This window comes from Callorhinchus milii, unplaced genomic scaffold, assembly GCF_018977255.1.
Source record: "Callorhinchus milii isolate IMCB2004 unplaced genomic scaffold, IMCB_Cmil_1.0 Scaffold16, whole genome shotgun sequence".
In the NCBI taxonomy this organism is placed as follows: domain Eukaryota; kingdom Metazoa; phylum Chordata; class Chondrichthyes; order Chimaeriformes; family Callorhinchidae; genus Callorhinchus; species Callorhinchus milii.
Window position 1 is genome coordinate 15,511,998 of NW_024704757.1, and position 72,089 is coordinate 15,584,086.

General features: G+C 41.9%; 3 protein-coding genes across 7 annotated transcripts in view; 2 read left to right on the plus strand and 1 right to left on the minus strand.

The window, feature by feature from the left end:
- The first annotated feature begins 22,681 nt into the window (after positions 1–22,681).
- Positions 22,682–27,895, plus strand: grifin (galectin-related inter-fiber protein). The gene is made up of 4 exons (XM_007906066.1): positions 22,682–22,694; positions 24,459–24,538; positions 27,238–27,400; positions 27,621–27,895. The coding sequence occupies exons 1-4, from the start codon at positions 22,683–22,685 to the stop codon at positions 27,783–27,785; spliced, it is 420 nt and encodes a 139-aa protein (XP_007904257.1). The 5' UTR covers position 22,682; the 3' UTR covers positions 27,786–27,895.
- Positions 27,896–35,450: 7,555 nt separating this feature from the next.
- Positions 35,451–36,767, plus strand: LOC103186882 (QRFP-like peptide receptor). The gene has a single exon (XM_007906142.2). The coding sequence runs from the start codon at positions 35,451–35,453 to the stop codon at positions 36,765–36,767; it is 1,317 nt and encodes a 438-aa protein (XP_007904333.2).
- Positions 36,768–66,522: 29,755 nt separating this feature from the next.
- Positions 66,523–72,089, minus strand: part of ttyh3 (tweety family member 3) — a 43,452-nt gene continuing 37,885 nt past the window's right edge. The window contains exons 14-15 of one of the 5 annotated variants that reach the window (XM_007906070.2): positions 71,939–72,047; positions 66,931–66,990 (exon numbers count right to left, since the gene is read on the minus strand). In XM_007906070.2, coding sequence (XP_007904261.1) covers positions 71,961–72,047 — 87 coding nt within the window. In that variant the 3' untranslated portion in view covers positions 66,931–66,990; positions 71,939–71,960. Of the gene's footprint in view, positions 66,991–71,099; positions 71,173–71,938; positions 72,048–72,089 lie in introns of those variants that run through there. The other 4 variants (XM_007906071.2, NM_001292614.1, XM_007906068.2 and 1 more) reach the window with 4 other exon arrangements.

A 72,089-nucleotide genomic window follows, 5' to 3' on the forward strand; every position in this document is an offset into this window, starting at 1 on the left:
CAGCTACCACACTCCGAAACTCCGGAACACTCTCCCTCAATCCCTCCGCCTTGCCACCACCCTTCTCCATCTTCAGGTCATGCCTGAAGAGCTTACGGTCACCTCCCTCTGGCTAGGCGTTGTGTTCTGCCACTGTCGAGTGCTCTGGGACGCTGCCCTGTGTGAGGGGGAGTAGCTAAATGTCCTATACTTTACCATCTTGTCACAAAGCCACATCGCAAAAACCAGGACGGCTCTCTGCAGACCATCTCAGAATAGTCCTGCACTCAGTCAGAAACTCTCTCTCGCTTTCTTTCCGGTCTTGAGCGACCTGATTCTTACTCTCCTCCTCCTGTTTTTACGGAACTCATCTATTTGAAGAACAGGGGGAGAAAAAAGAGCAGCTTTTTTTTAAAAAAAAACCAAATCACGGGGTTTAATTTTGTGATATTTCTTAATAAGGAATGTGAAGCCGTCAAATTTCGATAACTTCATTCTTCGTTTCCTCAGACACATTATTCAATGTTTCAGAATTTCGATAATTGCGACAACAACAACCTGCATTTATATAGCGCCCTTCACACCGGATGGAGTCTCGGAGCACCTAAATAGCAAGCTTCTTATCAGGAAATCTGTTAAGAAATATCGCCAATTAGATTTGCAGATGTGCTGACTTCCACCCCCCAACCCCCCTCACCCATAATACCAGAATGGGATTTTTTCAGTTCCCAGCCTAAGGAAATAAATAAAATCAAACGCATGAATTTTAATAACAGAAAATCCAGTTACAGTCTGGGTAATACAATTTGGATTTTCTTATTGAATCGTAGATCAACTCATGCAATAAAGCCATTGCACATGGACCACCATTCAATGTCTCTTTTTATCTTCTGCCGTTCATGGCCCCAGTCTCCAATTTCATTACGTTTACTGCTTTCACACCTATTAGCTCATCAGTGATGTCTGGATTCCATCAATATTACCCATCTGTAGAATTCGACCATTGTCACTATTTTTCCCCCTTGTAAAAAGGTTCATCTGCTGGGAGTTTCATGAATTGAGGCGGTTTCTGGAAGTGTGTGGGTATGATGTGATAATTTAGGACCTGCTGATAATTATCACATGACACACAGCACATTTTATTTCCTCCCCAATGCCTTCCAGTGGAGCAAAAATATTTTATTAGATTTAAAATCCTGCAGCTAACACGATGATTAAATTCTACTTTCAGTGACTCCAAAGTAATTATCTTCCCCGACCCCTTCAAATAGTTTTCAGAGAAGAAAGCGGGCAGCAAACTGACCCAAGTTAAAGCGCTGCCTTTCCTGATTAATCCCCGTGTCTCGTAACACAAATGGCCCTGTGTTAAATTACAAAGTTAATGGCTGGAGCCTCTGCATTCGTTGTGCTATTGGTACGTCTGAAACACGCTGGGTACCTTTGAAGTGCTAGTGCGGTGTCCTTCCGAGCTCTTTCAGGGCAACAGCTTAGAAAATAAAAATCAAACCATTTCGGTTTGTTTCAAGTCCTATCATGAATTAAGAAACAAGCCCAGTATGGCATTCTTTTCTCAAGCTGCACCTTGTAAACTTTCGGTGCGTCTCAAACAAAGCTATTACACGATAATAAAGTGCTTATTTTGGGAGGTGAAATGATACTGAAGAATGATGCTTTGCCGACTGCTCAATGGGCAATTGGCACTGCCCCCAATGTGTGGCACTGAGCCACATCGATCAGATTTGATCTGTGGCCCATGAAGAGTTAGATGATCTCAGACAGGATGATGGTGGGAGTTCTACGACTGCTTCAGTGAGTCCCTGGACTAGGGAGGAGGTACGATCATCAAGAACAACTTACACTTAGGATGAATATCTCAATTTCATTTCATTCCTCAATTAGCGCCGGCAACACCTAAGAGCTAAAATGTTGCCTCTGTTAGTTTAAAATGCCTCTTAAAGTCCCACTCACTCTTTCTCACATACCAACTTTGACACACTGTGTCCTGGCATCACAGCCCTCCATATAAAAAAATCCATCATTCCCCCCTCGGCTGTTTGTGGAACGTTTCTGGGTGCAATTTGGCCGCTGTGTGCACCTACGAATACACAGCAGCTAACAAATTTGGGGAATACCTTGTGTAGTGCTTTGAGATGTTTTGACGCAACATCAAACGCAAGGATTATTCTTATTATTCTTATTATAAATAATATGCCTGAGTAACATTAATTGGCAGTTCAGCGGTTAGGAAGCCACCCCTATCCCATCCTGTCCCATCCCATCCCGTTCCCTCTTGCAGTAGTTTAGGACAGCGTGACTTAATTTGGAAATTATGGCAACATCTAAAGTCCCTGAAGTCACTTTAACGTCCTGTAAAGATCTGAAACGGGAGCATTCAATGTCAACATGCAGCTGGTGCAGTTAACCAGTCAGAGAGCATGGAGGTCACTGCGAGATCCAGACATAATGATTGGATTTTCCATGGATATTTGGACACATGGATTCCTGGTTTAAATGATAAGGCGGATCAGTGTGTGACGCCAGTAAAGCGTTTGATCTGCAATTAGCTTCAGCTGCTCTGTGGGAGCTGAGTGTTTCGACAGACAGACAGACCCACATACACACACACACACAGACACACACATACACACACACAGTGTGTAAAATCATGGGCTTCACGCTCAACACCAGGCACAGCTGGGAAACATCGGAATATTGGATTAGCTAACGACAAAATTGTTCCGTCATATAAAACAAGCTCGATTCATTTATGTAAAATAATTACTGGGCAATTTGAAATAACCAAATCACTACAACAATGCATGTCTTCAGTACATCTTCTGTACATTTTCCTACACCATGCCTACATGCGATATCATACTGTGGACCAACATAGGAACTTCCTTCCCAATTTCTTTCAGTTCTTCTTTGCTTTGCCAAAAAGCAAATCTAAATTTTACAGACTTGATCCCGGTGACCAAACTGAGCCTTGTTCAGTAAAGCCTTGGATCAGAGGGTTTATGGATACGGATCGTGTCTGTTTAACATTGACTTCTGTAAAGTTATTCCACAGGCCCTATCTGGGCGCTAAGAATAGCCATGATTTTTTTTAGTTTGTCCTTTACAATGGAAGGACCTAGTTTAAAAAAAATGGCTATTTTTAGCAAATGTCACAAGACAGCCTTCACCTACTTCACATTACACTTATTCAAACATAACATGTTCCAGATCCAAGGTTACTTTGTAAACTGTCAACCCCTATAATGGGTTTATAAAGCAAAGGAACAAGTTACATTTTTCTATACGAACTACCCTGTCTTAATTTGCATTTCTTTTAAGTTCACATTTTCTTTGACTGCGCTTTCGATCTGAATTACAAATGTAATTTCGTTGTTGTTGTTGTTCCCACTGTGACTGAGAAACAAAATGGGATGTCCTTCCATTCCACTGGGCTATCAGATAACAGTCAGGTCACATTATGAGTCTTGTGTTTATTTTGCGTTTTGCCTCATTCTTAATAAGGCAATAGTTTGCAAACATTTGTTGTATTTTCTTCCAGCCTTTCCCATTTGCTTTCCCCTACATATTCACTTGAATCCACACAATTTCTCCTGAATCCATGACTGAACCATCAAGAAAAACACTCTTGGTAACAGACAGGCCCCAAATTCCTCCTAGTCTCAGCCTGCAAGACCAATTTGTCTTAAGATGGCAGAGAATTGGTGGAAAATTCTCCTCTGCGCTATTAATTTAAGAGCCATCTTTTATTCTTGGATGCTTGTGGTAAAACGGCTTCCAAAGTTAAAATGGGATTCAAGATTTTATTTCCACAATTGTGGGGACTAAGTTGAATTGTGGGGCCTCGGATTGGCATTAGGTAATAATAATAATAATCCTTGCATTTGATATACATTGCCGCCCTTTCCTCAGGTGAAATATCGACAGGTTTTTGACCAGAGGTTTGTGTGGCAATGGAAAGATCGCTCGTAGAATGCTACAAGTTTCCAGACACAGAAGAAGGCCATTCAGCCCATCGTGCCTGTGCTGGATCTCTGTGAGAAGTATCTGGTTGGTTAGTCCCACTCTTAAGCATGATGATGGGTTTCCACACGTGTCAGACAAAAAAGCCCTATCTGCTCGCTAAGAATAGCCTCCCTCTCCCCCTGACTCGGGATCAGACTCCGCCACTGTCAAGCGCTCCAGGACTCTACCCACCCCAATGTTGCCCCCCACCCACCCCCAACCCCCACCCCAATGCCATTTTGTATAGTTTTCCTTTTGAAATATTTCTTTAATTCCCTTTTTTCTTCTACATTATTGATTCTCCCTATTCCTTGGGCCGTTCATTCCCCTGCATTTGACGTCCATCACAAATGCTATTCTGTTGCTAAAGCCTCCGGGAGAATAGGTTCAGATTAATTTTTATTAACCTCACCATTGAATTTCCCCAATGAGTTCATTGGCTGCTCACAAGCATAAAACAGCTGCCTTGGGGGGAGGTATGTGGAAATAAAGAGGCGACTGCGAGAACGGTCCCACTATTCCTGGATCTAACAAGTGAATTCCTGTGCCCTGCTGAAACAATACGAGAGCCACAGGAATCAGTGACACATGCTGTGATTTAACAGTCTGAGAGTTGGGCAGATTTATGGGAAAACTGTTCGAAGCCAGGGAGATAAAGGTGATGCCTAATCTGCCCTCTGAGTCCCACTGAACTGTGCCAAAAGTATGTGCGTTATGCACCCCTTAGCCTTGCCCAAGCCTTGCCATCGGTTTCAGATTATCACACTGTCACTGACTCCAGCCAGCGTCAATCATGTGCTGTTTATCTGAGTGTTTTGCTAGAGTCTCTGGAGAGACACGCGCAGCTTGCCTGATCTCCGAGCAGCCTTTAAATGTACGTCGCTGTCACGACTATCCTCCAGCCATCCCTCCCACACCCCTCCCCCTGCCTTCCCAACCTCTCCTTCCTCAAGTCCCCTGGTCACTGGCGAGAGACCCCGAGCTGGGTTTGAATAGCCTTGAGCAAACAAACACGGAGCAACCCTGAGGAAAACTAACATTGCAGATGGCGTGGTCGCCTTGATGTGCTTTGAGCTTGAAGACAGATGTGAAGCCTGCGAGCAAGATAAAAGTGCTGGCAATTTAATTTGTGAAAGTAATTAGGTCTCAGTCCGTGTGAGGCAGCCAGCCCCAACTAACTGCAATTATTCGGCTAATTAATTATCAGATGTAAACCATTTCACACAAAAGTTCTAAGCTGTAAGGAGTTTTAAAGATAGGGCTTTCCTCCTAACAATTGTTTCCTTTATTTTCTTCTCCTGGGGTTCGTATATTAATAATAATAATAATAATCTTTGTATTTAATACAGCGACTTATCACATCGTTGAGATGTCTCAAAGCGCTTTACAGGATACACTGTCAGGTGGAGTGACTGTGTTTTTTTGCAGGTGAAACACAGCCGCCAATTGCGCACAGCAGTGTCCCACAAACATACATACGCAAACATTATTAAGAGTGTGTCAGTCTGGCTCAGGTGTTTACACTCTTGCCTCTGAATCAGAAAATTGTGGGTTCGAGCCACAACCGAGACTTTGAACTCACACAGAGTTGAGGCTGATGCTCCCGTGCAATGCTGGGGAGAGTGCTGCACTGTTGGAGGTGCCGTCCTTCGGATGAGATGTTAAATCAAGGTCCCGTCCGACTGTTCAGGTGGACCTTAAAGATCCCAAGGCACAATTCAAAAAGGGGAAGAGCCAACAGTCCCCCACGTAAAACCGATCATTCACTTCATGGCTATTTGTGGAACATTGATGTGTGCAAATTGGCTGCTGAGTCCGCCTACAAATACACAGTCACTACACTTTACAATAGGGGGTCTTTGGAGAGTTACATAGCAAGCCGACTTCATTCACTTTACGGTATCATCTGTGAAGCGCTTTGAAATGTCTCAACGGAGTGATGAGGCCTAATTCAAATGCAAGGATTATTTATTATTACTTGTAACATCCCCCTCGCCGCCACAATTCTGTGACCATGAAAAGCCCAACTGCCCAGCATTGACCTTGCTGTAAAAAACTACAAATGATTCACATCTTTGCCAGTATCTAGGACAGTTTGTTCACAGGAATGTCGATCCTCCAGGGCAAAAGATTCCTCATGTCACTCGCTGCACTGACGATGGGATCCAGCGGGGCAAGAATGTCGGGTGTCAGCACACATCATCATTGCTGCCTGCACTTAGCAACCATGAGAATCTTGTCGCCCTTGAACTCCCAACGAGAAAGCACCTTTTTAAGAGAACAATTCTGGCAAAGTGTGGCGGGGAACAAGCCACACACACACACACACACACACACACACAGAGTCCACAGAACCCTGTAATCAGCAGAGTTTATAGCCTCAGCAGATGGTGAGCGAGGGAGATGAAGGTTGTAATAAATTTGCCCGAGATAAATCAGTGAGAGTCTGCGTGCACTGCGGCAATCAGGATCATGCATCATTATCTTCCTCTGTTGACTGTATCTCACTCGGGACAGAATAGTTATCGCTCTGGGAGGCCAATGAATCCTATCGAGTCGATAAATCAATCAACTGATATGAGAGTGAGTACAAGTCTGTAGCCGTGGTGAGTGATTTGAATTAAAATACCGTACCAATAAATGAACCAGTGCTCAACAACAACCCTCACACTCACCTCTGAACACTTCAAAACTGGGTGGAATTGGTACTTTTAACCCTTTGCTGCAACCGATTCAAAATAGTCTGAATCACTTTGAGTGAGTCACTTTAAGAGACAGAGTTCACCTGTGTTTATCTCTCTCTCTCTCTACATATATATATATATATTCTGTATAACACACACATTTGTCATATGTGTATGCATAGTAATATTCAATCCATTCTGCAAACAGGAAACCCAATGTGAGGTATTCAGGGCAGTGACACATCTTTAGAATCTCTCAGTCATAATATAATAATAATAATATATTTAAATAACATTGAGAAACGTAAAGTTGGTGAATTCCTGACTGATATATGTTCGACCGATTGAACACGATTCCATGCACATAATGCAAATAATAATAATAATAACCCTTGCATTTGATATAGTACCTTATTATGTCTTCGAGACGTCTCAAAGCGCTTCACAGAATATACCGTAAAGTGTAGTGACTGCGTGTTTTGTGGGCAAACCGCAGCAGCCAATTGCGCACAACAGCTTCTGGGCATTGCAATAAATGATTGTTTTAAAGTGATATGGCAGCTGGGTCAGTGATAAGCAGTTAAACCCAAATTAAATCCAAACCATATCTGTCTCATGTTGTGTCATGCTGATGGAATGACCCATTTGGTGAAAAAGGTCACAGTCTTCATGAATGCAATTGACCAGCTGGACTTATTGAACCACAGGGACTATAACACCCAGACTGAACCTGCTGATCGGTTAAGCAGACACCATTGTTGTACAATTGTAACTTCTTTGGAAGTTCTCTGAACTTCCACTTCTCTGAACTAGATGTCAGTTATGCCCGTTCCGATGTGTTGCTGAATCCAGTTCACTGACTCACTTCACCAGCCTGTCAGATAGCGATGTGTAGTGTCAATCAAATTCCATCTACCCTCGGGTGCAGAAGTAATGACTCCTATTCTGTGGTGATAGAAATGTCACGTTTGAAAGCAATTCAGTACGTTTAACAAGTGTAAAAATGTCAAACACATGATTGCTCTCAAACCAACTCTCGCCCAACTCAAGCCTTGGTTCCTCCTCCCTCTGACACGAACAGTATCACTATTCATTGTTACGGCTCCTTGTACTTATTAATAGTTTTAGCAATGGAAGAAGGAAAAAAAATCTTCTTAAAACTTTCTTTTTTAAAAAAAAAGGTATTGTTTTCATAGTGGAAAATAGAACCAAATAAAGTTCTATTTTAAGTGGGGCATTCAAAGAGAGTCCAAAGGGGGAATATAACAGATAAACAACAAAAGCACCTCAGTCAAACAAAAGAATATCTTTCATCACAAGTCCAAACTATTCTAAGTTATGGGTCGCAATTCCTCAGACTACAAAGTGCAGAAATGGACATATCTCCACCCTCTCTCTATAAAACATAATGGATCCCTTGTGAATCTGGACCAGGGTCAATTCACAATAGCATGGAGATGAAAAATTGTCCCGAGGCCAAATTCTGCAACAGCAATAGAAATCACAAACATATTTTCGAAAGTGGACCCTTTATGGTGCTTCCCAAGGAATGGGAGTATAATAATTGTTATAAGTCACTGAGGGTTTACCATTTCAATCATTTATGTTGAAAGTCATTCAACTCACAAGAACACCGTAGATTTGTAGAGACTAGTTTTTAAGTGACAGGAGTTTTATAACCTTCTGTGACGTATAGCGGATCTGATTCTTAATTTCGATTTGCCGAAATGTCAGAAAATAACTGAGCCCTTTATGGCTTTGCCTCATTTTCTCGGTCTCCTCACTAACCCATCATTCACGTGAAAAGGCTCTAACAGAAACTACCGCTTGTATCATCTAAGGCCCTCACTGGAGACACTGCAACACTTTAAAGAGACAACATCACATTGAAAAGTGCTCAATACATTTTTGGGGGATTGTTTGCTAAAGGCTAGACGCAATGGGAGTTACCGTACCCTGTTCAGTAGCTGTAGAAGTGTTGCCAATTGACTCTTAAAAGCAAAATAACCCATTGCAAGAAATGAAAGTTTGCTCCAGCTAGCGAACAGCCCGTGGTATATCCAATATCATTTTGAAATGTATAGTTTTGTCACTCGTGTGTGCACAAAATACACCATCAACACACCTTACACTGCAATCCAAGAGAAGCGCTTTGAGAAATTGAAATTAAAAACATCTTCCTCGGCTGCGCTTGGGAAAGACGGGAGGGAAAGAGAGAAACAGAATCCAGTTGGTTTAGTTCCACAGTGTGTTGTCCCCAGCAGGGAAATAAAGAGAATGTGGTACCTGCTGTTTTACTGATGAGATATATGCAACTGATTATACCAGTGATAGTATTTGACACTGCTCTCTGTCTCACAGTAACGTGACCTTGGTTTGTACAAGCCACAAAGAACAAAGTTGTGGTCATTTCAAAGTTAATTTCAAATGGAACTTGAATGTTCATGTGTAACAACGGCGCATTCAGATGAAAAACAAAATCTCCTTTGAGCTGATTTAAACCAACACGCATTGTCTAAGTCAAGTTACGTTAAGTTAAATCGACCGCTTCGTCAGTTCTTACCTAAAATAGGTGAAATTGTCGCAACAGTGGCATTTTTGTCGAGAAAGCACAAGTCATTTAATTCAATCATAACTTGACCACTTCCTAAACAACCGACACAAGTAAAGATTCACTTTGCAACAGGCTAAACGGTGGTGGGGGGGTGGGGGGGGGTTGTAATGAGAGCTTTTGCGTGGACAATTGAGTGTGAAGGGGGTCAGGCCAGTAAGTGCAGGTATCACCTCATACAATGGCTTTCCATGTAAGACAATAGGCCTGAACTTGTGAACTCGCAGACTCAACAGGAATTCTCTCGCTCTCTAAATTGCCATGAAACGTGGATGAAATATGACTGAGGTGTCATCTGCAAAAAGGTGGAATGGTTCCTCTTGAACAGTAGCTTGCTTTGAGAAAGTAAGCAATCTGAGGCACCGTAAATCATCATAAAGCAATGAACACTTTTCAGCACAGTTAGAGGCAACGAGGCTTCAGCTCTGACAAGCGATATAATGTAATACCACTCCACTTTTGTTGGAAATGAAAATTCGTACTGTGTGCTTTGCCTAACTTCCTCAATTTAAAAAGCTTTTGTTCCACTGCAACTCACAGCAATTTGATTTGATTTCCCCCACGCAAACCCCACCTCCCCTCCCCCATAGTCCAGAGATCCAGATCATAGCCAGAGCTCCAGATTCTACCAACTATAATAATAATATAATAATCCTTGCAATTGATAAGGAACAGATTAAGGACTGAATATGGACTCTTTCTGATCTGCAAGGCTTTCTTCCACAACAGAGCAGTCTCAAGAACACTTAGCATTGTTAATGCCTTCTGTCATGTACTTGATAATCGGTGATGAAAAAAAATGTAAATACTTTTTTTTGAAAAAGAAAGTGATTTTTTTGATGGTGGAAAACAGAGTCCAAATAAAGTTAGGAACGTTGGAAAACAGGAACAGGAGGAGGCCATTCAGCCCACCTAGCCTGTTCCACCAGTTTATCCCATCTTGGCAGATCTTTTGATCGGAATATTCTGACTTTTCATTGGCAAAAGTTGCACACACAGAGGGAAGCTTCGTGCTTTGACGTTGTCTCTTTGGCAAAGTATCCATACTCTGTCGTGTTGATTCCAAGGACTTTGAGGTCGTAATAGACACGGCATCGAAAGAGATTCATTGAAGAATCAACCAAGACAAATGTGCAATCTCAAATATTAGCCTCGAGGCACAATGCAACAAAGCAAATACACACACACACAAAGATCCTCCTCAAAATAGGCCCAACAAATGGCACAGCTGAACTGTCATTTCTACTGTTCTCCCCGTAACAGCAGTTTCCATTGCAGAAGACAGTTGAAAAACTGTCAAAAAACACAGATGGATTACCTGAAGTTCAAATCGAGTCATTCTCTTCCCCCCTCCCATAACGGAAGGCAATTTTTGTCTATTTTCTGTCTAAAAGAGTAAGGTGTCTCTCACAACGTTCCCTCTGTCTCTACACCCAAAATGTCCAATATTGAACTACATTGTTATTTCACAGGTTCACCTATAGGTTCGGATGTACTGGGAATGTGCGCTGGACCGGAAATAACCATAAAGTGAGTGATCAATTTATCTGAGGCATTGTTAGCCAGGAGACTGGGAGAAGCTCTATTCTAATTCGGAATGGATTGATGTGATCCTGCCTAAAGATCTTCCTTTTTTGATCACTTCCCTCCCACCCCCCCTCCCCAACCCACTCCTCTCCCCCAGCTCGGTGTCAGACTCCGCCACTGTCAAGCGCTGCGGGAAGGTTGGAGCGTGGACTGTGTGAAGGTTTGATTATTGGGCGACTTGTTAGGGTAATAAACATCTCGCTGATGGCAAATCAAATGACAGCAGCATATAATTAGGAGCAAAATTTAACACCTTCTGTTTGTCAAATGCAAATCTAGGAGAGATTAACAACCCATAAATACTTACACTGAAGATGCTTCATGCACAGAGAGTTGGTTTCAGTCCAATGAGTTGCTAATATAATAAATAATAATCCTTGCATATGATATAGCGCCTTATCACGTCTTTGACATGTCTCAAAGCGCTTCACAAAATATACTGTCAAGTGAATTTCCACTTTGCTAGTGCCCTGTTTGTATTGAGTTAATGCAGGAGGTGAATACATTATAACCCAATAATAGTAATAATAATAATAATCCTTGTGTTTGACAGGGCGTCTCAAAGCGCTTCACAAAATATAGTGTAAAGTCAATTGACTATATTTTGTGGGCAAAGATATTTTGTGGATTGAGTGACCAAATTATTATTTATTATTTATTTTGGAAGGGATTATTACCCTCGGAAAAGCGACTAACAATCGGGTTCCTACTTACTGCTAGGTAAACAGAGGTGTGTGTGTGTGTGTGTGGAGTAGGGAAACTTCCTTAGGTTTCATCCTGCCCAGGAATCAAACCCAAGTCCTCTCACTTGAGCGGCGAGTCTTCTAACCTATATCAAATGCAAGGATTATTATTTTTATTTTTATTATTATTATATTGTCCCGCTCTGTCCTCTTGTGCCAGGCTTCAGAGCCGTGTTGAATGCCATTGTATATTTGTGATCAAGTTACATAATGCGCTGGTGTCTGATAGAGACTGAAGCAGGTGGCTGCCAATCACCAGTAATGCAGTTTGCTGCCTGTGTACTTTACCTTTGCTATAAAAGCCTGGATTGCTTTCCTGCCTGGAGTTAGGGCTGGAACCAGAGGCCTGGGTCAGGTGCAAGGGAGAACCTCAGAAACGCCAGGTGTTGCACTATCAGACTGTCTGTTTGACTCCATTCGCAGCAGTTTAATCAAAAACTCTCCCGAAACCAAATCAGGCTGATAAAAGCACAGCGAGCCAAAGTGCTGATATGTTTTATCAATCCCAGACACACGTTCGGAGTCTCTTCAATCATTGCTACTGACAGGAGTACACAGCACCTGCCACACGCAGATTACACTCAACCATTCACGTTAAAAACAACTGGTCCCAGGGAGAATTATTAGCAGGATGTGAGCAGGTAATAGACTCTGAGCTCACAGGCTGACTCCAGGCTGACGCTCCAGTGCAGGGCTGGGAGGACGCTGCATTCTCTGAGATGCCGTCCTGAGGATAAAACATTAAACAGAATGTCCCGTCTGCCTGGTCAGGTGGACGTTAAAAATCCCACGGCGCAATTCAAAAGGGAAGAGAGTTTCTCTCTCCCACCGTCCTGGCTGACAATCCCCTGAGTAAAAATGGGTCCCTCACTCCTCGGCTGTTTGTGGGACATTGTTATGTGAAAATTGGCCGCCGCGTTCTGCCTACAAATGCATAGTCACTACACTTGACAGAATTCCGCACATCCCAAGCCTACATTGCTGCGTAGATGCGGGGATCCATTTACATTGGAATTTGCATGGTAAGCTGTTCATATCCCACCCACCCGTCCCACCCTCCCCCCACATGTCAGCTGTTGTCCTCCAGCAGTCAGTGGGGTGGGGTGGGCGGGGGCGTCCCCGAGCAGCCTGCCAGGAAGCCCAGGATTAGCAATGGCAGCGGGTACCACAAGGGCTTTGATGGAGTTGAGTTGCTTCATTCTTCAGAGGCCCTACAGCTAGACCTGTGATGGTCGGTACGAGGCACGAAATGCTCCCTGTGGGCCTTGCTAGCTGTGCAGAGCATGTGGGTAGCCACAGGGGGAATGGAAATCATCCCATCCAACAGAGAGAGAGAGCGAGAGAGAGATAGAGAGATGCTGGAGGTGAACAGCTGTGAAACATCTTGTATTGAAACCCCTGCTTTGAAATGTCTCCACTAACCCCCACTCCCCCCCCCACCCCTCTCTCTCTCCCTCCTCTGCTATAAATTTCAATTTCAAGCACATTAGTTTCCCATCTGGTGTCTTATGTGGATTGTGTCCGCAAGTTAAGGAAGGATTTGGGGAGCTGTTTGGCAATGGAATCCATTCAGAGGGGAATGAGTTAAGGACAAAGTGCGTTTACTTTGGGACCCAACTGGACAGATGGTCAAAGTGGTCTATTTTCCTGTTCTTATCTTACTGTTTAACAGTTAGTCCAGAGATGTTGTTGTACGGTTTGTTTTACAAAGCAATATTATTGTTATTGTAGTACTTGCTTTATTGTGGTGCTGCTGCAGTAGTCGATAGTGAGGCACAGAGTTAACTTGCACTATACGTTGACCAATTGTGGTTAGACTGGTGGAATCTCAAAGGGTTTCCTGTTATGGTTGGACCGATTCTGGGTTAATAAAGAGCTTCCTGGGGTTATTCCAGAACGGCAGCTTTGACCTCCCTTTGTACAAGCATCGGCGCCCTTGTCATTCATCCCAACGGTATACATTTACAGACAAAAAAAACGCAAAAAAATTACATTTGTATGGCGCCTTTCACGTCGGGAGGACGTCCCAAGGCGCTGAAATTTACTCTGAACTGTTCTCCTAATCGTGCAGCCCTGTTGTCCCGTGTCCCCCTTCTCCTTTTCCCCCTCTCCCCTTCCCCCCCTCTTCCCTTCCTCCCTCTCCCCCTCCCCACATCCATTCCCGCTGGATTGACACTGGAGCCTTAAATCTAAGAGCTGGTGATTTATTGATCGACAAGTCCTGAAATATTGCAGTTTAAACCTAACAACACTCGCAGATGAAATAATTGATGGAGAGACTCTGTACACATGAGGATCTCTAAACCTTGGGCCTTGCCAATCTGTATCTATACTCTCCGGAAATAGGTAAATGCAAGAGTGTCTCTCTCCCAGGCCGGGATGGGTGGGGGGGAGAGAGAGCGAGAGGGAGCACACGCCACACCTGACAAATGGGCACTCGTGTATATGTGGGCTCTGTTTGCTTTGACAACACTTGAAGGGTGGAGATAGGTTTCTGCACATTTCAATCCAAATCTCCCCATCTTTCCTGATAACATTAACTCATTGCAGACATCACTTGCTGTCTGATACCTTGCTCAGTGAGCCTAGGCTCTAGGTAAGCAGAGTCATCACAGTTGAGTCCGTTCCTATCCCATTCCAATGTCAACCCATTCCCAACAATCTAAGGCCAATTGGAGCAGCGACTAACCCGAGCCCTAAGAACAGAAAAACTTGCTCGGCCAAAGAAGACCAAGGTCCATCTAGTTTGCCTTCCACCGTCCTGGTCGTCTTGCCCCAAACTATATACTGTATCCCCAGATATTATTATTTTCTAGCAGAAATCGTTCTACAGCAATTTGTTCTTGAAACAAACGACCAGGATCACATCTAGGATCCTGTTGATCTAAATGGTTCATTGTCACACACCATTTATCCAACGAGGCAGAAAGGTTTTTTTTAATATATATTGTATGTATTTGTTTTGAATACGTTCCCATTTCGAATGCTCTCCCTGGACCTCTCAGTAAAGCCCCGCATTTCCTCCATTTCCTCAGTCTAACAGTGGGACAGACATGCCCTGATTGTTTTAGCCCAGGAGGAGACCTCCTTGAAGGGAGTCTGCTTCCTGTCATTGGTGACAGTCAGTACACTTGGGCAGTTTCCAGACAGTCTTTTTTTTATATTGCCTGGTCTCCACTATTGTTCTGACTAATTCTCCTATTTGCAAAGCCCTGCACAGAATTGCTTTCGAGGTTGTGAAGCTGGCACGCTCTGTGCTCTGTTCCATGCCTCATTTGCCTCCTTCTAAACAACGTCTCAAGACCCTCCTCTTCACCCACGCATTCGGCCACCCTCCTACCCTTACCTCCCTGCACTCCACCACCCCCGACCCCAACCCCCAGCTCGGGTCCAGATCCCTGACTGTCCAGCGCATTGAGACATCCTCCCGACGTGAAAGGCACTATAAAATGTAATTTGTTGTTGTTGTTCCATGCATCCCAAGCCAATAGCTTGGACCAGACATCGGAGGGTTGGGGGAGGGGAACAAATGGCTGGAGGTATCGTCAATAAATATAGGGGTCCATTACCCCTTTAATGATACAGTACAAAAAGAGCACTTGATAAATTTAAGCCAGGAATTCGCATTAAGTAAATAAAGCAGGGTTTATCCTGGTATCTGGAAGGGCTTCTAGAAAGCTTAGATATGAATAATAATCATCCTTGCATTTGATATAGCGCCTTATCACGTCTTCGAGACGTCTCAAAGCGCTTCACAAGAATGTACTGTGAAGTGAATTGACTGTACAATTTGTGGGCGAAATATGGCAGCCAGTTGTACATTTTTATTTTTAAAGGAATTATTACCCCCGGAAAAGCGATCCGCCAAACGGGTTCCTACTTGCTGCTGGTAAACAGAGGCGTGCGTGTGGAGTAAGGAAACTTGGCCAAGGTTTTGCCCTGCCTGGGAATCAAACCCAGGTCCTCTCGCTTGCGAGGCGAGTGCTTTAACCACTGAGCCACAGGACAGATGAGATGAAATGCTGAGCCTGATTGCTTTATCTTTCAGTTCACTCCCAGCAGAGACTGAAGTATCAGGAGCATCAGGGGCTACTGTTGCGTCCTCACTCGATGCACCTCTTGTTCCCTGGAAATGTGTGGCAGGAGAGAGTGACAGGTCCAGAGCCGGTACAGTGTTGCTCAGTGCCACCATGGGAGCCATTTCTTGTAGGATTGCTCCCCCTAGTCGTAAAGCGTTGACATTACACTTTTCTTTCTGGTCAGCGACATGTGAGCGAGTCCCCATCTTAAGAGCATCCAAACCAAACTGAGACTAGTAGTAACAATAATAATCCTTGCATTTAATATAGCGCCTTATCACGTCTTCAAGACATCCCAAAGTGCTTCGCTTTATACTGTAAAGCGAAATGACTGTATATTTTGTCGGCAAGGACCACATATTTTCCGTGAACGTGGAAAATTTCCTGTACACCTAGAATGGAAAGCGCCCCCTGCTTCTCTAAATCCGGAAAGTAATTTGAGGAGCAGGTTGCCAAGCGCTGAAGCTTGGGGACTCGGAGTGTGCACTGAGAGTGGCTGCTGGAGTTTAATCAGCTAAAACCGCATCCTGCTCATTCACCAGCAAGGACCACCCTACCTGTGAGAGCTTTGGCTTGCGGGATTAACAGGAGCCAAGTGGGAAGAAACCTTGCTCCTACTGGGACGTCCTCCTGACGTGAAAGGCGCTTTATAAATGGAATCTTGTTGTTGTTGTTGTTGTACTGGTCAATCTAGTCAGCAGAAAGCAATCTGTGCTGGAGCCTCCGAATCCCTCAACACGATCTGCTGAAAGCCTCGAATCCCATTGACCATTAATTGCAAAACTACCATAAATATGAACGGATTATATCACCCCCGAGGAGGGAATTAACCCAGATTTATTTTTCCACATCGCATATTAAAACCTTGTGCCAAGTCCCATTCCCTCTGAAACTCATTGCCTTGCTTGTGTTTATAACAGCTGTCTATGTTGTACGCAGAAAAGTGCCAGAGGTTGTCCTCTGAGACGGTGCTGCGGTTTGGCCAGGAGAGGGAGCTGGAAGAGCTTCTGTCTCTCACCCAACAACAGGTCCGAGTGGTGTCACAGCACAAAGACCAAAGGAAAAAATTCAAAACCCCCTCTTGATTGGCGTCAAACACATTTCGCAATGTATCACGGAAACACTCACCTCTCGAGCGATGAGGAACACTATTGTTAGGAATTCTGAGTGGTCCCAAGTTACGAAGCTTTAGCTTGGTAACTTTGTAAAAAAAATAATAATTCGGTCACTTCAATCCACAACTTGTTTGCGGAACGCCGCTGGGCGCAATTGGCTGCTGGGTTTTGCCCACAAAATATACAGTCAATTCACTGTACACTACAGTGTGTGAAGCGCTTTGAGACGTCTCGAAGATGTGATAAGGCGCTATATCAAATGCGAGGATTATTATCACATTACTATTCTAGACTTGGTTAGTGTGTGTGGTCTACTGCCACTTAGCCGGACACTGAAAGTGGCAAAGTCCCTTTAAGTTAAAATCCTTCACTCGTGGTTTTCAAACCATATGAGGCGTTCAAGCCATCTGCACAGCTGCTGGCGATATTCAGAACTGTAGGTTGTGGATCCTCCAGGGAATTGTGAATTTCGACAGAGAGGGGAGAGAGCGGGGCTGGAACAAGATGTGGCCCAGTAACATACGCCCTCCTCTCCCTGCCCTGTGATACTCTCCATATGGCACCTCTCTCTCGCTGCTCAACGGAAAGGAATGTCGCAAGAGGCGGAATTTTATCAGCGTTGCTGTTTTTGTGTTTTTGGCGGGATCCGCTCGAAAATACATTTCATAATTAATTTTTTCGCACCTTTCCAGAGCGCAGTGTGGGCTCTTCCTCCGAGCAAAACGAGGGGATATTTTTTTTTCTCACGCCGATGGCTGGGATCATAAAGAGAACTGAATTCTTTGTAACTCAGCGGAAATATACAGCTGCTGTTTTACACAGATAAAGAAACGTCTGGATTGCTAACACTCCAGCTCACCGCCTGTTACTATCTCTGAGTAGCTCTTACCAACAGGAGGGAAAATCGCCTCACTCCCTCACTCCCTCCCCCTCTCCTCTCCCTCCCGCTTTTATTTTCCAGGCCGGCCCGCTCTGACAGCTCCAGCGTGGTTGGATTGACGCGTACGACAAGTCCTTGTGACACTTGCTTCATTACTCGTTCACTTTGGAGCCGCAGGATTCCCTCGGGATAAAAAAAGAACACACCAACAGCCCGCGGCTCGCAAGAATCCGGTCGAAGCTCGACGTTTCGGCACCAGAGCTGGTTGTGGGAAAAGTGGGTCTTTTTGTAGGGAAATGAGATCCTATAATAATTGGGTCACTCAATCCACGACTGTTTGTGGGACACTGCTGGGAGCAATCGGCTGCCACGTTTCACCCACAAAATACATGTTTTAGGCACTGTATCGAATGCAAGGATTATTATTCTATTATTATTACCAACAGGCTGCTGAATCTGTGCTGCTCTACCATTTGGATACCAAGTGATGCTTGCTGTCCCATGCCTCTTCCGTCTAGTGATTAATTGTTAATTTACTACATACACTGGCGGCAAATTGCCTGACAGTTGGCAAAGCGTTTGCAGAAAGGATTGTGTTTTGCGAGCGAACATTTACAGGATTTATCGATAAGGTTCATGTTGTGCTTGTTGCTTTGCCAGCAGGTGGCAAATAGCCAGAAATATTCACAGTCCATTCCCTCTGGGGGTAGGGTTTACCGCAGCTGGTTTTGGCACAGCCTAGGTCTTTTAGCTTTTACGGAGCTACGGATAAATCTACAAATTAAATACCGAAATACGGCAATCAGTCGCCATAAGGTCGCCACAGACACCTTCATGCACTTACTGGCCCCATCATTTGTCCCCAAACTGTTTGTTATATTGAAACGAGAAGGTCAGCCACGTGGGTTGAGGAGAACAGGAGAGAAGCCGCGATGACTAGTCTTCAGGTGACGGCAACATTGTTTTCGTTGAAACACATACGTTCAAGACTGAGGTGGATAGATATTGGTTAGGTCAGGGTATCAAGGGATACGGGGCAAAGGCGGGTAATTGGAGTTGAGGTACAGATCAGCCATGATCTTATAGAATGGCAGAACAGGCTCAAGGGGCTGAATGGCCTCCTCCTGGGTCTATGTTTCTATGTTTGTGGTAACAGGTGGCAGCTCGGACCTCTCCGCCCATCCGAATTTGAAAACATCATCTTTTCCTTCTCCTTATTCCAGGGCTCACGGGGGAACTTTGCATCCGCTTTTAATGCAGGAAAAAGTAAGCACATCCAGCTCTATTTCCATCACCGTCTCCTGATCTGCTGGACTTAGTCCATATTTGTTTTCTTAAAATAGAATCATAGAATATTACAGCACAGAAGGAGGCCATTCAGCGCATCGTGGCTGTGCTGGCTCTTTGGAAGAGCTCCCCAATCAGTCCCACGTCCCCGCTCTTTCCCAGAAAAATGGCAATATTTTAAAATCAAATAATATTTGGGGAATTTCTTTCTCAAGTTCACCTCCACACCTGCACTTGGCAGTTCCTATTTGCTATTCGGGTTCTGCTTTTCACTCAGGAGAGCATTGCTGCATTCTTACTGTGTTCTCTATAAAACCAATAACCTCAGACTTGCTCAATTATTCTGGTTGACTGCCACCGATACAAATTGCCAAGATTAATTCAAGTTTAGGTAAGACTGTCATTGCATTGGCTGACTGGAATACTATAATAAAAATAATAATAATAATCCTTGCATTTGATACAGCGCTTTATCACATCTTCAATACATCGCAAAGCGCTTCACAGAATGTGCTGCAAAGTGAATTAACTGTATATTTTGTGGGCGAAACACAGCAGCCAATTGCGCACAGCAGCGTCCCCACAAACAGTCGTAGATTGAAGTGACCAAATTATTGATTTTGATTATTTTTTCTAAAGGGTTTATTACCCCCGGAAAACACTGCCATAGAATGCTATGTGTGTGTCAAAGAGAGAGCTGAGAATCTGCCAAAGCCTTTTTCATTTAACAGGCAGCTTTGGTTAATGTCCAGACACCAGTAACAAAAGTGCTCCTACATTTCAATTTTCCTTTATGTTATGTGATCATAGCATCAATTAAGCCGTTTGCACTTGTGGCACTGGTGATGTATTATTAATGTATGATAGGTGCTTTGTCATTAAGCCCATGGAAAATGGAAAAAAAAAGCAACAGAGATGGGAAAAGCACAATAATTATATTTCAGCTGTATCTAGTAATTATATACACTCGGGTTCCTATTGCCAGTTCCGGCACATTTAACCGAATAGAAGAATTACTTTCCAGGGTTAACTTCTGGATCCTTGAAACAATTATTCTTCCATTTCGCTGTAAATATATTTTCCAAGCAGTGCAGGCAATAATTATATCTTCTACTAAAAACGGACAGGGTTTTACTGCATTGTTTTAATGTACGGCAACAACAACAACAACAACGTGCATTTATATAGCGTCCTGGAACACTTCACAGCGGTGGAGTCTGACAACGAGCCGGGGGTGTACAGAGACGGGTATACATTTAAGAGGTAGGTTCCCCTTTCATGCGTCTGAATTAAACGCACATCAGAAGCTCCTGCCAGTTTATAGTAAAATCTCCTAAGGGTTAAACTTTCATGTTCTTCACGGGGGTGGGGTGGTGAGGGTGGGGGGGTGAGCGGAGTCTCCGTGTAGCTGAGCTGGTGCCAAGTGATAAGCTTGGAAAGCACGCAATGTCGCAATCAATTCAACCCCATGACTGTGGTAGTCTTAGTTGTCTCGTTCCTGAGCCAGGTGAGTCCACAGGTGTTCTGGGCACCTCTGATAGCAGACCAGCCAGCCTGGCTCATCAGCAGAACACTAGAGGGACAGACCAGTCACTGGGAGCAGAGATTCTTCCCACTTGGCTTCCGTTCACCCTGCAAACCAAAGCCCTATCAGGTAGAGGGGTCCTCGCTGGGCAAACAGTGGGAAGCTTGGCAGCCAGTGCTCTTAAGGACAGGTGCCATCCTTCGGATGAGATATAATACAGAGACCTCACCTGTGCCCTGGTCAGGTGGTTGTTAAAGATCCCACGGCGCTATTCAGAAAGGAAGAGAGTCTCTATCTCTCGTGGTGTCCTAGCTGACAATCCCCCAGATAAATTGGTCATTCACTTCACAGCTATTTGTGGGCCATAGCTTGTGTTCTAGCCAGTGAATGAATATGCGAATGAAGAAGTATCTTAATCCATTTTGATCTCTTCCTTCCAGAAACCCACTCTATCTTTATCTCTCCAGATGTCCATACACAGAAGGGTTGACAATGAAGGGACTGGAGTGTTTTTTCCAGATTTGATTCCAATGAGTGGCTCGGGAGCATCAAATGGCAGATTATCCGTTTATATCCATAAACATATGGACCTTGGCTCGTGTGAGATGATGAAGGGATTTTCTTTTGATTAGCTCACGTTGCTACAGTCAGTAACATTTTCCCAGCAACAGAGAATCAGTCACATTCACTCACCAAAGTCCGGGGGTAATAATCCCTCCAAAAAAAGAATGTGGTCGCTCAATCCACGACTGTTTGTGGGACACTGCTGAGCGCAATTGGCTGCCACGTTTTACCCAGAGCATACACAGTCAATCCACTTAACAATCTATATTCTTTGAAGCCCTTCGAGATGTCTCAACGAAGGGATAAGGTGTCGTACTAAATGCAAGGATTATTATTATTATGATGATGATGATGATGATGTTCCCCTCAAATGTGCCCGAGTCACAAATCGATCTCGGATATGGACTCCCATTCCCTTCATACTGATGGTATTTGACCTCATTGCCCCGCTGCTTATCTAAACACAACGTTGAGCTGAGTGCAGTGTAGATCAGCACCAGATCACTTTGACACCACATCGCTCTGCCAACCAATTCTCTGAGCTGGAAAACCCGGTGACCTGAGGAATTCGCAGTTGTCAGCTGCTAAAGATTTTAGGAGTCTGTNAAAAAAAATGTGACATTCAAGCAATGGTATTATACGGAGGCAGTCAATCATGGGTAATATGGAAAAAAAGGCCAGACCTACAGAGTGGAAAATGTGAACAGACATTATCACAATGCAATATATCCGAGAGGAAACACCCAACAACAGGTTGGCAGGCAAAGAGCCCACACAGCACGAATTGCAGCTTTGAATCAATTCCGCTCGTCTGTTGGTGTAGATCGAGATCCCACACCTGTGCTATGTTGTTAATTTAACATGGCATTAAATAAATCGGCCAGCGCTGACTTTTGTAACCGAACAAGAGACAACGCTTTATAGTTTGTATTCCAGAGGAAGATATGGATCAGAAAGTAAAACTGAGTTGATCACAGGCAGTGCCAACATTGCAACGCTGCTTGTTTTAAATAAAGAAACTGTGATTTTAATAATTATAATAATAATTCTTGCATTTGATATAGCGCCTTATCACATCATTGAGACGCCTCAAAGTGTTTTGCGGGATTTTACTGTAAAGTGTAGTAACTGTATTTGTAGGCAAACGCGGCAGCCAATTTGTTCACAGCAACGTCCCACAACCAGCCATGACGTGAGTGACCAAATTTGACGTGGAGGAATGTTGGCCAGGACACCAGGAGAAACTCTCATTTCTTTGAGAGTGCTACCAACTGAGTCAGGCTGGAGGCCAAAATATCTACCTGGAGAATGAGCGCGTGATTTATTTGTGGGTGCAGCACCCATCCAAGGATTGCCTTGCTCAGAAATCTCCTTCTATCTTACTGACTTTTGCACAACTGATTCACAGCCACAGGATAAAGATAACTTGTCTGTGGTTAACACACATTCTCATTCCCCCCCCCCACCCACTCCACCGGCCCTCATCTGCTTTGTCAGGCTGTTAATCCATTTCCCACGTGCTCCCTGACCCTCCTCTATATCTGTCTCCCTGTTGGACCTGCTGTGATTCTGCCGTGATTTGTCCAGAACCACATCACAGGAGACAGGATGACTTTAAGGGTGAGTATACACACAACATTTATACTATTTCCAGCTCCACAAGTTGAATTGCTTACCGATCTGAAGAGGTACCTCATCCCTCAGTTTTTACATTACCATAGATGGGTAATGGTTGAAACAAAATGCATTTTGCAGCATAAACCTCTCACAGTGTTTACAGCCTCAGGTGCCTGGCACAGAGTCTCTGCGACAAGGGAATCTTAGATTGGAATGAGAAGTAGTTTGTTTTAAAAGTCCAGCAAAGGCAGAGGACAACATTGCAGATAATAATAATCATGATAAAATAATCTATGCATTTGATATGGGTCTTATCACGTCGTTGAGACGTCTCAAAGCGCTTCACAGGATAAACTGTCAAGTGAATTGACTATATTTTGTGGGCGAAACGCAGCAGCCAATTACGCACAGCAGCGTCCCCACAAATAATCGTGGATTAAGTGACCAAATAATTATTTTTTGTTTTAAAAGGGATTATTAATCCGGGAAAGCAATCCGCCAATCAACTAACAACCGGGTTCCTACTTACTGCAAGGTAAACCGAGACGTGCGAGTAATGAAACTTGTCTGGGAATTGATAAGACTTTATATCAAATGCAAGGATCTTGTGGGTTTATATCCACAGTGGTGATGAAACACTTTAACACCAGTTAGTTAAAGAGCACCATTAACTATAGGGCTGTACTCATAGCGATATAGCTGAATAGCTCTAAAGCTCATTGCGGAGACAAAGTATTTCTCAACCATCTGTGGCCTCGGAATGTTTATTTATGGGATGCCAATTCCATCCTAAGTCACGTCCATTCCCCTGCCTGCTCAACTGTGAATGAAAGCAAGGATGTCCTCAGGCTCCTGTACCAAGCTAGAGACAACAAACGAGCGAGGTTTCAGATGCTGCAAACTGGAGCCAGGCACATTCAGAATTTAATTCATTGCCTCGTTCGAGGATATTTGAATCTGCGGAAACACGCACATATTAGGAAGCGTAGAACCATAGAAATATACAGACAGAAGAAAGCCCCTTGAGCCTGTGCTGTCTGTCTGAAAAAGCCATCCGAAAAAGAGAAGGGAGATTCTACCCGAGATAAAATTGGCAGTTTATCCTGTGAAGTGCTTTGGGACGTCCTCTCGACGTGAAAGAAGATGTATCAAATGCGAGGATTTTTTTTATCCATTTAATCAAATTCTCCTGCCTCCCCCCCACCCCTCCCTCCCTCCCTCCCTCCCTATAAACCCTTTAATATTTCTCCTTTTCAGATATTGTATTTACCAAATTTCTCTTTTAAATCCTAATATGGATTCTGCCTCAACCAAGGTTCCAGGTAGGGCATTCTTACGTCGAAACAACCTTCCGTGTTTAAAATGAAAATTCTCATAACCTCTCCAGCTACACGGAATATCAATGGATTTTCTTGCATCAAAATATTTTGGCTGCGACAACTTGCAACTTAAGCTATTCATCTCTACCGTTGTAATATACTAACCGTGATTTGTGGACTCTGGGAACTCAAGGAACCGCATATTTTCACAAATATCCCGAGGTTTATTATGCACATTTCTTTACCATCAAATTCAACTCTCCCTGAGAGCGGGGAAGCTTTCTCGAGCAATGTCATTGCTGTTATATTGTTTGTGTTTTCATAGGATAACTGAGCACTGTATTGGCAATCCACCTGAGAGGGGAAAGCCTTATTTTTTTTGAGTCTGGTGAATAGAGAAATGGGTGTCTTTAATAACATTGCAATCATCTCCATTTGTGTTGGGCAGTTTGAAGCTGTGTATCCTGAAGGCCTGTGTCCTGGCTGGAATGTTACACTCAAGGGTGAACCCACCTCAGAAGCCAACAGGTAATTGGAAGCAGAACCCAGAACAGCCCACCTGGTACATTGGATACCTGGTAATAGTGACTGCCACATTCCACAGGACCTATAAAGCATCTTTCACTTAGGAAGAGGTCTCAAAGCACTTTACAGAGAAGGAACGGGAGCCCAAACTGGGTGGGAGATAAGGGGGCTATCAAACCAATCTTGACTGAGGATTCGGAAATGCGAACAGACACAGTTGCAATACCAATCCCTGGAAAACTTTCAATTTCCGGCCTGAATCCCAGCTCTAATTCTCTAATCCACATTCCGGTCTCTGAGAAAGGATTGTCAGGATTTGACCAACACTTTGTGTCAAATTCACATATGCTGCCGGAGGGGTTTGGGTCTGTTTATGTTATCAGTGCGATCTCTGTCTGACTGTCTTTCATTCCGTCGCTTAGTCTCTCCCCTTTTCCTCTCGGAGGGCTTTGAGCTCATAATCATACTCCAATACAACAACAACAACTTGCGTTTATATAGAGCCCATCACACAGGGTAGCGCCCCAGAGCGCTTCAATACAATGCTGGGCATGTGCTGCATTGTTGCAGGTAATGAAATGCGAGACTGTTCAAGTGGACATTAAATATCCCATTGCACTGTTCCCAGTCTATCTGTCCCTCTGCCTCCCTCGCTCTCTCTTTGGCTCATTGTCTTCCGAGCTTTGGCTTATTTTTCTCCGCGCGTCTCTGTCTAAAGGGTCAGTGTCATTTCTTCCTCTTTCTCTTGGCTGTTGAAGACTTTAAATTGAAGTGACGTCAGTGAACACCCAGTTGTTAGCAGGTATAAAGTAAAGCTATCGGCAAAACTTCACATTTAACAGTAGCTGTCATTATCTGACACATTCATTAAGGTCATAATCCGATAAGAAAACATTGGAGGTGGCAACTGTCACCCATGGAGATAACAATAATAATAATCCTTGCATTTGATGATTCAGTGCCTTATTTTTGAAAAAAAATTTGAAGGGATTTTTAACCCTTTTTTTGGTATCATCCTTCCTTCAGCGCCACACTCCATTGCAGCATCAAGCAGGTTCTTGTGAACACAACTCAACAGGGCGATGGTTGTAGCTTCACTGAAGCTTGTCCTTGGCTATCTATTGATTGCCACGATGATCAATACGCTGAAATATGACTCTGCATTCTCAAAGAGTGATTTCACCATTTTTGCAGGCTAAGAGCTCTGTGGTCGACTGCAAGGTGATAAACATAATCCATAGGATGTTCTGCTTATCTTCAGTCCCACTAACACCGTTCTCTGCTTTTATTCAGGAAGCTTCAATCCTTTTTCTTTTTTTGCAATCTGCTCATCCAGCTTAGTGCAGGAGACCAGAATATAAATGAAGTGTCTGTGGCTTAGACTTCATATCCACCGAAAATTAAATATTTGGAACCTCGGCTTTTATTCATTCATCTCCCCCTCGATCACTGCGATTGGGTAGCTCTGCTCACCCACCATGTTGATGCTGTGTGGCTACAACTGGAGTGAAAGTGTGCATCAAATAGGGTTCATTTGGTCCGTTTCCTCCGCTCCGCACACTCCGGCCTGCTCCACGTCCCCCCACACCCCCAGCCCGGCCCAAGCCACCCCACCATCAGCAGTCGGGCCTTCAGCTTCTCTGCCCCCACCCTCTGAAACTCCATCGCACATTCCTTCATCTCTCTCCCTCCCTTGCCTCCACCCAGTCTATCTCGTTCAGAACAAGAAGGGAGAAAGTTGAAAGAGTGAAGAGAAAAGAAAAGTACAGCTTATCCAAACTAATATGGGAATCATATAAGCGCTCAGAGAGGGAGAGTAAGATTAATAATAGTGCCTGACTGTCAAGGAAGGTTTGGTATCACAGGACATGAATCTATTCAGACAGGTTCCTGCTGTCACCTCAGTCAGACAGTCAGTCAGCAGATGACGTGACTGTGAAGGAGGAGGCGGTGGGGGGAGGCAGAAGGCAATCACATACTCACCCAACATCCAGACATATGTGGACTTTTCAACAGGTTCAGTAGCAATCTGGTGAAATAAATCATGGTACATTTTTATCCTTCCTCACCCAAGAGTACTGAGGTCAATGGTTAGTGATCTGTGTAACTTGTTCTTAATGGGAACAGATTAACTGTGTTCATTAGCAACAATTGATCCTGTGGGTGGGAGCTTTCGAGTGTGTGTGGCTCAGTATTGCCATTGAGGGAATGGTTTGGTTGCTCTTAAGCCAGGTGATGGGTTTCCGCTTGTGTCAGACACCTGGCTGACCAAAAAAAAGAGGGAATGGTAGCAATACTCCTGTTAGGTTGCTCCTAAAGAAAGAACCACCCAACAGACCTACAGTTCCACCTGGTCTCAGCCTGTAAGGCTATTTTCTCTCAAGCTTTATGATTCAGTCTTAAATTCGGCTCAAATTCAATCTTCATTTTCCGCAGTTCTTAAATAGATGCCGACTCCTTCTGAATCGAGCCTGAAATTGAAGGATTTTGCACAATTCTGACCCGTCTCACGTAGTCTCAAGGCTAAGACTCGGTGGAATTTCGGTTGACACGCAATAACGACAACTTGTATTTATATAGTGTCCCTCACGCAATGAATATGGCTTCTGTCTTGTCAACATTGAGCTGTAGGAGGCTCCACACGATCAGAAAGTGGAGATGATGGTTTAAACGTTCTCTGACTGTGCTTTCTCTCCTGGCAGATTTGACATAAATTTTCTGTGCGACAAAAGCGAACAGATTGCATTCCACTTTAACCCACGCATCACCGAATCAGAGTTGGTGTGCAATTCCAAACTGGCCAACAAATGGGGCAAGGAGGAGAGGACACCATTCTGCCCATTAGAGGCAGAAGAGCCATTCCAGGTAATAATAAAAATAATAATAATAATAATCCTTACAATTGATACAGCACCTCGTCACATCTCGAAGACATGATAAGGCGCTACATCCAATGCAAGGATTATTATTATGAAAACTCCCCAACATTGGCATGCCAATACACTTCAACATGAATCTTTACTGCCAACGGATGCCTTTACACTTCCAATCTTTTTTTTCTAACTGTGATCTTGTTTCCTGGCAGATGGAGATTTCTTCCGATGAGGAATATTTCCACGTCTTTATCGACGGAAACAAAACATGTCAGTTTAGACACCGCACCGATGAGCTCAACTCCATTACTAAGCTGCAAGTGCTGAATGACATCAACATTTCCTCGGTTGAAATTGCCAAAAAGGTCTTTATGTGAGGTCATCCCGGGGACGAGGAGCCCAGCTGCCCACCGCAGTTAAACCCGGAGAACTGCGGACGTTTGAACATTGGTACATCACAAAGCTCGGACCTAACCCGCGACAATGAACTGCGAGCTTTTCTTTGCGCTTGACTGAACCCTAGGTCTCAATAAGACAAAGTGATTTTAATGCAGAATTATAGAAAGTAGGAACAGGAGGAGGCCATTCAGCCCCTCGAGCCCGTTCCACCATTCTATTAGCTCAGGGTAATCTAATCTATACCTCAACTTTAGTTACCCACATCCCTTGATACCCTGACCTGGCAAAAATCTATCCACCTCAGTCTTGAAACTGCGAGTGGATCCAGGAATAATCCACAGCCTTTTGGGGAAGGGAGAGAGTTCCAGATCTCCGTGACTTTCCACTAATTCAGCTCCAAACTAACCCAGGGTCAATGCACACTCCTATCACCTTGTGCGTTTCAAACTTCAGTAAATATACAGACAACTTGTCAGCACTGTGAGTAAATTCTCCATTGAATGAAACGACTTCAGTAGCAGGTTTTTTTTTGATGGGTGGGGGGGAGAGTGAAGAATCTCCTGGCTAGGTTAAAGTTTAAAAAACAGTCAATACAGCATGTTGACTTATCGGCTTTATACATGACTTCAAGAGCATTGACGAAATAATATCAGTATTTGTAAATTGTGTTGTTACATCAGATATGAAATGAAATAATTTGCATTGAATTAAACACAGAATCCAACTATTATGTGTGTGTGTGTGTGTGTGTGTGTGTGCATGGGTTTGACTCCACCATATCCATGTTAGCTTCGTGTTAACCCGATAAAACATTTTTGCACGCGGGAAAAAAAATGATACCCGTTGACCTCGAAACCAGGTTGGCCACAAAACACGTGCTATTGCTGCATGTTCTCGTGTTTTAATCTGCTATGATAGCCGCATTAATAAACCACAACTTTCCGATTCTGCTGAAATCGATCAGTTTCAATAGGAAAAAAAAATACTTTAAATACCCACCGAGGACCCACTTGTTTTTTTTTTTTGCTTAGAATATGATGATGACAAAAGGTTTCTGATCCGAAGGATGGCACCTCCAACAATGCAACGTCCTTCCAACGCGAGAATGGAGCGTCAGGCCGGCATGGCGAGTTCAAGGTGCCCAAAACAGGGGCGCAATCTCCAGACCCGTGGAGAACCTGCTACTGATTGAGCCATGCTGACATATTGCAGTGCGAGATCATTGATTCCAGATTTGGTTCTGACGTATTCGTTGCTTAAAATAACGTGTAATGCATGCAGTAAGCGCTGTACCTGTCTTTTACTGTCTGATAAAATTATCTACAAGGCATTTGGGTTTAAGCCTAAAGTCATGCAGCTTTAATGCTGAGATCCATCTCCTCGTTCCTTCCTTCAGCAGCAATGCTTTGTGAACGTTCCCTTTCAACCTGCTCATCGGCTCACCAGTGGACGAGGACAGGCGAACCAAGTTGCTAACTGCGGAGTGGGAAAGTGCACACACTTCAGGGAATTTTCTGAGCAGAGGGAGCGATGACAGTCTGGCACAGATAGGGAGGAGAACCGCACAGATAAGTGGGTAGATTAAAAAGAAAAACACTACGGGTATGAAATAGGGAACGCAGCTGGCAAATGTATAGAATAATTAATACTAATAATAACCCTTACGTTTGATACAGCACCTTATCACGTCTTCGAGACGTCTCAGAGCGCTTCGCAGAATATACCGTCAAGTGAATTGACTGTGTAATTTGTGGGCGAAATCCTCAAAGCATAAAACGTCTTTTGACTGTATGAAAGCAATATACAGTAACAGATGTGGAACGTAAGAATGGCAGAGGTGAGAAAAGGGGTGTTCAAGTCCACTGGAACTCATCCCTCAAGGAACAACGTATATTTAAAGATCAACACAAACAAAATGTCAGACATTTTGCTCTGCTCAAACCAGATTGCCAACAACAAAGTTTTGAAATACGACCACAATATCCTGGGACACAAAATTTCTCATGGTCTCAGCCTGAAGACGCCTTCTTAAAAAGACCCACCAGCAAAAATGGCGTCCAAATTGAGACTTGAATCTCAGTATTATCCAATATTGTACGGGTCTTAAAACTAAAACCATTCTTAATGTCAAGCGTCTGGAGCCAAAAATAACCATTCTGGTCTTGGTTCCTGCGGAAACCCAATCAAATAGCTATACCCAGTAACTGTTGCCGACTAGCTTTAGTTAGCAGCAATAAAGCATGTCATGCACGTTTAGAATGGTGTTTACTTTCGTTTTGCTGCCTTACGATAACCATCTTGGCTCTGTTGGCAGTATTCGCTTGATTTAACTTAGCCCTTTTGGCCAGACTTTGCCTTGTTTTTTTTACTCTAGAGACTGCTATTAAAATTCACATGTGCCCCTGACATTTGCTCTCGGTGTCTGAGAGTGTCTCTGATATGACATGTGATAGGTAAAGTGCAAATGTTCCAGCAAGTGGGATGTGTTGCCACGAGGCATTGCATCTGCAGAAGAAATGCTGCCGACTGCAAAACATGACATTAAAAAATGTAAATTGCCGTATGTCAGTGAATAGAAGGTAATGTTGAAATATAACCAGGATCTTTTGGCATCCCATTAATTAAACTTAAGATAAATAACAATAATAATAATCCTTGCATTTGATACAGCACCTTATCACGTCTTCGAGAGTACTTCAAAGTGCTTCACAGGATACACTGAATTGAATTGAAGTAAATTGACTGCACATTTTGTGGGCGAAATCCAATTTTCTACCTAAGAAACTGTGTTCATCACCAGTTTTTTCACCTCTCGAATTAAACAATATCTCTCATTTCTTAAATACATATAAAAACTTGCATTTACATAACAATTCTTGCATTGGCGTTTGGCGTATTGCCTTTCAACATCAGGAAGACGCCTCAAAGTGCTTCAAAGGATTGAGGGTCAAAGGTTGGAAAACATAACATCATTCATTCTGGATGTTTCAAGGAATTTCTGTAAAATGTAGTGACTCTATATTTTGTGGGTGAACACGCCAGCCAATAAGTGTGCAGTAATACCCCAAGTGTTGGCCAGGACATTGAGAGACATTCCCTTCTCTCTTCGATATAAAATAAAATATTTTTTAAAAAGTAGAGTGCTTTAAACTTGGGAAAGGTAAAATATTCCTGGCCAACAATCCTTCAGATTAATTGGTCAGAATTAGTCACAGCTATGGCTCTTTGCTGGAGTAAATTGCCGGCATATTTGTCTGCCACCAACAGTCACTGCACTTGACAGTGATTACTTGTGAAGCTCTTAGAGATATTTTGATGAAGGACGGTGAGATAAAAGTTCTTTCTTCTTTCTACAGTCGGGGGAGGAGCAGGGCAGGGATTTTAAACAATTTTTCATAAGTGTTTTCAATAAAGAAACTGTCAATCTCATTTCCATTCCTATAATCGGAGGGATAGGGATGTATTTAAGTTCGCAGAGAAATTAGTGGTTAGCACCGAAATGATCAGTATGAAACTGGAAGCACTTGAATATTCATAAGTTGATGGGCCCAGATGGAATGGATCCAAGGGTGTTTGAAGTGAACAAGGGCAAAAAGCAAGGGAACCGGGCCAGAAATGTTTCTCTACTTACTGAAGACAGGGGTGGTAGCAAAAGATGAGACGAAAGATAATCCTGTTTAAAAAAAAAGGTCATTGCATGATTCTTGGAATTACCGACTCGAAACCCTGACAGATTATAATGGGAAAAAAATATTATACTATAATCAATTGAAATGCAGGCCCATTTAATGTGAGCGAATTAATTACGTTCTAAGCCAAGATTGTTTTCAATAGACAGGTCATGTGGCTTTAACAAATGTACTCTATTTCTTTTGAAGATGGCACACAGGTGATGGATGACGGTGGCAAGGCCATCGTTATATCTATTGACTTTCCAAAGGTATTTGAGGTGGCTTAAAGAAGAAGTGTGACAAGAGAAATATCCCCAAGGAAACAAAAGTGACAAGTTGGCTGATAGATATTGAATTGGTTAAATAACAGGAAACAATCGAAGGTTGGAGACTCAAATGCTGACAGATTTAAACTCATCAGAGGACTGTGCTTATTTACCAATGATCTTGAGGATATTGTAAGTGCAGTAGAATATCTACCAATTACAAATGAGATTCAAGTTGGATGGAAAGTAACATTTTCTGAGGAAAGCAATCTTGAAAGAAAGCGAATCTTGAAGCTGTGATAAGGCATTATATCAAATGCAAGGATTATTATTATTATTATTATTATTGACATTCAGAGACTTGGCCGTTGATCAAGATAATCCTTGATGTTGAGAAATCCTGGAATGGATGCTGGTGCCACATTGGTGCTTAAGATAACTCCTTCACCTCGAATTTGTCAACCGGTACACTGCTTGTGAACTCGGAGACAGTCATTTATCTTAAGCGATATTTACACAATTGGAGTATTCATAAAGGAGGCCAATCTCTACACAGCCGATGTCCCCGCGTACAGCCGTAAAGTGAAAGACTAATTTAATTCGAGAGATTGTCGGCCAAAAGAGACTGGGAGAAACTGCCTTCTCCAATAGAGTCCTTTACCATCCACCGATCAGTTTAAAGTCTTTTTCGAAGCACGGCACCTCCATCAACGCAGCACAACCCCTGCACTGCAGTGTCAGCCCAGATTTGTGAGTTCAAGGTCCCGAGGTGGGAGCTTGACCCCACGGCCTTCTGACTCGGAGGCGCGAGTACTACTGACTGAGCAAAGCTAACACACGAATAGAAGCACAAATTCACTTTAGGGGAATAGGACTGAATCATCCCACCACAGTGCAATACTTTCACCAGCTGTGCATAGAACATCCTAATGTTTGAAATCATGCAGAGCAGCACCTAATCCTGATAAAATATATCACGAGTTCACCAGAAATGTTGGGCTTAACCTCCATAGCCATCATTTAAATAGTATTTATATTGAACCTCGAAAAAACCCTTTGGTTAAAATAATTTATTATTTCATTACCCGTAACGCGCCACTGCAGTTGACAATGTTCAGTGTTCTGACTCATGAAAATAAAATAAAATAAATTGTGAGGAGCTTTATATACCTTGGGTTTGGGATTACGAAACTATAAAATTGTATTTCTCAGTCAGACTGGGTTACCTGTGAGCATCTGTCAGCTCAAAAGACTCAAAATTCCACTTGGTCTTAGCCTGTAGAAATCATTGTGTCCTAACATTTCTACAGTGGGTCATAATAATATTTAATAATAATAATAATCCTTGCATTTGGTGTAGTGCCTTATCACATCGTTGAGACCTCTTATTGAAAGGCTTTCATTTGGTTTAAACAGCCACAGGACGAATCATTCATAACAGAATGCGCTGTTAGCTTTTGGTCTCATCTTACATTTTGCAGTCAAATAACTTAAAAACGCTGTTATTAATTAATTGAAGGTGGGAAGTGAGAGAGAGAGAGAATATCTCACATTCTGTGCTGGAGGTTGGGGCTTAAAACACATTCAAGTGCATAAAGCAGTCGTAAAGAGATTTTTTTTTCACATTACATGATATTAAATGCTCTTCAATTGGTCGTACACTTTGCCAGGTCCTGTGAGCCCTGGGCGGCTGAGAGCCAGAGCAGGGCTGTGTGGGGGGAGTGTTGTGCAGCTGAGAAGCCACAGGAGAGGAGAGGAGAGGTTGAGCAACATTGTCTACAACAGAGAGCTAATCAAAACCTCCCCCCAACAGACACACACCCAAAACCGTGTGACTGCCTGAACCAAACTCAGACCCACTCCAGGACAGAGAACAGAAAGCAATCCCTTTCAGGCAGGAAAGGAGGGAGGGAGGGAGGGAGGGAAGGAGGGAGGGGAGTTGGAGATTCCAGGAATCCAGGAATTGTCAACCCTTTGGATGGATGGATGGATGGGGAGCAGCTCTGGATGTGAGTAGCACTGACATCTTTCCTAACACAGTGGGCTGACAGCAGCCAGAGGCTGGAGAAGGCAGATCTTGTGTGTGTGATTGTGTGGACATGAATGTATTCACTCTGGACTGAACTTGCTTTGGCTTCATTGTCTGGAGGTCGGTTGAGGGAGGAACAGTATTAAGAGTAATACCTGAATCAGCAAGGCAACGATTATCTTACTCAATAGATTGGTGACTGGCTGACAAGATTGTGGGAGTGGGGAGGGGAGGGAGTGTGGGTGGGGGGTGGGGGAGACGATAGGATTTGAAGAAAGAAAAAGGAGAGAGGTGGGGTGGGGGGAGAGAGGGAGAGAGAGAAGGAGGAGGAGAGAAGGAAGAGTCAGGGAAGCACTGACTGAGGAAGAGGTGTGGTGGAGTGCGACTCAAGGAATCATCTACAGAAGAAAGAAAGGGAAAAAGAGGCAACAAAAAATAACAATAATAATACTACCAATAATATATTTTAGAGAAAGAGAGAGATCTGAATGGAAGAGGAGAAGATCGAAGGTTGTGAAAGGGGAAGAACGAAATGAGGTTTCAAAAGCAAAGGAAGAAAAAAGAGAGAAAGTGAAAGAGAGAGAGAGAGAGAGAAATCAAATCAGGAAATAAAAAGCAGAAACTAACTGGGAATCATCCAATGCTGTAAGTAAGAGGCTCAACGATTGAAATCTCTGCTTAGTTGTATATCTATTAAAAATATGTTATTATTATTATTATATTGAAAAAAACATGAATCGAGGAACTGAGATTTTCCAGTTCCTCCATTAACTGGGAATGAGTGAATAAAGGAAAAGATTTACAGTACAGGACGCAGAAGAGAGCGACAGAGAGACAGAGAGAGAGAGAGAGAGAGAGAGAGATTGGAAAAAAAAACAAATGGTTATTATGTTTGATTTTTTTTGTATTTATTTAACAAAAAAAAAGCGATTCAAAACGATCCTCAAAAAAGTAGACAGACAGACAGACAGACAGACAGGAGATATTAGAGGACAGACTTGTGGGAAGTCAAGAGTGTAGGGAGAAAGTCTATTAACTCAACAGCAAAGAAATCAACAACAACAACAAGAACATCAACAGCCCACGTTGGCTGACACTCTGCCCATCTACACTGTCCCCCTTGTGCTGGGACCCTGGTGGGGTGGGGGGGTGGTGGTGGGGGGGGTGGGGTGGGGTGGGGTGGGGGGTGGGGGGGTGGGGTGGGGTGGGGGGGGGGGGGTGGGGTGGGGTGGGTGGGGTGGGGGGGGTGGGGTGGGGTGGGGGGGGGGGGTGGGGGGTGACTCAAGGTGTCCACTGTCAGAGGCGAACCAACACCAAGTCAGTCAGTCGCTGTCCTTTCAGCACCTGATCCACACAGCTCTTCACTGCAAAGCCGAGCAAAGGGAATGGATGTGTGTGTGTGTGTGTGTGTGTGTGTGTATGAATGAATGAATGAATGAATGAATGTGCCTGAACTCGCTCTCAAACTCCCCCCCAACCATTGCCAGCCGCATCCTCACGGGGAGCAAGGAACTCACCCAACAATGTGCAAGAGGCGCCTTTCAACGGAGTGTTCGTTTTGTGTTAAAGTGCATTTCATCCTCTTGTGATGCAGTGAACCCGGTGTCTGCACCGCGAGGCTCAGAACAGGGTCTGTACCCACAGCATGCTGGGTTTAACAGCTTCGGATACAGAACCATGAACACCTCCCTGCGGTTCACCCTCTCCAACTTCCCTTTGATCGCACATCTGAGGAGATTGAACCTGTCCCTCGACCGCACAGACTCTTCCTTGCACACGAGCCTGGGGGACCTGGAGAGCCTTCTGCTAACCATCCGGGAACCAGCTACCATTGCTCTGACTGTCATGTATACCATATCTTTTGTGGTTGGCTTCGTTGGCAACGCTATGTCTATCAAAGTGCTGACCAGGAAACGAAACAACAGGATGCCTGGGGTAAGTGCCACCAGGAGTCTGCTGATCAACCTGGCTGTTTGTGATCTCATGGTGGTCTGCGTGTGTATGCCCACCACCCTGGGCTACCAGATCTACAAAGCCTGGATATACGGTGACTTTATGTGTAGAGCGGTGCCCTTCACCCAGGCTGTCTCAGTCTCCGCCAGTGTTCTCAGTATCACCGTCATAAGCGTTAACCGGTATTACAATGTCCACAACCCGCTGAATGCCAGGTCTTTCTTTACTTGGAGAAAAATATTCTGGACCATCTGTGTGGTGTGGCTGGTGTCGTCTGGCATCTGTATGCCTCTCATCTTCATGAACAAGCTGAAAGTGAGCGACGCTACATTTGGGATTCCCTTCTGCAGTGAAGTCTGGCCTCAGGTCAGGTTGAAGCAGGCTTACAATTTCCTACTCTTTTGTGCCCTCTACGGCTTGCCTGTGCTCTTCAATCTAGTCATCTGCTTCCTGACATGGCGAAGACTGTGGAGCACCTCCGGTCACTTCAAGGAATGTGACTCCAGCAACCAGGCCCTCCCAGTCTCCCGGCTGAAAATTCGCAAAAAGATAGCGAAAATGGTGGTGGCTTTGGTGATTCTATTCGCTCTGTCTTGGTTGCCTTTCTATGTCGTGGACATCTGGTTAGATTTCAACACCGAAGAGCCTTCAAAGGGCGATGAAGCATCTTCAGAATGGATCATGATTCTCAGGCCTTTCGCCCAGTGGCTTGGTCTCACTAATTCTTCCCTCAATCCAATTTGTTATTGCTTTGTTGGGGATCTGTACAGGTCAGCCAAGGAAATAAAAAGCAAATACAGAAGAACACTGATTTCACTCTTTAACTACTCTCTGTCTGATGGTTCCTCAAGGTCATCCATACCCAAACTGTTTGCCTACAAAGAATCCTGTCAAATATCTGCCAAGGAATTAAATTGTACTCAGTCAAAGCAGAAAAGGGTTAAAGACTGCAACTCCCCTCCTGCTCTCTGTGAGACATCATTGAGTACTTGCCATCCCATTCCAATACAAGCCTCCAAACAGGAGGCACAGAACAAGTAAACTGTGTTCTATGTGTAGAAGTTGGCTAATGTTGTGTTAATGTTTTCAATCCTATCAGATTGGTGGTCAACTAATTCTTCACCATCAATCTTAATTGGGTTACAATGTCAAAACCAACCCAGGTGAGAGGAGGTGGTAACGTTGAAACTGCTTGGTTGAAACCCACGTACCTTCTCTTAAGACCAAAGATGGTGACAAGTGAAAATATAGCATTCATCTCTGGCAAAATTAGGATTTTCATAATTATAGTTATAACCAACCACCAAAAGATATTTGTAATTGGGCCACTTGATCTCTATAGCAAGGAGAATATTAACTACTATATCAAGTTCACCGTCTTCTCTTGTTAGATTCAGTCTTAATTCACAAGTTGGTGATCCAAGAAATTTATGTTAAACTCAAACACTAGTGATTAGTTAAATGCACAGATCTTGAGGGGTCAAAACGCTTTTATTATCTGTTTCTTATCACAGTGAACGCTCTTTATTGCCTTGTTCACTCACTGAAATATTGAGTGTCACACTCGAGTGTATGACTATAATGATAGCTTTGACACCGAGCAGTTAGACATTGCAGTCGTTCTCAAAATAGCTGAATGTTTTCTCTAAGGAAATCATTATTAACATAAATGTGATCTTTGGAGAAAACAAACTAAAATGTGAAGGTAAAGCATAAATAATTATCTCACTCAGGGTTGGTTTAATTTTTCCCCCTACAATGGAACATTTAGACTATTGCATCTAGTTTTGTAGGGTGAGCTATGAGACAGCAATCAAATGGATATCAAGTCCCTGACAATTAATTTCCTGTGGACATCAAGAGTTGGAGAAGAATTCTTATAATATATAAATATTATATTATAAATGGGAAGTGCAAATAGAACCTACTGTTGTGCGTAATGCCAAAAAGTATCCAAGATGGCACCTCAAGTGAAAAGAATTGGGTTTAGAAGTCACCCAACCTGACTCAACCAAATAGAACAACAATAACAACTTGCATTTATATAGCGCCCTTCACGGGGGGTAGCTTCCCAGAGCGCTCAAGAACAATACACATCGTAGGGTGTTTATTGTCCGTTCACTTTATTTGAATTAATTCACCTTTTTAATCAAAATAATGTTTTCTTTGATCCTTGAACCTATACAAAATACTTTAGAAAATAAATTCTGTTCACTTGGCTTAAGGGATTCTTTTGAATACCTTATAATTTGGGTGAATTCCAATGATCAAGTCTGTCATTTTAAGATTAACAAGTTATAATTTCAAAAGTGTTCACTAAGATATAGCTAATGACAGTACATGCGTATAAACTGAATGTTAAAGTTGGGTACAAAGTCATTTTATTTTAATTGGCTGTCTGATTATTATTTTTTTTACATCTCCATTTTGCCAATGCTGGATGTAATATATTTAGAAAGTTCAATATTTATCTGGTTTTATTTTGCCTTTCAGCAATTTCGCTCTTGATGTGGACAGCAGGGTGAAAACAGATGCCAAGTTTTGTGTTTGGAATGTTAGTTGCTGATCCCATTTGTTATTTATAATCTTCATTCCTAACACGTCTTAGAGTGATACTGACAAACTATTACCTCCACACCAGCATGCTGTTCCATTAGCCATCAATAAGGATTGATAATCCATATGTGGGGAGTACAAATTTAACGGATATGGCGGGGGAGTAGACAGTTGGAATTGGAGTGGTTATATACTTAAGATGTGCAATATGTCCTACATTCCTAAGGTCCTTTTGTTTGATAAAACTTTGACAGTAGCCCTCTAATTGCCATTGTTAATGCTTGACCTAAAGATACATTGGGTTCCCCTTCAGACCTGAAGATGGATTGATTGACTGAAGGACGGGTTTCCTGTTGTAAATCCAACCAATGCTCTATGGTAACCAACATATTCAATGCATGTCTGTCAAGGTGACTTGGAGCTCACATGAGCAATTATAGTGCAGACCCTTCTGATAAAGCTGTGTCCACATTGGTATACCCACATTGGGTATAAATCACATTGCCTCACAAGCAATATCTGACCAAGCGACAATTCACAAACATTTACAGTCGAAGTCTGAACTAAATGAAAGTGGCATTTGAGGTCACTCGTGAATGTAGTCAGCACCAAATTTCTGCTGGAGGACATTTGTGATTTCACGCTTTGTGGCCAACATGCCACCCTAAAACCCCATGAGTTCAAGCATTGGAAAACAATTCCCCTTTTTTTAATTGACTTTGATTGAAAGTAACCCAAATGGTCAAAGAAGTGACACAAAGAATAAAGAATGAGGAGGTTAGACAGCAGGGCATTGTTGGAATGTGTGATTCTTTGCCAACAACCCCTGTTGAGGCAGAGTCCACAGATTATTTGAAAAGGGAAATAGATAGATGCTTGAGAAGGAAGAATAATTAAAAGGTATTAGAAGTGAGCAAGAGATTGATGTTAGATTAGATAGCAAACACCAGCACAGACTGGATGTTTTTTTTCTTTCTACGCTGTAATATTTTATGGTTTCACAGTTGCACAGTTGATCACAACAATCCTCCTACATCTCGATGAAAGAAGCTTTCATCAGTGGCTCAGTTTGAAAAAAAACCTAACAATAATTGATGTGGCCTCTCATCTCATTCCGAATGCGAATGGCAATGGCACTCCCACTTAAAGGCAATGTTATTTCATTTGGAGAACTGAACTCTTGATAAATTCTAATTAAGTTGTAACTCTAGATCATTTCATGTCCGAAGCACCCCTCCCCGCGCCCCCACCCCTTCTACCAGTAGAATAACACTGTAGTTAGCTATGCAAGTGATTATCATTCCTCACAGATAACACATTCGCCACTGTTTAAAATGAATAGATTTGAATGGCTCAAACAGCGTAATAGTGAACTTGGCACCGCTCCCAATCATTGAACCAAGTTTATTGAAACAGAATATCAAATAGATTTATTGGACCTGCACCCAACTGTCCTTTCAGTGGTCTGCAAACCTGAACCTAAATGATTGGCAGATTTAGTCATTTTACACTTAGTTGCACATTCAGCAAAGTGGATTGGGAGACATTATATTTGCTAGACTTTAGTCCATTCTGCATGTTAATTGATTCTCGACACTCACACTTTACAGTTTACAGTGCCATTGCTAGCTCCACTTCACTGCACATTGAGTGCAAAAAGGTTTTTATCAACAGCCTTAAATAAAACAGTGCCAGGAATCAATTGTTAGTTAGTTTAGGAACACAGGAAAGCACAGAATAAGAGGAGGCCATTCAGCCCATCGAGCTTGTTGTACCAGTTCATTTGATATTGGCATTTTGTTTAAACCCAATGTTCTGCCCTTTCACCAAAACCTTTAATACCTGTTCTGCCCAAGTCTCCGTCTATCTCTCTTTTAAACATCCTTGTTGATTCTATCTCTGCGGCTTTAAGGGCAGTGTATTCACAATACCAGCCATGAAACCAACATCTTGTATGTTTTTCTGCCATTTAATTGTCATTTTCCATAAAGTATTGCTTATCACCTTCTGATTTCCCCTCACTGTGATACAATAAGTTTTCAGCTGTTTAGGTATTAAGTTAAAAAAAAGTACATTATTCAGAACAGTGATGGTCAAGATGTACTTAATCCTCACTGTTTTTTCATGCATCTGAAAACACTATCATCACAGGCACCGGCATTGCAGTCAATTGTGAGTAAAAGTAACAGTGAAATGTACATTCACTTGACAGACATTCTTTGGACAGGAACAGAAATATCTTTTGTCCATGTCGATCCTAAGTGGCTGTTACAAGCCAACACAAATAGGCACATAATTGTCTTTTATTGATATGGATTCTCACTGTAGAAGATTGACAATCAGTGTTAATATACATTGCAAACCACTGTGCAGCTCTATAATCTTTCATAATATAATCTTACATATTATAAGGGTTATTATAATACGCACGTGCATACAGATAGGTCTGAGACAATTACATTCTATTGATCAATGCATAGGGTAAAATGAAAGTTTATATATATATATATATATATTTATTAAGCAACCTTTCGAAAGAATGGTGGGTCTTGAGCAATGAACATTGCATCCCTGCACAATTTTGTGGAGTAATAAATCCTGGCTTTATTTCTTTTCTTTCGATCACGGTCTGAGCCTTTGGGATTGCTCACAAAACTTAATGTGTGCTTCGTTATATTTTGTTCAAGCCTGACACAAACCGGCATCACAAATACCAGTGTACATTTACACGTGGCAGGAATGTTTTACGCAAACCGTTGAAACTGGACTAAAAACAGAAGTCGTTGGGAGCGCTCGACAAGTCAGGCAGCATCTATGGAGCGAGGAAAGTGAGTTAACGTTTCAGGTCGATAACCTTTTATCATGACTTGAAATGTTAACTGACTTTATTTTAGCTCCATAGATGCTGCCTGACCTGTTGAGTGATCCCAGCAACTTCGGTTTATTATTTCAGATTCCCAGCATCTGCAGTATTTTTGCCTTTTGTTAAAACTGGATGTTTTACACCCTGTCACTGTTTGTTCATATCGATTTTTTTATCTGACGTACAATTGAAACCGGTCGGTGTAAATAACGCTGTGTGTTCGGTGCTGTTCAATGTCTGTAAGTGATGTGCAAATAAATTAGAAATACTTCTAACTTGGCTTGACCCAAGATTCGGTATTACCTTTCCACGAGTGAATTGTTGTATTTTTCCAGTAAAAATCGCATACAACGTACAAATCGTTGTAAACGAGAACACAAACCATAATCTGACACCTCCTACATAATGTACAAGCATACGTGCATTCATACTATTGCACTCATGTTTGCCTGCATACAAGATCAAAGGCAACATCAATATCATATGTAGATTAGAGTGTTTGGTTAGGCAAACTCTGGACATAACCATTATTAATTTCATAGAATAAATTGGCCTTTTGAAAGGCTGACATAGTGCCTACAGCTCATTTTGAGAGTCACTCTGTTCCCCCCCAATGGCACACCATTTCTATTGCACTTTGATGTTGCGTTACTTGCAGCAGCATAAAACTGAGACCATATGTAGAAAAGATCGAGGTGTGCTTCTAACGGCAAATCCGCGAAAAAAAATAATTGTTTTACACTTTAGCAGAGTAGAATCCATTTCTCTTCCCCCGCCCCGCACACACCAAACACTCACACATACCCACAGATGAGAATGGGACACCACTTTCACTCATGATACCTGGAGCTTAATAGGTACAATAAAAAAAATATTTTGGTGTCAACCGCATTTTTGGTATAATTACTTCAGTTTCCCTTGTGCACAGTGATAGCCACGAGACATTACGCTGACAATTTCAGGACAGACACCAGGAAATATTTATTTTCCCGGAGGGAAGGCTGCAATGGATTTGTCACGAGCCTGGATTGGTTTAAGAAAGAGCTTAAAAGAGGGTAGTTTTGGAAAAAGGAGAATGAGTTCAAATGACCTGACGAGCTTTCACCTGAACCCCTCTTGCACACTTAATTGGTGCAACCCAAAAGTGCTTCTTCACATCAATTGCCAACAAAAATCGGTGTGCCCTGTACCTTCCCAACTGGCATAAGGTTAGCTGATTATTAAGGCAGCATTGCTTCATTTCCGTGCAATGTTTTTTTTTTAGCAAAATAATGGTGAACCGAGGACAGAGAATGTGGCGGACACCAGCCTTTCGAAAGAATTTTCTGGCCATGGACCAAACCCCAAACAGAGCTGATGGCTGTGCCTGATTATTTTCAGCTCAGTAGATATGTTCACATACTTTACAACCGTTTGTGAGAGTTGTTATGTGTATCACTCAGCTGCAAAAACCATCGCCACGATTTCTCTCGATGTATTGACACTCAAGACATTTAACAGAGCCTTTTGAAGAAGTGTCTGTCTCGCTTTGCAGTGCGAGAAAGGGGACACAGTAGTAGGGCAGTGAGTTCAATTGACACACTTGGTAATGTGAATGAATACAGAGAACGGCAGAGCCAAGAGCCAATTCATCCTTAGGAGTACCCGGCTCGGAGAGACCGCCTATTGTTACGAGAGAGAGAAAAAAAAACACTATAACATTGGCATCTTAATTATAGCAGCGGGATTGCCTCCAACTTGTCACTTTGAATCTGCCAAGCTGACAGGCTCCATTAGTTTGAGAGATTGTTCGCCCAGGCCAACTGGACTGGGATCATTTTTTTCTACCAGCGGTAGATTTTTTTTCTTTTGTTGCAAATATAGCTAATCTCCGCTCCATTTCAACAGCGGTGGATCAGCCGGGTCGCGGCTCGAGAGAGTGAGTGAGTAAGTAAATGAGTGGGTGAGTGAGTGGGTGAGTGGGTGGGTGAGTGAGTGAGTGGGTAAGCGAGCGGATGGGTGAGTAAATGAATGAAGCGCAGGAGAGGACAATGTCTGCAGCACAGGAGCAGGAAAGCAAAATACGATTTCTCATTAGCAAAAATAAAAGGTGAAAATTCTGTCATTGACCAATCCACTCAGCACACAAAACAAATCTCTGCCAGGCTTAATGAACAGCTCCCTCTCCCTCCTCGCCCACTCCATCATCATCATCATCATCATCATAATATTAATAATAATAATCGCTGCATTTGATATATAGGAACATAGAAACAGGATCAGGCCATTCAGCCCCTCGAGCCTGTTCCGCCATTTTATTAGATCATGGCTGATCTGTACCTCAACTCCAAATATAGCGCCTTATCACGATGTCGAGACATCTCAGAGCGCTTCACAGGACACACTGCAAAGTGAATTAACCATGTGACCTGTGGGAGAAATACCAAAATATCCATAGGGTCCACATTGCCTTTAAATAAATACATGAAACTGACCGACACACGGGATTTACAGCGACAACGATTGACATTTGTACAGCGCCTTTCACGTCGGGAGGACATCTCGAGGCTTCCCCGTGTTTTCAAACAAGACGTGAAGCTTTGATGTGTTTAGTTTTGTGATTTCAGTGCTGAGTAACGGCTTTGAACAGTGTGAACCAATCTAATAGTTTCAGCCTAGAAGACGACATTGAGCCTGATGTCGCAGCTTTGTGGCTACTTGTTTTTATTGTTGTGAAATTAACTCACTGTCGGTAAGAACTGGACTATCCAAACATGTTTCTGCCAGGTGAGATCATAGGCATTCTGAAGATATATTGTGCCCCAGGGAGGAATGTGCCACATGTTACAAGCTACTCTGAATTGAAAAGCGTAATCACAGTACTTTTAAGAAGCAAAATTAGCATCGAGAGGTAATATTGTGTATAATGAGTCAGGTGCTGGAAAGTGATAAAACAGGGATAATAATAATAATAATAATAATAATCCTTGCATTTGATATAGCGCTTTTCACGTCGGGAGGACGTCCCAAAGCGCTTCACAGAACACACTGTAAAGTGAATTGACTGTATATTTGTGGGCGAACGCGGCAGCCAATTGCGCACAGCAATGTCCCACAAACAGTCGTAGATTGAAAATGACCAATTTATTATTGTTTTTGGTATTGGAGGGATTATTATTAGGCTCTGTGTGGAGTAAGGAAACTTGCCCAAGGTTTCGCCCTCTGCCTGGAATTGAACTCAGGTCTCTCGCTTGCAAAGCGAGTGCTCTAACCACTGAGCTACAGGACTCCACATATGGCTAATAGAATCCAGGCACCGAAGATCTAAATAATTCACAGCCAAAGTTTGAGTTTTCCCTGGAGGCCAACAAGTCAGAATAGTGGAGGTGTTTGGCAGTAGCTCAAGGTCAAGTTGAGGTTGCTTTATGGCACGTGTCAGCCTGGCTCAGGTCGGGGCACTCTCCTCTCTACAGTTGTGAGTTGTTAGCCCCACATCAGGACATTGACTCAGAGTCTTTTGAGGCTAACATTCCAGTGTAGGGCTCCCTATCAGCCCCCAGTAAGCTAATTAAATCCAATTTCTCAAGAACAAGCAAATTCTTCCATTTAGCTGATATCCTATTAATCAAATGCCAATAAAAGCTCAAATTAGTAAACAAAAATCAATACTTGCAAGAGAATTAATCTTCAACCGTTCCCTTGCATTACGTAACAAATTCATCATGTCCTCCAACCACCCCGCCCCTACCCCACCCCACCACTCCCTGCCTTTCAATCCCTCCTAAAAACATATCTGTTTAAACCGTGCATTGGGTCACCATCTTTCAATCACCCCTTTCCCGGCAGTGCTCACCAATGCATCTGTCAAGCACTTTGAGACAACCCGATCAATGAGATGTTATGTGACTTATTATCATGTCAGTCCTAAGAGTTTTGTAAAATGTATGTATGTGTGTGTGTGTGTGTGTGTGTGTGTATGTATGCAAATGGCTATTGATTTAATTTGAACCTGAGGACCAGGGTAACTCCAGGCTCCCTGAGCCAGCCATTTTTGTTCAGATTTCTGCTCAAATCATAAAAATTTGCTGTCCGTAGCCAAACAGCCAAACCACCACCCCCACCCATCAAATAAGCGGTGCGTGAGTAATGGGCAGAGATTTCAAATATCTTTCCCCAGCGCTGGCATCTCTTTGGGACTGTAAGTACTGTGGGTCCCTCTTATGTAGATTTAAACATAAAAATGTAAAAAGTTTTCTGTTGAATATTGCATTTCTCGTGCATTTTTAATCAGCTGGAATCAGTTTGGGAACGCACAGAGCTTTGTTCCGTTGATGAGGAGTGACAGTGCAATCTGTTGCTCTGTATGTTTCAGTGATACGGTAGCTCACTGTGCCTCACCTAATAGCATCGTGGGCAATCTAGACATTTACAAGATTTCTATACTGGATGCCTGTTCATGAGTCTTCGCTATTGGTTTGTGGGGACACTGCTGTGCGCAATTGGCTGCCGCGTTTCGCCCACAAAATACCCAGTCAATTCACTTTACATATATCCTGTGAAGCGCTTTGAGACGCCTCGAAGAAGTGATAAGGCGCTGTATCAAATGCAAGGTCTATTATTATTATTATTATTATTATGATTATAAAATACGTTTGATATTTATCACATGGAATGTTCCCTGGATGTGTTTCCTCGATTGTTATTCTTAAATGACGCACCGCGATGACGCTACTTTTTTTTTTACCGGTTTTTACAAAGGAAAGTTAAGGAGATAAAAAAAGGCAAAGTATTCAACAACACACTGAGTTGTCACACAAAAAAAATTCTTGCACAGCTTAGGAAGCATCTCATCTACAAACGTCTCCTGCTGGATGCCTTCACAATCTACCGCCAGCGATTCATACCGTCAATATGGGCAGAAAGGCCCTTTAGTGGCAGTGGTGTTGCTCACACTGGGAAGTATTGTTCAGAAGAATGAATGAACTTGTCGACACACACGGAGCAGCAATGGTTTGGGGCAGCTTGATCCATCTGTTGAAACTGACTGTAGTCAGTGAGCGGACAGACATCCCTTCATTAGCCACGCTGCGCTGACGACTTCTCTTTCAATATACAGCGTTTACAGTGTTGACGATGAGGGTATAAATTTTCTGTATGGTAGGAGGGGGGGCCCCAGCTTGAACAATCTTGGTTCTATTCTAGTCCCTGTTTGAAAAATGCCAAAGAAATCGCCAGAGCCATGTAACAAACATCACATGTTTCTGTTCCTCGCAGTGCATCGCACATTTTATTTGCAATGGTGATTAAAGTTGCTCCAGTAACGCTTAATGACCAGGATTTTTCCCTCGAGTTGCTTAAATTATTAGACAATCGTATTATCTGTAGTTTCAATCATGCTACCCTTCCAAACCTCTTGTTTGTTAACAACTTTGCCAACAATTTCACAGTCAATACAGTAACTTCTGGGAATCCCTTTAAACCATCTCGACAATATCTTAGACACAGTATCAAATCCAAGGATTATAATAATAATATAATAATAATAATCCTTACATTTGATATAGCGCCTTATCATGTCTTCGAGACGTCTCAAAGCGCTTCACAGAATATACAGTAAATACAGTGTATTTCGTGGGCAAATTATTATCATTATTATTATTAACTTCCTTCTATAGTGTTACAACAGGCTCCAAAGACCTGGACTTTCATCCAGACCGTTTCATCTCAAAATGTAAGTGTTGGTTGTAGGAAAGTTCATGAATTTTTTTTTTAGGAACTGGGGGGAAAAAATCAGCATTTTGAACTGAGTTGACTTTGAGAATTTTTGACGTCGTTTCATGATCTTAAAGCAAAAAAATAAATATGGTCCGACAGGCCAAGACTGGGTGGAATTTCAGATTACGAATTTATAACCAGAACACACAAAACATTCCAAAAATCATCTTTGGTCCAATTTTCAAAGGTTATAATTATAGTCATTGAGCAGACCTCAGTAAATATAGACTTAGGTGATGTTGGTAAATGCATATTTCCAATCAAAGTGTCTTCATCATACCAGATGGAGAAGCTAAAAGGAGACAAGCAAATTGATTAAATTATGCATGAAATGTTGGCACTACAACCCTTCAACAAACAACAGCAACTCTTTGTGACATTAAAAGCTTAACTACATCAACACAAAGAGAGGGAAATTAATCCCTGAAGCAAATTCTTTTACTAGGAATGTACTTAGCAAAGATAACAACAAACAGGGTTATCAACTGTGCACAGCTTCCACTGTTTAAAATATCCCTTCCCTTCTCTTGTACGTGCATGTGCCACCTATCCAGGGTGCAACCGCAACATTCTCATACAAAACACCGCCCAAACCTTCACTCACGCCTCTGTTACTTCTCAAACCCAGTCCTCGCCGGTCACGCTCCCTGGTTCCACCGTCTACAAACTTCACGTCATTCCAAACTCTGCCCTCACCCACACCAAACTCCACATCCCATCACCCAGGTCCCCACCCACTGGCGTGCTGGCCCGCTACAGTTCAATTTTGCTTTGAGACTCATCCTTGATTTAAACCTCGTCCCTGAACTTTGATTTGAAGCACCTTAACTTAACTAACGGAGTCCTGTAGCTCAGTGGTTAGAGCACTCGCTTTGCGAGTGAGAGACTTGAGTTCAATTCCAGGCAGAGGGCGAAACCTCGGGCAAGTTTCCTTACTCCACACAGAGCCTAATAATAATCCCTCCAAAACTAAAAAAAAATAATAAATTGGTCATTTTCAATCTACGACTGTTTGTGGGACATTGCTGTGCGCAATTGGCTGCCGCGTTCGCCCACAAATATACAGTCAATTCACTTTACAGTGTGTTCTGTGAAGCGCTTTGGGATGTCCTCCCGACGTGAAAAGCGCTATATCAAATGCAAGGATTATTACTATTATTATTATTATTAACCACTAGCTTGTGATGGGCATTGGTCAAACAGAAACAATGCATAAAACATATGAAACAAGATGTGAATTGGCAGTTGATCTCTTAAGTCATGAGGTTCTGTGTCTTTCTGGTAGACAATAAGCAATGGGTTGCTATGTAAGTGCAGGATGCTAGAACTTATGGCAAACCCTGAGGCTGGTTCACAGAGCTCCATCATATGTCATTACCATATTGCTATGATGAGCTTCAGATGTGCTGCACGCAGGTTGGATTAAACGTACGCTCAAACATTCAGAAAGGTTGCATTTTTAGTCAAAAGTACATATATTTTTAAAAATGTTTTAATTTTTAATATGGAACCAAACACAAAATACCACCAAAGCAAAGAAGCACTTGGACAAATGTCAAATCCACAAGTGCAAGATATATTTTCCTTTGTAATGTCGAGGGGCCCACCTCTCAAGTCAGAACATTTGCCTCACAGAGAAGCACTGATGAATTTATGTAACGTCCCCTTGCATATAATCCTTGCATTTGCTACAGCGCCTTTCACATCAAGAGTTGTCGCAAAGTGCTTCACGGGATTCCCTGGCAATGTGTAGTGACTGTATTTAGAAGACATTTTGATACCAAAGTGTTATCAGGCATGGAGGCAAACACAGCAAGTTAATCCGTGTCAGCCCACGTCCCAGAGTGCTGCACATTTTACACATCCAAGTGCGGAAATACTATTAAAATAAAAAACATTGTGGTCACTCAATCCACGGCTGTTTGTGGGACGCTGCTGTGCACGATTGACTGTAGATTTTGTGAGCAAAATGATCAGTCAAGCATGAAAGGCTTACACTATGAAATGGTTTTTAAATCATTGCAAGCCACGCTCACTTGTGCCTCGGGGGATCCGGTATTTAAAGGGTTAAAGCCCGCGTACAAATATCAAGGGCATTGTTGCATACAGTATTATGTGAAGCACATTGATTTGCCTGCAGAATGATGAAAAACAAGTAAAGAAAATCCCACAAGATTAATCTACTCAGAGATTAATTAAATTTAAAATGAAAACTCACCCACCTCTCACCCCCCAAAAAAAATATATCTCAATAATAAAAGAAAACAGCCCGGATTGGAAAGCCAGCGAGCGGCAAGCTGTGTTGCACGCATCTGTAGTTTGGTAACCGATTTCAGTGAGCAGACGCACATCATTGTTTCACAAGGCTCCCTCACCTGTATGAGGAGAGACTCAAAGGGTGAGTATTAAAGGGGTTAGGAAGCTGATTAGTTCATCGGCTGCTTAAAGAATCACGAGCAAACAGCCTCTCACCGCTTTGGAGGCAAGACAGAGCTGTCATGGATTATTATTATTATTATTATTATAAATCCTCGTCTCCTCCTCTTGCCCAGTTGTAACGTACATCAGCAGCCCTTGCTTCAAGCCTCCAGTTTTCTCCGTCAGAGAAAGGGACAAATTATTTCATCCCTTTGGAAAAACTCAGGTTTTCAGAAACAGGAGGAGGCCATTCAGTCCCTCGAGCCTGTTCAGCCATTCTATAAGACCACAGCTGATCTGTACCTCAAGTCCAATTACCGGCTCTTGCCCCATATCCCTTAATACCCTGAGCTAACAAATAGCTGTCCATCTCAGTCTTGAAGATGTAAATGGATCCATGAGTTTCCTCCCTGTTGCGTTTGGAGTGGGCAGGAAAATTGGTCGATGCACAGCATCAGTTTGTAAACGCGTCACTACCACTTAAGTCATCAAGCTGTCAATATGCCAACCGAATAACACCGAATAACTTGCCACTGAGCCCTCTTTCCATTGCAGTGACGAGTTATCAGGAATTTGCTGCAATTGACTCCACTCATGTTATAAAAGTGCGGAGGATTTTGACTTGCTTAGGAGGACCTTTACTGCTGAGGGTTCCTGACAGATGAACCCTGGTCCCATAGCGACTAGATATGCTCTCATTCCTCAAATTACTCATTTGGACAATGTCTTCCTTACTTAAGGCATGCAAAGGTTCACAATAATGTCTCTGTTTGTCACAGGAAGGTAGTTTTGTTGTGAGCCTCTGTGTTCTTACTGCTGTTTTCTCCATTGTTAACAAGCAAATCATTCTGCAAAGAAAGATGATGCTACAGGCAAAGCAAATCAGCCGAAATAATTTTGCATCCTTTCCAAAGAAGAAAGGATTAACCTTTTCAGAAGACATATTCCTTCAAAAGGCTGAGGGGATGTCATTAAGCTCATATTTGGGTCTGAAGTCAGATTTTATATCTGCGTGACATTCCTCAACTTGTGTTTTTATATAAAAACACACCAAGTAGGGTCAGGTCAATGGTGAGATGATTTTTTTTTTAAATTGCTTCCCTCGGGGAACAAACCTACCCGAAAATGCGACATCCGGAGGTTCCACGGTGTGTGAGACCTTTCTCGTTAAATCAAATGGACTGTGGAGGTCTGAAGGTGTGAAGTTAGAAACAATGTCATGTGCCTCTGGCGGCTTTGTGTGTCAGTTTGGCTCAGTGTGTAGGTCGCTCACCTTCTGGGTGAGAAGGTTATGGTCCCAAGCACCACGTCAGGTCTTTGATCTCATGCCCTCGGCTAACAGGCAGCGGTGAGCGAGCCGGTACAAACTCGATGGGCCGAATGGCCTCTTGTTGTGCTGTACGATTCTATGATTCTATGATAAAATTGGTATTTCTCTTCATGGCTGCTTTGCTGCATTTGTCTACCAATAGCACAATCCCTTCACATTACTATAAAAAGTCCTGTGAAGGGCTTTGAGGTGTTTCAACAAAGCGCTAAGGTGCTGTATCAAGGGCAAAGGAATCTTATCATTTATTAATTCTACGTCAAATGCTTTGAGACACTTGAGAGGACAATGAGAGGATTGTTATTTATTATTACTGTAATAGGGCTTGGTTTCTGATTTATTCTCCGCCAGGGTCTTTTGCTACGTGAACAGTTTTACCTTTAATAAAATATTCAATGATCCAAGTAGCGTGAGTTATACAGGTCACCCTGGTAGCTCAGTGGGTTTCATATCTGTATGTTGTGCCTTCAGTTTGTCTTTGAAGGTTGGTGAAATGGGTACTGGAAACAATACTGTGATTACAAAGTCAGGTCCCTTTGGGTGGAATTAACTGTAAGTGACATGTAAGGTAAAACATGAGCTTCTCAGGGTTACTATTGATCCTATGAGTAACTGGGTTAATAGATGGCAGATGCATGCAGAAAAATCCTGGATTCAATCCCTGAAATTTTAGCAAAAAGACTTAATTAAACTGTCTTCAGCAAAAGCGTTCCGAGGCCAAGACAAATTATAAACCACGGGCAACTCTCAGAGTAATCATTAGGTTCTATTATCTTGGCTTATTAAAATCTCATGATCTTCTCCTCTAAACGAAGAGTCTTATTTAAATCCTTTTCATAGTCCTACAGTACCTTGAAGACAACTCATTACTTGAATTGCTTTGACTGCTAACTAATTCATTTCAGATTCTTTGATGTATTTGATTCTCAATGAACCTGCCAGCAGCAGTAATGTTTAATAGAGCTTTGGGGGGGGAAGGATGGGGGCGGCAACAGATAGATGTAAGAAACAGCTCGACTGAAATGCATCCCCAACCAGTAATAATAATAATAATCCTTGCAATTGATATAGCACCTTATTACATCTTCGAGATGCCTCAAAGCGCTTCACAGAATACACTGTAAAGTGTAATGACTGTGTATTTCGTGGGTGAAGCGCGGCAGCCAATTGTGACCATACTGGAATTTCACACTTTCTTTTTCTCCGCCCGTCGCACTCCTCATCGCCTGACCTTCCCGAAGCTAAGTTGCAAAGTTCCTTGTGAAGTCTGCATGTTGGGTGGCTGCTCGCCAGTCAAACAGCAAGAGATTGTAATAATGCAAGAGTTCCGCTCTTCTCAATCAACCACTCGTCCTCAGCGCTGAAATAAGCGATTGCATTTATTATTCGGCATTTTTAGCTCTTAAAAAAAAAAATTACGTTTGCTTCTCACAAAGAAAGTAACAGTTGTTCGGAGCAGAACCCTGGGGCTTGATGAGGAGTTAGCAGCTGTGTCTGTCCACCTCTGCCAGTGTATGCGCTTCACTACCTTTTCGCATAACATCATCCAGTCTGCACCCAGACACTCACAATAACAACAACAACAACAACACGATTACACGTGTATAGCACCTTTCACGTCGGGAGGACGTCCCAAGGCGCTGGACAGTGTACAGCATTTCAGACCCGAGCTGAGGTCAGGGAGTGAGAAGGGAGGGGAGGGGCAGGGGGCTGACTGATGGGCATGGTCGAAGAGAAGGGTTTTGAGGCGGGACCTGAAGGAGGCTAAGTTACTCCAACACGCTCAACAAGTCAACCCTACTGATGGAAGAGGAGTCTCTCTCTCTCTCTCACCACTAGGGACTGAGCCGTATGCTTCGAGACCCTTCTCAAGAACCTCCTCTTCGACTGCGCCTTTGGACACCCGCCTAACCCTAGCCTCCCCGCCCACCACCCCCTCCTGATCCCCACCCCCAGCTCTGGTGCGGATCCCTGACAGTGCAGCGCCTTGGGACTTCCTCCTGGATTGAAAGGCACTGTGTATAAATGTCATTTGATGTTGTTGTTGTTGTGGTTGCCAACACGTGTTGAGCTGATCCAGTACTGGACATTACTGGAGTCCTGTAGTGTAGTGGTTAGAGCACTCGCCTCGCAAGCCTGAGGACCTGGGTTTGACTCCCGGGCAGTGGAAAAAAAACGCTGGGCAAGTTTCCTTGCTCCACACACAAACACACACTCACACACACACACACTCACACACACACACACACACACACACTCACACACACACCTGTATTTACAGGAAGTTAGGAAGAAACGCGGGAACAAGTTTCCAATTTAAAACTGATTTTTGGAATTTTCTGAAATTCTGCCCGATCAAGGAGTTGGAGAGAGTGGGCGTACGTATGTAGCTGATGCGACACTTTCAGACCTCTGCTATTATTTGTTTTTTTTCCGGACAGCGAGAGAGAAAAAAAGAACACAGCAAAGTAGGGTCGGCCGTAACAATGCAATCGGACCTCAGAGAAGAAATGAAATAAGCACAAAGGATGCGTCTGATGGAAGGCTTTGAGCACCTTCCTCACATTGTGAGCGAGCCCTGAATTACAGGAAAGTAGCAACAGTGACCGCAATTCCTGTGATCCTGTCCTCGATATGACAATCCCTCAATGCATGCAGAACCTTTCACACGCTCACCATTATCGATAATATCTCCCCCCTCCCCCCCGCCTTTCAGCAGGTGTATCCTGCACATTATAGCCTCTTATTGACAACCTGCACAATATTTTTTCCTGTAAGAAATTGCCAAATTAAGCTGCATTGTTCTCGACAGCTGAATTGAAGTCGTCTCGTTTGCCATAAACAGCCACGTAATCAGCTCGCAGAGTTCCTCTGCACCACATAATGTACCCTCCACGCTGCAGTGCAATGATATATCTCAACGGATTATCAAAACGGGATCTCAAGAGCACTTTTATTAAGGCTGACATTATGTAATCAAAAATTGTCGTGGCCTTTCTAATCTGTGTTAATAAGTGAGTTGGTGCCTTTGCAACGAAAGGTTAATGGTCTCAGACTGGGTATAATCAGAAAAAATATAAGAAACCTGAATAGCTGATTTGCTTCTTAAAATCCTGGATGAGCACAGACTGGATGTGATGTGTGGTTGTGCTAAGTCCTGATTAAACCTGACAATCCAGTCTATGACAGAAGAGATAAAGAGAGGCCAATAATTATCTTTATCTCCCCCACCAATCCCCACCATCCCTCCTCCACACTGAGCTCAGCGTCAAGCTTTGTCACTGTTTAGCGCTCCAAGACGCTACATCGTATGAAGGGCACATGAAGGCAAGTTGTTGTTGTTTGCTAATACACAACTTAATCAGGTGAAGGTAACACTTGAGATACAGTGAAAGGCAAAATACTGCAGATGCTGGAAATCTGAAATAACAACAGAAGTGACTGGGAAGACTCAGCAGGTCAGGCAGCATCTATGGAGAGAGGAAGTTTACTATTCGCTCTCTTCCGTGAATAAACGTATGGAACAGACGTCCTCAGGGAGACGGTGGAAGCAGAAAATGTTGGTTGTTTCAAGGACAAATGAGATAGGTTTCTGATGGAAAATAATATCTGAGGGACACCGTGTGTAGTTTGGGACACGACATGTCTCAAGCAAGTGCCAGGGATGGCGGAAGGTGAAGGTGGATGGAGCTTGGTTTTCTTTCGTCAGCAAATTCTTATGTTCTTATGAAAGTGGATCAACGTTTCAGGTTGATGACCTTTCGTTAGAGCGACTCTCAAGGCAGCATTGCCCCTGAGCAAACAGAGGCTCAAATAAAAATTGGTGATTTGAATTGTAATTGATCATTCTGCTGCCACCACAAAAACCAGGGATCCAGGGGATAGATTCCACGCGGTTATTAACCAAGAGAGGGCGACACTTCTCAATTCATTCTTTTTGCCCGAGCAAATTGCTTTCGAACACGAAACAGTTCTTCCTCTATGAAATCTGAGGAGAGAGAAAACGAAATTGTTGTTTTTACCAGAAATGATTGCGTTTCTAATGTGATAAGGTTTCAAGTCTCATCAATTAAGTTTTCATTAATGTCACAGGGCGAGTGACGGTGACAGAAACTCTGCCTCGCGAGACCACTGTTGGGAAAACACAAAATTAGATTTATAATGAACACGGTTATTGATTTGCTGAGATTGACCATCAGCTTCCCCTTCCCCCGTCCCCCCCCACCCCATCTCTTTCTCTTTCTCCATCTCTCTCTGGTTCTCTCATGCAGTCTCCTCATCCTCTGTATGGGACCCATCAGAGAATTGTCAACACAATCTTATTCTGCTGTCTTTTTGATGTGCGCTTGTAAATGAGAGATCCGCTTAAGCAAACAGAGCAGAATAACTTGAGTGAGAATTTACTTGAACGAGGCTTCTGTTTTAAATTTATATTTCTTTCTTTATATTTATATATTTTATTTATACTTATATATATCAGATTCATTTCTACCGTCGACTGGCCTCAATGGTTCTTGTTCCATTGCTTTGAAGGAAATGGTTATTTTAAGCAAAAGTCTTTCTGCAGCACTTTTGCTGACATCTCAATCATTTGCATATCTGACAGTCACTGGATCGTTAACGTTCTTTCTCGGCAATTCAGCTCATCCTGCACACAGACCATGTCATTTTTTTAAAAAGAAAAGAAGATAATAATAATAATAATCTTGATAATAATCCTTGCATTTGTTACAGCGCCTCATCACGTCTTCAAGACGTCTCAAAGCGCTTCACAGGATATACTGTAAAGTGATTTGACTGTTCCGTTTAATACACAGTAACTCCAATGATGAAACACCACGAAAGCCAGGAGATAGATTTCCAATCCCGTCTGTAATCCAGAGAGATAAATATAGATCAAGGCAGCAATATTTCAGGAACTTTGCAACAATTGTAGGAAGTGGCTTTATGCAGAGTTTAGCCACAGGAATGATTGAATTGTGTATTATATACAGTGCAGAGACAACACCGGAAAGATCCGGCAAAAAGATACACTGAACTTAGCTTTAAGTAAGGTGTTACTTTGCATGGCTTTCAGTTATCTTATAAAAGCATTGCGTTTTAACTTTTGGTGTTGTATTCTGAGTGTTAACTCTCACCTGTATATCATATTTCATGTAAAGGACATCTTTAAAGAGCTCAACAGTGTGGAATCCCAGACAAGGTGAGAATTGTGTGTTGCGTGTGTGTGTTGAGGTGTGTGTTGAGGTGTGTATTGAGTTGTGTGTTGAGGTGGGTGTATGTGTGTGTGTTGAGGTGTGTGTGTGTGCGTTATGTGTGTGTGCATGTGTGTGTTGAGTTGTGTGTTGAGATGTGTGTATATCTGTGTTGAGGTGTGTGTGTGTTTTGGGGCGGGGGAATGAAAGAAGTGATAAGCCTTAGAACAAGCGAATAGTTTACGGATGAACAGATTAGGTATTTAGGAGTAATCAGTTTGTACAGGGACAGGGGGACAGAAATCGCTGAGGCTGAACACAGGCCGGTAAACGAGCAGAATGTTTGCAGTGAAACATTTCCCACTTGTGCCGCGAGTCAGTAGCCAGTGGTGGCATTTTGAAAAAATCCTCGAAAAATAATCTTCTCACAAAACAGCCTCCAGGAGAAGGCAGATAGCACTGAGATGGTATCAGTGCTGGTGCTCTGTCAAAGTCACAGAGTCCTTTCTGCAGCAGCACATCAGGCAATTCTTGTTCCATCCACAGATTCAGATGGAACACACAGCAAAACAGACTTAATAACCAGAGCCCATTGCCAGCTTGAGGACTCAGTGTAAGTGTTTTATCTCTCGTCCTTGTCAGGGAAAGAGCGATCAGACCTGCTGCAAACTCTCCGTTCGTTCACACTCTCTTTGTTTCGCCTCACAAGAATCCAGAAGCAAACTCTTTTTTATTATATTAAAATCTGGTATTTTAAAGACGGCACCAATTTGTCTTTTTTTCAAATGATCTCTCTCTCTCTCTCTCTCCTCTACGCCTGTAACTCTTTATTCCAACGGCTTTAATAAAAAGATAACATAAATGAAATAATAAAAAAAAAGGTTCTGCCACTTTAATTGGAAGAATCTATTCCACTCGCGGAAAAAGAAGGGTTTGGATTTATTTTGCCTTTCGTTGCCAGTTTTTTTAAAAAAAAGGCTTTGTTTGGCCTGGATGGGGAAAAAAAAACTGCAATAAACCATCTACAATTAGTGGGGACATCTGTCTGCAGCCCACGACGAGCTAATTGTTGCTTTGTGCACATCGATTTTGGGTGAGAGAGAGAATTAGGAGAGATGCAAAATACAGGCATCGGGGCATGAGGAGGGAAGTCAGAGCCAAAGCATCAGACAATCTGAAATGGGTTCTTTCACACACAGACAGATAGATCAACCATTGCTGACTTCAGTACTCAAGATTCATTTCATTTGGTGTAGTGCGGTACCCGTGTTGTGCTTTTTTATTATCCGGCCTCAAATCCATTCGAGTCGAGTTTATTTATTTTCATTCATCGACTTCAGTACTTTCGGTGAACAAAACACAAAATACTGCAGACGCTGGAAAACTGAAACAAAAACAGAGAGAGCCGGGAACACACAGCAGGTCAGGCAGCAGCTATGGAGAAAGGAAAGGGAGTCAACGTTCCGGGTCCACGACCCTTCGTCAGAACTGTTTTCCCAGCGCGCTCTGGTTTTGTTTCAGTATTTTCGGTTCCGGCTCTGAGTTTGGATACTCTACTTGTGGTCCTAAAGGTCCTTATGCAATTCTAACCCCCACCCTCGAAACCTGCGTCAGCCCAGGTGAAAGGAACACACACACACACAGACACACTCACACACACATACACAGACACACAGACACACTACACTCACACACAGAAGTGGCCGGGAACACTCAGCAGGTCAGGCAGCATCTATGGAGAGAGGAAGATGAGTTAACGTTTCCGTTCGATGACCTTTCGTCAGCACGTATTTTCCGCTCTCTCCCAACAGATACTGCCTGACCTGCTGTGAGTTCCCAGCGACTCTTCTGCTGTTATTTCAGATTTCCACTTCCACTAAAGTTGGTTCTTTGCTCAAGGTTCCCATTTTTTCGCTGAGGTTCCTGCTCTTACACTCGGCTTTCTTTATCCTTCTTTCTGGTCTCTCTCTCCCCCTTCGTCTCCTCCGCATTCTCAATGTCTTGGGATGTTGTCCTTGAGAAGTGAGCTTCACACTGACATCCTCATTTCTCCTCGTGATACGCAGAAGGATCTTATTGACCATCAGTCTGGGAAGAAAAATGGTGGGAGCGCTCACAGCGAAACTTCAAAGGAGTGAATAATCAGCCGTCGAACATTTTGGGATGGATTCGATGTTTAATCAGGTCTTGTCAGCGTGAATTATGGTGCTTCTCGGTTCATGAGTCCTTGTCAGATGGGGAAAGAGACAGCTAACAAGAGCTGACTTCTGTTACTTAACAAGCCAGCAGACAGAATTTATTTTATGTGTTTGAGTAAAATTTCAGACATTTATAGCACTGAAGGAAGCTATTCAGCCACCGCGCTCTTATTCTCTCTCTGACAAAGCTATCTGTTTAGTCTCGCTCTTTTGCCTTTTCCCCACTCCCTCCTTTTATATTCCTTCTTTGGAGTTTTTTTGTCTAATTTTCTCCTAAAGATTAATACAGATTCTGCCCCGACGAGCATTCAAGGCAGGGCAGTCCATGTACTAATAACTGTGGGTGTAAAAATCATTCTCAGAACCTCTCCCTTTAACTCCTTTTTATTAATTAACTTAAAATGTATACCCTTCAGTTACTGCCTCACTGACCAGTGGATCTAATATCTACCTGTTTATGTTAGCCTCCATGAGGTCTCCTCTCGACTCTCATTCCTGGTGTCATCTCCTCTTCACCTCCCCCTCCACGGAAACATAGAAACAGGAGGAGGCCATTCAGTCCCTCGAGCCTGTTCCACCATTCTATAAGAGCATGACTGGTCTGTACCTCAAGTCCAATTACCCCCCACTAGTCCCCTATCCCTTAATACCCTGACCCAACAAATATCTATCCACCTCAGTGCTGATAAATGTGAATGGACTGTTTTGTTCTCATGACTGTCCTGGCTGCGTTTTCGAGGCCATTCATTCAAATGTGAGGCTAATTCTAAAGTAAACTTGTTCCCTTTTTCTTTTTGGAGTTCGAAGCCAACTTCAGCTGACCTTGAAGTAAATAAAAAGATTTCGATCGGGTGTGGGTGAGGGATTTTTTTTGGTGCCTCCTGCCTGGCAAGTCAGTGCTTGGCACGAACATTTCAGAAGGAGATAATCGCTTTGATACGCTTCACTGGGTTGCTACTCGAGAAAACAAATCCGTTTAATCCAATCGAGGAGTTCGAGGGAGTGGGGGGGGGGGGAGAAAGAAATTCAGCAGCTTGTCTTAAATAATGCGCTTTGTCGAAGTCCACGATTAATTACGTTACCGTTCAAACAATCACTTCAGTAGAATTTGGGGTAAGCACAAAAGTCAATGGAAAGCTGGAGGTACAAGCGTAGCGTGTTTAACATCTCTATTCTTTAGCTCTGTGTAAAGTGCCGTACGCTTGATTGATGCTTGTGAAAATTATTTTCCAGACCTTCCAAGCAAATTATTTCCGGCCACTGTACAGTTGAACTTTCAATATTTGTTTGCTTAAAGGGAACAAAAATGTAGGGTCATCGCAGCTCTATTCTTAAGGCGATTCCGCAAGCGTGAGGGACGCTGTGTAATTGCTTAAATTGGCCGCCCATTTGCTGACAAATACAGTCACTACACTTTACAGTAAAAATCCTGTCGAACTTTTTCAGATCGCCTCCTGACGTGAAAGGGGCTATACCAAACACAGGGATTATCATTATTATTAAATGTCTGCAAATGTAGTTTTATGTTTTACTTTGTGATAGCATAGATTTTTCGCAGGTTCTATGGTCTTCTGGTTTGTAAGGCTAATTGAACGGAAGGGAATATTGATGCCATGCTTTTTAATTAATAATAATAGCAATACTCCTTTCATTTGATAGAGCGCCTTATCATGTCGTTGAGACGTTCCAAAGCTTTACACAGAATATATTGTAATGTGGAATTGACTGTATATTTTGTATAATTCTATTATAATAATTATTAGCATAATTAATATAATAATCCTATTCCCAATGGACTGGTCGTGTTTACACACGATTCTCTCAAAGGGAATAAGTGCTTATGATAGATAATTCCTCTCTGCGTGCACCCTTTAGAATCCTCAGCCACTTTGTTTTGTTTGTCAATTAGAACGCAGCTCACCGTTAAGTGAAGGAAAGGGCACAGATGATGAGATGAACCGCAAAGTGGTATCGGCAGCTGTAGCCGCAAGTGCTGCCATTTCACAACGCATTGAAAACAGTTTGTCATTTACATTTATATTGTATTTTCATTTAGAAAGAGGGTGATTGGATTTTTTTTTTTTTTCCCCAGGAACTCGTGAGAACAGGTTGCCCTACGCAAAACGAAAATTTCTATTGAATTTCAGGCAATTGTCTTTTTTATTGCAGTGTTTAGTAATTCTATTTACTCTGCTAATAATCAGCTTTGTCCCAGAGAACGTTCATTCCACTTGCTGGAGTGCTTTTGGGAATTCAGCTTGTTTGACAGCCCAGGTGGCTGTCAGCCTGTTTAACAGCCTAAGCCAGTGGCAGACATCACAGCCACAAGGCTTGTGAGCTCCACATGGAGCAGCACTTTCAGCCGCTACGCCCCAAACCCCTGGAACACTCTCCCTCTGTCCCCCCTCCTTGACCCCTGCCTTCCCCACAGTTTAACCTGTGAAGCGCTTTGAGTCACCTCGATGCCGTGATAACACACCATATCTAAGACGCTATATATAAGGCGAAGGTGGAACATGCCACAAGGAGTTGTTGAGGCAAACAGCACAGATGTATTTAAGGGGAAACTGGAGAGGCACATGAGGGAGAAAAGAATAGAAGGTGATGCTTGAAGGCTTAGTTGAGGAAGGGCAGGAGGAGGCTCAGGTGGAGCATAAACACCGGCACAGACCAGTTAGACCGAATGGCCTGTTTCTGTGCTGTATATTCTAATGGATTCTAATGTATATCAAATGCAAGGATTATTACTGGTAGCATTTTGATTGAAATAGACTTCCCAATCGTGTCCTGTGTTTGACGGAGGGCAGCTGCAGGAGTGTAAGTGCACACGTGTTCGGACAGCAGCCAGGAAGCAACTTTGAACTGCAATAATTCCACCGTAATTTGCAGCAAGCAAAGGTTTCAAAAGATGCAAATCAGATTACAGCGATTTACATTTCACCGTCAACTGCTATCAATTTTCACCATCGTTACGTCTCATTATAAAAACTCGTGTAGACAGGAACCTTTGCGAACACGGTGCTTGGGCGGAATTAACGTGGTGCAGTCTGGACCAGCAAATTGGCTCTAAAAGAGATACTTTTATTTATAGGCAATTTGCCGATTCCAACCAATTCATTTTGGATCCACATCCTGACAAATACAAATTAAATTGGAAAAAAAAGAGGAAGAACAATTAATTGAGCAATATTTTCTTGAAAAACACAAGCGTTAAACACAAAACAATACGGAGGTGGGAGTAGGTATATTAAATTAATTCACATCATTCTTTCACCACACTTCACAGATAGAGTTAGTTGACAAGAACGGTTCCATCCCATCCTATTTCAACATTGAATAGTTCCACAACTCGTCTCTTTTTCTCTCTGTGTTTCAACGCTTTTTATCGCTCAGGAATTTGTGTGTGAAAGTTAGCCACCCTTCTAGTTTGTGTTTGTGGGGACAGAGGAACGGACAGACAGGACCGCAGCGAGAATCCTCGCTCACAAACCCAACGCCAATCGAACCTGAAATGCTTACTTGTCGCTAAATGGACCAAGTCCTGTGACTTGGTTCTGCTGCCCTCTGCCGTTTGCCTGAGGAAACAAACACCTGGAAGCCACTGGTTGAATTTAAGCACCTGCCAAAGCCCCTTCATTAATTGGTCCATTCATTAATTGGAAGCTGTTGTGGCTTATTAAAACTCATGCAGTTAAATCAATTTCAAGTAAGACTTAATCGCCACTGAATTTCTAGTTTGTTGGAGGGAATGCAATTATTTGCATCGAAAATATTAGAGAGGATAAACAGCAAGACGTGGAAGTTTAAAAAAAAGTATTCAAATACATTAAGCGGCAAAGGAATCTGAAACCATTTCCCTGAGCATTAAACAGTGAGTTGCAAGAAAGGAGCCTTTCAGCACTAAACCAGAATTAAATTTGATTGGATTTAAAACTACAAATGACAACAGTGTAAATAAACAATATATTCTGTTGGACTGTAGATTTGCAATGAGTAATGTCTGCAGTAAGGACCGGGCAGAACAGTAATTCTGAAAACAGAAGTGGAAAGAATGATTCGAGTCAGCAACACGTGGAACATATACAACATTTCACTCACAAAATACACACTTTACAGTATATCCTGTGAAGCGCTTTGAGAGTTCTTGACAACTTGAAAGGTGCGATATCAAACGCAAGGATTATTACAGTGCAAAGCATTCGTACTAAGAAGGAGGATAAATCTTCTGTTGGCAAGTCCAACAAACTTTATTAGTTTCACTTTGAAAACATTTAAGTTCAAGCTCATGAAAACCACAGGTTTGACATTTACAACATTTTACTTGTTGGAAAAAAGTTTTAAAACACGTTATAAACCCACTTAAGAGTTACAGCAACTTTAGCAAAAATAAAAGGAGCAATCATAAGTCACAGGATTTTTCTTAAAAAATAAAAATTGCTGTTTTGGAAACAGACTTCACAATATTATGCTACTACTACAACAGTAAAATTACTAGTTTTAAGTTACATACAAGTAATAAATGAAGCAGTATGTTACACAATAAAGTCTTCGAAATGGTTAAAAAGTGCATTAAAAGGCAAATTACATTTTACCATTCAATGTACATTGCTCGTGCAAGAGATATTGGTTTGTGGATATATCTTTCTACAAATAATACATTTTAGTTAAAACACAGGATTGTCTTACTAACACAACAGGATAACTGGTTTCACAATATAACTAAAAAGATTATACCAGACTAAAAAAAAAAGTTCACTTGCCAGCATTTTCCGAATTATGTCAGACGTGTCCAGTCACATCTAAGCGAATGTGTTAAAATTGTAATGATTTATGTTATTTAACTTGTAGAAAAACTGATAAATCGAGGGGACTTTTCTTATTTAAAAGAAACAGGTTTTCTCTAAGTAAAAATAAATTCTGTTTAGACTCAGGATACACTATAAAGGGCGGTTCATGAAAATGGGCAGTTAGAGACATACCCAAATACGGTATTTGTATTTTCAGCAGAAGCTGGGATAGTGCCTTTTGCAAGTATTCCTCTTCTAAACTATGATGTAAATAACCTTTTCGGTGTTGTACTTGGCATTAAGGAGTTGGGTTTCATTTCTTTACTCGCTTAAACCAGCTGGTTTCACGTTCAAAACAGAATCCCACCACCAAAACATACTGTCGTTATCCAAAACGAACTTTAGATTTAGTTTAGTTCCATTTGAAAAAGAATGCCGAATGAACACTACATTTGATCAGTCAAAAGACCAAATGTTGGGAGAAAATGCATCTAAACAGGTGGAAACACCCCCACAGTTATTTTTTGCCAACATCTGTTTTGCCGATTTGCATTAACCCTGATTACAAAATAATGATTATTCATTCGAAATGTATTATTAGCAAAAATGCTCGTTAAAAGTTCAAACGTCCAGAGGTACGAGAGACGGCATACTAGCAAGAGAAGAGAGATTAAGAATTACATGAAGAGTACAGCACTCCCAGGTTAAATGTGTAGTACTGCTTAGGAAATTCACAGCTAATATATTACAATCACCACAAAGTCCAAGTCGATGTTAAATTTTACACTGTCTCTCCAGAATTCACATTTTCAAGGTTTGCAATGGATGATGTGTGCTTTCCAAGCTACAAGACATACATGCTCTGCTGGACACCCACTCATTCTAAGCAATTAAAACAAGTTTGTGCTTCTGAAAACAATTCAAACTAGTTGCAAATCCACTGTTCAGGCTACCGAATCTTCTCACTGTCCGGCAGACCTGACTGGATTCAGTGGTACCCCGAACTAAGCGGAGAATATCTTGTTATCAGCAGATGGTTTGAGGTTCTATCCATCGGGGACTTTATAAACCCTGTCAGCACCCACTCAAAGAGTGCACATCGAGTCCATGATATAGCACCATATATCTCCCATCCCACCTTCCAAGCTATAGCTAAGTATTTTTTTATAATTAAAAATCGGGTCTAATTACAACTAATTACTATTTTACTCGAGATATCTGTAATTTGAGATTTCTGTGTTTGGAGGGGAGAACTTATATCTGGCTGGTTGCAGGATCTGGCTCAGTTTCTACAGTACAATTTGGGGTCTTGTGTCAATATATTTAAAGTCAAACATTTATAGATGTTTAACCAAATGAACTTGAGAAAATCTGATCGAAGTGTCCTTACGTGAGTATATTATTTGAATGACTTGTTTGATCATACATCAGATTTTGATTTAACCCTAAGTTCACTTGCCTAGTCTCAAGGCCATTGACACTTCCAAGCAGCATTCATGTCAATTATTAATAAGGTTTTGTTTGGCTTGGGCCAGTTTTGGGCTAATGAACGACTATTTTAGCACTATTTTAAAAAAAAAATTGTTTCTCTCGTCTTCCTGAAATGGACAATGGGGAAGAATGAACGGTGGAGGCTCAGAACGAACAGTCAATGGCATATTTTGGAAATTTAAAACTGGTAAGAAAAAATAAAAATTCGGAAGAAATCAAAAGGAAAGAGTGAGAGAGAGAGTTCACTTTTTGGGATTTATTTTAGTGGATTAGCGTCAATATTTCTGGAATAAAGCTAGTGATGCTGGAGTCAGTTCATTACTGTTAATTGTATTTTTTTCCAGTGTCGAGTAGGTGCTGAAAATGCATAATAATTGGCTTAGACCATAAATCTGTCGAGACCTGCCAGCAGTTTAAGGTTCAATTACCTATAAATTGAAGCAAAAATGTAAAAATATAGGTGTGAGAGTCCCTCACTGGGCAATGGTTCAGTGGTCGACAGTTTCTAGAACCATCTGTGCTCCAACAACCTGAACAATAAAGGCCTTTTGTAGAGAAGTCCAATTGGTGTCATTTGGGTTTTATTCATGAATAAAAGTGATTCCACTGCAATAAAAATAATCCAGAACAAGCGCTTAGAAGTATTCAGATTACGCAAAGGGTTGAAACCCAATCACAAGAACAGTTACATTTTGCATCCATTTATTGCCATAATATTTCCGCTGCAAGTTCTGGTATTCTAGTGCAAATCGCGTTATCAGTGAAAAGAGCATTTTTCAAATTAGATTGCGAAGTAGAATCCCATTCACAGGATTACCGGGAATGTATTATTTGGGGGGATTCCAATTGCCAAGACCAGTAACGCTTTGAGACGTCTCAACGACGTGATAAGGCGCTATATATCAAATGCAAGGATTATTATAAGTATCAGAGGCAAGATCAAGGTAGAACAAGAATTAAACATTGAGGGTTTTTCATGAGAAGGTAGGCCCTGTGTAAGGTACTTAATATTTTTTTCGAGGAATTTTTCCAGGATTTTTTTGTTAAATATACATTGTTTGTTCATTTAGTTCAAGTGATGTCAGTGTCAGTGGCAAGCAAGTTACTGTTTAGCACTCAATTACAGTAATGCACAGAAAGAAAGGCAACAACTTCCGGAGTCTAAAAGATATCACCTAAGATTTGAGCCCATCAATCCCAAATGCCCTTATTTGATGCTACGTTAAACGAAACGCCTGTTAGAGAGAGGAATGTTCTTGAATCCGAATAGTGTTTTTTTTTAAAAAAAAGCTGCAGTTTTCACCAACTAATTAAAATGTAAAGCAACACTAAAGTCACTGCTTTAGGCTAGTTTTATTCTTTCTTGAAGACTGCAATACATTTCTGCACCTTGGTGAAAAAAGTTTAGAATATTTCAGCAGTAAACCGATGTTCTTCCCATTCTGAGTATCAGAATGATGTGCCGCTTTGTTAATCTAAGGATCTTTAATCCTCAAGTGGATAGAGATTTTGATATGTTTACAGTCAAATTATAATTGCTTAAAATTGTTTAAAAATCTGCTGAGCCGCTGTATCAAAACGTTTCCAGTTTAAAACCGAACAAAAGGTCCCTTACCCCAATTTCAGGACGAGAAATTATTTTAAATTGGGGGAAAATAAACAACACTAGGAAAACCTCAGGAATGATTGCATAACATGCATTTTCTTCATTAAATTAAAAACAAATAGCGTTGCAGGCTCGTGTGACGTATAGTAAAACGTTTAGTTAAAGAGTGGCGATGGAAACATGCACCCGCCAGGACAGAAATATTCTCAGATCTACGTTTAGGAACAGTTTCCAATCCAGAAATCAGGTGAGTTATTTCCAGAGATAATCAGGTTTACTTAGTAGTTAACTATCAGAGTTGCCTGGTTTTCTGAGTGGATTTGGTGCATTTTCCTCCAATATTTACATGAACTTTTCTTTTGCATTATCTTTTCCCCATATCACAGGAAACGCACCCCATTATATTCAGTTTAAAAGTGGTTAAAGGTATTACAACAATGGAAAACTTAGAACAAGACTGTAGGCTTTACTATAAATTTAGAAAATCCCTATAAGTCTTCACATTTCTAGTAGTAATAGTTCTAGGGATGTCATGAAACATCAACAGTATCACAACTGATTGGCAGGTTGGCTTCCCTTCCAGATAAATAAGACTGTTCATCTGAATCATATTTTTATTAAACTACAATGATTATTGCATTTTACAATTATTACAATAGGTGAAAAACAGCCAATACAATTGTCATGTGGTTTCTTTCTCACTATGATATACTGGTACAGATATATCCTGACATCCCTATTATAATCTAGGAATGAACAAAATTTTGAACCGAAACAAACTGAATGTCGGAACTGTGGCAATGGGTAGGAAAATCCGTATCACAATTTACTTCAGCAGAATTTGTTCATTCCAGTGGTAGTCTGCCTATTACTGAACAGCTGTACAACAACCGATAAGAGTAATACAGTTCTCCTTACGTTAGTAACTGTATTGTTAGTGGCATTAGACATGCAAAAGTGGTTCCAGTTCCCTCCCTCCTCCCACCCCCATCCTCTGCAGGCTACTTGGTCACTGTTGGGTTTCAGGCCTGTTTGTGGCGAGGTATTTGGCTCTCATGCTGTTCGAGTACTGTAGGAAAAGGAAGAGAACAGATTAATAATAAATATGCACTATTATTTAATAAGCTTTATTCTTTATTCATACACAAAATAACTTCCAATCTCCTTTTGACATGTTTGCGATTGCATTAATCAAAGCACACAATTTCCAGTCAGATATAAAACTATTCTTCTTCTCCCCTTGCACCCCCCTACCCCCGCCTCAAAATTGGATTGATCTTATTGGTTCTGTAGACTTAAAGCATCCAAAGTAATTTATCTAAAAGATAAAATCACCTTTTGTAGACCCTCTACAACATAATCTAACATATTTGGAGTTGCTGATCGATGCAACCAATGGGCCTGAGGGTTTGAACAAAATGCCTTTATTTGGAAGAAACAAATGTTTGGTATCTCCTTAAAAGGGGAGAAGATTAAATGCAAAAGTAGAGTGGTTACAGAAACAGGAAATTAAAAGTGGAGGTGGAGGTTTAAAAAAAAGGTTGGTTAGTTTCATGCAAAGAGGAAGATGCCACTAGAATAAAATAAAATGACCTTGGATTGTACTCTTGACCGACTGATAACGAGCCTAGCACTTGCTGTAGCCCAGCGCCTTGGGATGTCCTCCCGACGTGAAAGATGCTATACAAATGTAACTTGTTGTTGTTGCTTCTCCAATCCTAATAGAGGCTTTAACCATTAATGGTGGAAGATAGCCAATATCATTGTAGCACATTATTTTTGCATAGAGGAAGGGGGGGAAATTGTAAGCATACATACGGAAAATTAAACATTTTTTTCCGATTCAAACAAGTGCAAAGTGTATATTAAGGCCAGTCAACAGATTAGCCGATTTTGATCCAATTATTGAAGTTTGGAATTTTGGCCATCAGCAGTTTCAAATAAAATTTGAAATGTCTAAAAATATGAGGAAAAGACCACAGCAGCACATTTTCTGAAAATAATTTTAAACTGAAGAAGCCAAAAAATAGACACAAGGTGAATGGTATCAAATAAGTGGTGTCATATGCATCGGAAGAGAAGCCTAACACAATTTCTATATACGTTCAATTTGACCGAGGTGACAGGATCATTAGGAGGGATATTTTGATCGAAAAACAATTAGCTGCCACGTTTCACTCACAAAACAGTCTCTACACTTTACAGTATGTTAAATGCAAGTATTATCATTATTAAATGTGGATGTTACTGTTTGCTCTAAGCAAAAGCTTCATTTTGTTTGAATTCACGTTCAATACTCAAAACATAAATCAAAAACACAACACTTGCAGTACTGTTGGACAATCACTGAGGAATTTTAATGAGATTACCTGTGTCAGCAATGAGATTACCTGTGTTCTTTCTAAATATTAAACTTTATAGTTATAATGCAATAAAGGCAGTAGAATAAGTGAGTGCAGAATAAATTAAATCAATTCAAAGAGCAAAATGCTTCTGCATTATAACCAGTACCAACAGATCACATTAATTTCTCAAGCACAGGCAATTTGAAAGTCTAAATGAGATCATCTGTTTAGTGATTGGAGTAATTTGCCAGTCCCAGAAGCCATTCGGTATTTTCTTGCTGAATATTCCCAATGGGCCTCTCTCTCCCCCATTCCCTACCCCCATCCCAACACGAAAAGGGACCAATACAATTTGCATTTATCTTTTGATCAGTTACACAGGGTTCAGCAGGATAAAAATTCAAAACGTTCAGAATACATGAAACCAGTGATAGTCTTTTGCAGACATGTTGAACTACAGATTTAAAAAAACAATTCTACCAAACAGTGTACTTTTGGCATTACAGAGGTAAAGATCTTTTGGAGATGTACAGACTTAGCACCATCTCTCTTGGACTCTGATCTTCACAGCAGTTATGTTCTCGACCAGCACCTCTGGAAGTAGCTCCGAGCAGATCTGTTGTCTGTCCTCAATCCCTACAGGTGCATCTCAAGAATTTCAGTGTCGCAACAGGATCAACTTTGTTGATTAAGATGGCTTTCCCCGTCAGCCTGACTATTCTTCATCAGCATTGCCGTCTAGAATGGCAGTTGTATGCCTTAATCTGATTAGTCACTCAATAGGATCTATCATAGATAACCGAAAGCAGGATGCATTCAATAGCACTACTGCCATCCAATTCGGAGTGGGAACCTCCATCCCCGTGAAGCGCTTCAAGACGTTACCCTACTTGAAAGGCACTAATTAATTGTAAGTTGTTGTAGATATACATTTAGGTAAATTTTTTAATTTTCTCAAGTTGCTAATACTGTAGCTTGAAAAATAGGAAGGTAGAGGAAAGTCCTTAAGCAGCCAACTTACCCCACATACCATTCATTCAACACCCTTTCACAAGAAAGGTTATGAATTATCCAACAGTCCAGCTGCCATTTTCAGTAAACAATTACAGTAAATGAAGGGCCAAACTGTTCAGCTCTTAGATTTTTCTGTTTTGTTTGTTTTCTGTTTTACCTGTAGGTCCAGCTTACAATGGTGAAATCACAAATTGACATTAAAAAGCTCATAAAAAGCTTTGAAATTTCATCTTCAAATATGTTATAGTTTAATTAAAGTGCACAGATAATTTGTCCTAATGTGAAAAACAATTAGTAGGAATATTTCAGAATTAAAACAGTAAAGGCCCAACACTTTGTAAAGGTTCTTACAAAAGTGTAACCAGACAGTAATTTATCCAGGAAATGTTTGTTGGATTGAAGAGCATCATTTAGAACCAAGTGGATTCTCCCTAGACAGATGAGATTGCACTGTATTTAAACTGCCTCGCACAGGATCTGAAATTGCACTGGTTGGCTTGAAACCTTGTGTTAATTGGATTCTACCAAATGTCTCAAACTGACTCTGTAGTTTGAACTGATTAAAAATCTGCTTTGGGGTTTATAAACAAGAAACATAAAGCAGGATCCCATTTCTGTTTTGTTCCAAGTGAACTCCAGGATTCACCACCAACTCTATAAAAATCTGGTTACGGTGACTCCGAGCTCGGCAAACACCGAAAATTCTGAAAGAAACCTAATTTAGGACTTCGAGTTTGATCTGAGTAACTGAATCTTTGGAGAAGTATAAAATTAAACTTTGTTGAACTATGTTCAATTGCTTGCCTCTAGTGTTTCCTGAAAATGTTTCCTGTAAATAAAACATACTATTACTTTAGTACACAATCTATCTACCAATCCACGGCACACTACGAACATAGAAACAGGATTAGGCTGTTCAGTCCCTCGAGCCTGTCCGTCATTCTAATCAATCATGTCTGATACCTGCCTTATGAGACAAGGCAGCGCAGGTTATTTGTACTTCTGGCAGCAGTAATGCCTTATTTCCAGTATCACAAATCTTCTGAGAAGTTAGAGCACAGATATAGAACAAGATTCCAGATCACAGGGGGAAAAAAGGTCCACTTACGGGATCAGCGGAATATTAAACGCCTGTGTTAAAGACTAAACAGTGTTTAAACTCAAAATGTAACCAGAACAAAAAAAACTACAGCTTTAATCTCGCACCCACAAGGATGCTGAACAGAAAACAATTTCTGTACTGTACTCATATTATACAACTAAAATACAGGAAAATATCCTCCTCAAGTTATCTTATTACAGTAAAATATAAATGTAGATTCATGGTAGGAATTTGACCGCTGCTGATTTTGCAGTTGAATACTTGCAAACCAGAAGTTGCAATAAAGGCAACAATATAGTCTGTAAATATTGCAAACTGGACCAATATTCTCACTGATGAAGAAAATATCAGAAAAATGCAATGGCATGACTTATTGTATAAAAGAGTATGTTTAATAATAAGATACATGGTAATTAGTGATCAAAAGGACATTGTCGGAACTAATTGAAATACTATGAATTTCAGCACAGCATTTATCTGAGGAAATCTAAAGCATTGCTAATGGAAGATGATCTTTAAAATGTTCTGAATTTGTAATACAGCTTCAAAAATATACATCTATTTTCCATCATAAAATAGCAGTAAATATGATGTTTCATGCCATAAAACCATAAAACTCAGAAAACCGTATGGAAGCACAGAAGGTTTCAGAGCATTCTTTGAGGAAGCTGAAAAATCAAATAAAATATCGCTTTATTCTGGTGCGAAAAGGTGACTGTAGTGCTCAAAGTGTCAAAGCCATGCCCATCGAAAAGGGTGATGTGTTCAGCTGGATGCATTTATCTGAGGACTGAATGCAACAGATAATAGGGATGTCACAATTATTGTACTTTCAAAAATATGCCATCTTTTTAAAATCCAGCCTTAAGGTAAAATAGCAGAAATGCCATTCATCTAATTTTTTCCGAAAATTCATGTGAAAAGGCTAGTAATTGTAACACTTTTTCTTTAGGGCTTATTACAACAAATATTGAAGTTAGGTTGAAAACATTTTAGAAGTTAAGGTGGTTCAAAACATCAAAAAGACAAAGCTTTGACAATTGCATTACACTGATTTGGCCACTTCTCAAACTATATACTTATTTCAGTGACAGAATAAAGTACTTCAGTCAGTGCAACTAAATAGCAAATCCCAGATTAGGATCAAGTTAATTATGGTTCTTTGAGAGGATTTATATATCGTACATTGCCTTGTGACATCCCTGGTAGAAAATGGAACGCCATTTTTCTATGCTAGAATAGTGCAATATTCAGGTAATTTGCTATTTAACATGGTGCAGGATTTAGGGGGCTTGAAGCAGTGAAGAGAATATGACACATTAGTGTTTATTTAGCATATACATTCATGGAATAAGAAATAGCATGGAATGGAGTTTAATGCCATGTTCTGGTGGCAATTCAAAATGCTGTGCTGTTTAAGAGGATAGTGTCTATTTTAGGAAATCAGACAGTGGGGAAAGGGTTTCTTACTCAGAAATACTGTGCTCTTTAGCAGGAGTGAATCTTTAAGAAACTTAAAGCATTAGGGAATGGGATATAAAGCCATGTTTCAGTACCTGTTCTGGTTTGCTGCCTTCTTTACCAGTAAGAATTCGTTCTCGCACTGTCGCAGGTCTTTGGCTGCCAGCTCAGATGACTGCCACTGTCCAAAGCAGCCAAATACAGCTGTGGCATTGCAAGAGAGAGAAATAGAGTGCAGCCTCAAAG

What these genes read in the sequence shown, in the direction of transcription:
- LOC103186882 (XM_007906142.2), top strand. Translation starts at nt 35,451, where the DNA reads ATGAACACCTCCCTGCGGTTCACCCTCTCCAACTTCCCTTTGATCGCA.
- grifin (XM_007906066.1), top strand. An exon ending in CCCACCTCAGAAGCCAACAG is followed by an intron (nt 24,539 to 27,237) that starts GTAATTGGAAGC and finishes CTCTCCTGGCAG; the next exon opens with ATTTGACATAAATTTTCTGT. An exon ending in AGGCAGAAGAGCCATTCCAG is followed by an intron (nt 27,401 to 27,620) that starts GTAATAATAAAA and finishes GTTTCCTGGCAG; the next exon opens with ATGGAGATTTCTTCCGATGA.